The sequence below is a fragment of the Microcebus murinus genome, chromosome 17, assembly GCF_040939455.1.
Source record: "Microcebus murinus isolate Inina chromosome 17, M.murinus_Inina_mat1.0, whole genome shotgun sequence".
In the NCBI taxonomy this organism is placed as follows: Eukaryota; Metazoa; Chordata; class Mammalia; order Primates; family Cheirogaleidae; genus Microcebus; species Microcebus murinus.
The window spans coordinates 60,091,190-60,161,880 of NC_134120.1; the positions used below are offsets into that span (position 1 = coordinate 60,091,190).

The 70,691-nt window shown below is 49.5% G+C and overlaps 1 protein-coding gene across 5 annotated transcripts; it reads right to left on the reverse strand.

Moving 5' to 3' along the window:
* Positions 1–1,605: 1,605 nt before the first annotated feature.
* GFPT2 (glutamine--fructose-6-phosphate transaminase 2) lies at positions 1,606–39,106 on the reverse strand. 5 transcript variants are annotated; one of them, XR_001151587.2, is made up of 20 exons: positions 38,976–39,106; positions 32,536–32,643; positions 30,707–30,805; positions 30,099–30,224; positions 26,420–26,478; positions 25,633–25,767; positions 23,706–23,767; positions 20,375–20,454; positions 19,814–19,931; positions 14,824–14,987; positions 13,357–13,452; positions 13,184–13,281; positions 12,758–12,878; positions 10,658–10,815; positions 10,255–10,369; positions 7,991–8,118; positions 5,991–6,158; positions 3,813–3,974; positions 2,376–2,504; positions 1,606–2,069 (listed from the first exon to the last, which is right to left on the reverse strand). XR_001151587.2 is itself a non-coding variant. In XM_012754599.3 (20 exons), the coding sequence occupies exons 3-20, from the start codon at positions 32,627–32,629 to the stop codon at positions 2,460–2,462; spliced, it is 2,028 nt and encodes a 675-aa protein (XP_012610053.2). In that variant the 5' UTR covers positions 32,630–32,643; positions 36,564–36,659; positions 38,976–39,060; the 3' UTR covers positions 1,606–2,459. The 5 variants fall into 5 exon arrangements, 4 of the variants coding, with proteins under 4 accessions (XP_012610053.2, XP_012610051.2, XP_075849850.1 ...); XM_012754599.3 differs by adding an exon at positions 36,564–36,659 and having other exon boundaries at positions 1,606–2,504; positions 38,976–39,060; XM_012754597.2 differs by having other exon boundaries at positions 1,606–2,504.
* Between the last annotated feature and the right edge of the window lie 31,585 nt (positions 39,107–70,691).

Consider the following 70,691-nt stretch of genomic DNA (forward strand, 5'->3'; position numbering starts at 1 on the left):
TCCCTGCTGCAGCAATGCCACCCAGGAGGTAGACTGTCATCACCAGGACCCCACTTCCATCAAGCCACCTTTTTAACTGAGGACAGAATACCCAGGAGGGCTTGGCTCATCCTGACCACGTGCTGATGAGGGTCTCTCCCTTCCTGCTCTGCTGAGGACACGCACATCACCCACAGAAGTCTCTAGCTTTTCCCCAAGAGCTGGAGGGAGGCCATGTGAGCTTAGGAGCAGAAGATACAGGGCACCCCCGCCCTGACCGTATTGCTGCTGCATGTCCAGTACCTACCTGGCCCATACCTCAGCCCTGCCAGGCGCATGACTGTTTCCTGAGACTCCCTCGTGACCTTGCTCATAACCTTCCCAGAAGGGGCCTTGTCAACACCAAGAGAAGCAGAAGTCAGACCAGGACCTGGAGACTGACCCACTCACCTCTTCCCGGAGCCTTTGTCCAGCAGGCTCAGTGCCGCCCTCTCCTTATGGCTAGTGCGTGCTTGCCCTCTGCTTTCAAAACTAGGCAGCTGTTGCTTGGGGACAGACATGGGTAGAGCCACAAGGAATGGCAAAGGAATGAGCAGTACGAAGGTCAAGAATGTCACCTCTCTGGCATAAGGATAAGAAACACTTCCTGGGTCTTGTCCAGATAAAAAGGCTCTGGCTTGTTTGTAAACAGTCTCCTAATCTCAGATGTTGCACTGGTCATGGTTTGGTCAATAAGACAGACTAGTGTAGGTGTTCCCAGCAAGACTTGCCCCTCATTGATTTATGAGGAGGCCTGGAGGGTGGCAGTCAGGGACAGCTCTGGGGACTCCAGGTTCCTGCCAGTTCTCTAGGGTTGGCATTTTGGAGGAGCCACAGGAAACCTCTGTGGCCACCACTGCCAGGAGTGCTGAGGTGGGTGAGTTTTAGGGAGTACCATCACAGAATCCCTGTCTGCTGAAGCCATGTTTCCATCTGCCTCTGTCAGAGAGAAATAAACAATATGATTTCTGCCCCTCAACTATCTTCCAAATCTCCTGTGAGTGCCGCTCACTGGTGGAATTTAACCTGGAAATGTAGTTCCCAGGTTTCCAACTTCTGGGATACAGGGGAGAGCATAGAAGAGAACGGAAAAGTTGCAGAGTAGCCCACAGGTAATCTGGGACTGAGGCCCGATTAGTCGTCAAGAAGATGTCATTCAAGTTATGTGACAGCACTTACGTAGGGAGCCTAAATTCCAACCTCACAAACCTTCAGAACTCTGCCTTTCTATCTTTCTGCCTGATTGTATTAAAAATCAGTAACTATAACAGACTCATTGGGGAAAAAAAATACAAATTTGGAAGTTTCACCCCTCTACGTGGCCTCCAGGCTGTGGGCAACAATCTTAAGCAGCATCAAGTGGCCCAGTTGCCTCCAGGTTCTGTGGACCCTCAGCCAAGTCTCAGATCTGCATTTTGTTGTATCCTGTAGAATAGCCCTCATTTTTGTACTAGAAGCATGTGGGTCACAGGTGATGCCAGTGGTTACTAACAAAGAGCACTGCTCCCCCAGACACTACTGAGCTCCTGTTGAGTCCTCAAAATGCAAAGTACACGTAAAGAATGAGGTTAACAAAATCCAAACACATGAGAAAAAAATTGTACGTTCTTTATTGTCTTAAAATTGCATAGTACTTTGATTATGCATGCTTTTAAATAGAGAGCAAGGTAGCCCACTTGACTCTCTTGCATGGGACATTTCAAGCTGTCTTACTACGGGCAGGAATCAGGAATCAAAATGCTTTCTGGGCTTAGCAAGAACCATGATCATATTAAACAGAAGTTGGAGAGTTGGGGATCTGGGCTATAGATGAGAAAATGTTGAAGGAAGCTGAGATTTGAACTGGACTTACAGGCGGCATGGGCAGATGGGTGGAGGGGCTTCCTGATGTCAGGGAATGGGATTCAGGAGCAGCCTAAGAGGAGGAAAGGAGCAGGAGTCCAGAGGGTCAATGCCTTGTGCTCAAATCTGAGATGAATGCCGCCTGCCAGGAACGAGCGTGGAGATGGCACACTGGGTAGCTGGAATGTGTAGTCTGGGCATTACCACAGCTACAGAAAGCCACATAGAAAAATAACTTAAAGCTATACAACCATCATTATAAATACTTTGTCTTTTAAAACTAACTAGTGTTGGTTTAAAAAGGTTCACAGTTACTCTAAAGAGAGCTGCATCTCTATTGCACAGTAGTGGAAAAGTTCGCTCTGATCCCCATGTGTAAACAATGATTCCCTTCTCCTCTGGCAACTTCAGGACACAGAGAAGCAATATTTGCTGTAAGCAAAAGCACTTGGGTATAAGGCACGTCGAAGCTGTCAAGCTCTATGGAGAACACACAAAACACGTGGGATGCTCACTTTCTCTTCCCACGTGGTATCCCTGCTGTTGGGATAGGTCTGGAATCAGGCTGAAGGTGGTGATGGTCTATCATGGTCTCTTTCTCATTCCACGGTTACAGACTTGGCTAGATTTCTGGGGAAGTCAACCTGAAATGAAAGAGAGTGCATGCTTAGGACCCCACAGAACTCAGCAACCTGCTCTATCTTAAAGACTGTCATCAGAGTGCTTGAAAACAAGGAGACAGATGTCCCTGGTCACCTCCAACCATGGGCTACCCAGAGACCTGCACCTTAGAAGCAGAGTCCTTATTCCAGAAGCTTCATTTAACTGTATAATGTTTGATTCATTCAATAAACATTTATGTGCACCTGATATATATCATGCTGTGTTAACACCATTAAAAGAATATGATCCCTGCTTTTATTTATTTATTTATTTATTTATTTATTTTTTTTCCTTACTCAATGCAGAGTGATGATCCCTGCTTTTAAACAAGTAGCTCAATTTGTACTGTTAAAAATTTACTTTTCTTAGAAAGATACACACAAATCCCATGTGACTTGTTAGTTTAGGGTAGGGGGTGGGAAGGAAATGTGATTGGGAATGGTTTAGAAAGTGGGCTTCAACTTTATCTGTAATGTCTTAATATGTTAAAAAGAGATGAAACAAATACAACAAAATGTTAGCAAATGTTCATTCTGGATGGTATGTACACATTCAGGTGTTTATTATATTATTCTTTATATTGTCATGTATTTTTAAAAGCTTCTCAAAATAAAATTGTAATAAAACTTCTATTTCTTTGCACAACAAATTGTGTGTTCTTAGACACTTGCTGGTGAGATCATAAATTGGTTCTTCTCTAAAATATAATTTGGCAATATATGTTAGGAATCCAAAATGTTAAATCATTTGCTAGACTCAGGACAAATTTTAAATGTGGGACAAAGTTATATGTACAAAGATGTTCACTGCTGTGTTATTTGTGAAGACAAAAAAATAAGGAGCAGTTTAAATAACAGACTAATTGTTAAGGAAGTCATGTCATAAGACTGATGAATATCATGCAATGATTAGATATTTCCTATAACAACAGCATAAAGATGTAAGACAATACCTGCAATATATTAAAAGGTAGATGCAAAATTTAATCCTTGATATAATATTGAAAATGTTAAAAAATACATGCACAGGAAAAAAACTGGAATAAAATATTAAATTTGCTAATTGCTTCTGGGTAATGAGGTTATGGTTTAATGACACAGTTTTTCTTTATATATTTTGCAGTTTCAAGCTTGTTTTCGGGGGGTGTATAAGCTGCTTTAAAAAGAAAGTTTCTTTAAATGAAATTATTTCTCTTATGACCATTTACTCCAAATAAGTATGCCGGAGAACACGAAGGAACAGTGGGGCTGTGTCCCCTTTGCCGTGCTAGGTGCCATTCTTACACGTACATCACATCCCCGGAGAGCGGCCAGGTGGAAGGAGAGAAGCTGCAGGGGGATCACGCTCAGGACACCCTGGAGGCAGTCCACAGTGCGGGGCAACGGGATTGCTCTGTATGCAGACTTGGGACTCTCCGTGTCGTCCTGGGAGCACAGTATGATTGGGCGACCCTGGAGCAGACAGACATGACTATAGAGTAGGCCGTCTCAGACAACAGCAATCCCCCAGACGTGGCAGAGCGTCTGGAACCAACATCACTTCTATGGCAACAGTCATCTTTTGCTTTTGCTGGAATTACCGGTGAGGTGATTAGTAGGGGACACAGCATTTGGTGCTTTTGGGTTGTGTTTCTTCCCCTGCTAAGGGGATTGCCATCCTGCTGTGTCATCCACCACCCATTTGCTGGGTGGCTTCCGTGGGCCTTCGGAAAGGCAGCAGGGACATGCATGCTCCTGACTCTAATGGGGCTCATCATCTAGCGATGGGAACAAAAACCTAAACAGGCCGGGCGCTGTGGCTCACGCCTGTAATCCTAGCTCTTGGGAGGCCGAGGCGGGCGGATTGCTTAAGGTCAGGAGTTCGAAGCCAGCCTGAGCAAGAGCGAGACCCCGTCTCTACTATAAATAGAAAGGAATTAATTGGCCAACTGATATATATATAAAAAAATTAGCCGGGCATGGTGGCGCATGCCTGTAGTCCCAGCTACCCGGGAGGCTGAGGCAGAAGGATCACTCGAGCCCAGGAGTTTGAGGTTGCTGTGAGCTAGGCTGACGCCATGGCACTCACTCTAGCCTGGGCAACAAAGTGAGACTCTGTCTCAAAAAAAAAAAAAAAAAAAAACAACCTAAACAAGCAAACCAATAAATACAGATGAATTTCAGAGAAATGCCACAAAGGCAACAAGGTAATGTGACTGGGAGACATGGGAGAGGTCTGGGACGGCCTCTCAAAAAAGGAGACATTTGGATTGAGACCTGAGTGGTGAGGGCAACCTCTGCAGATCTGTGGGAAGAGCACTCCAGGCAGAGGAGCAGCCAGTGCTTAGAGGCAGGAATGAGTTGGGCGTGTGGGAAACAAGGAAGAAAGTTGGAGATCCCGGAACTCAGAGAGACGGGAGGAAGGGGTCAGGTATTACAGGGTTGGTGGTCGCTGTGTTTGATGGGAAGCCACGGGAGGGTTTCAAGCAGGAAAATGATGCGATTGTGCTTTATGCCATCTCTCTGCCCACTGTGCTGAGCCAGGTGTGGCAGCAGCTAGATGGAGCCCTTGTTGATTTCACCTCCCTGTAACTGCATGAGACGCCGGATGGATCTGGGGGTCCTGCCCTCTCCTTCAGGGCAGCTGGCATTGTACAAAAATTTGGCTGGGCTTTGTCCCTGGTTCCTGGGAGGGAGCCTCTAAACCTTGGCTTTTCCAGATGATAGAAGCGTCCTTTGTTATTCATGGTGGGGGGGGCCCTGGACTTCACCTTAATCAGGTGACTCATCATGGCTTTGGGATTGGGGCTAACTGTGCCAGAGAGACCAACCACATGGTTAGAGGGTTGGGGCTCTGAGCCACCTGCTGTCAGCCTGACCTCCCAACCTCCCAGGGTGGAGGAGGGGCTAGAGACTGACTTCAGTCACATGGCCAGTGATCTAATCAGTCATCCCTACTTAACAAGACCCTAATAACAACTCTGGACACTGAAGCCAGCAGCTCAGGCGAGCCTTCTGGTAATGCACACTGATGTGCTGGGAAGTGGCACTTCCTGAGGACACAGGCGCCTCACATCTGGGGCCCTCACACTGTCAGTCTTTCCTTTGAGGCTGGTCATGATTTGCATCTTTTATAATAAAACTGTAGTAGTAAGTATAGCATTTTCTGAGTTCTGAGTCATTCTAGAGAATGACTGAGCCTGAGGGGAGAGCTGGAACTCTGGAATTTGTAGCTGGCTGGTAAGAAGTGAGGGCAGTCTTGTGGAGGGCTGAACCTGACCCTGTGGGAACCAAGCTGACTCCATGCAGTGGGGATGCGCTGCCCATGCCCTCAGGCAGGAGACCCTCCTCTGCCTCCAGGCCAGCAGGCTGAGTCACTGTGGCCATGGGCTGCAGGCCGACCAGTTCCTTCCCAAAGGTGTGCACTACTCACAAGGGAGGCCAGGAGAATGGGAGGGAGGTGGCCCTAGCCCAGCAAAGGGCCCTCACCTGGCGGGCCGTGACCTGCTGCAAGGCGTTCTGGCATTTGGCAAAGCAAGGGTCCTTCATGATGACCATGATGACAGGCATCTGCTTGTCGATCAGTGCCAGAGGCCCATGCTTCAGCTCCCCAGCGAGGATGCCTTCTGAGTGCATGTAGGTGATCTCTTTAATTTTCTGGAGAAACAGGAAGTGGGATGAGAAGTACACTAGGCAGACAGGGGGCTGGAGCTGATCAGCCAGAGAGAATGAAGGGCAGCAGGGGAGGTGTGACCCTGGAAGGCAGAGAGCTGAGGGTGGCAAGGCAGACCATGCATGCCACAGCGTGGTTGACAGCACTGAGATGCCTGGCAAGGGCTAGGGCAGCGGTCTGGCTGCTGCCCTGGGCATGCACAAACCCCAGCACACAGCCTGTGTCCCCAGATCGGCCACCCCTCTGGATGGCCAAGTCGGAGTGAGCCTATATGGCCCTCTTCACCTCTGCAGCCAGCACAGCACAGGGCCTCTACCACTAGCATGTGTCATGATGGCATTGTATTCTGCTTAGACATGCCTTCACTCAGTTATGTGACTAAGCGTTCCCCTAATTTCAGATCACTAATAACTTCTAAAGGGTTGCTCAAACTGACCTATGGAGCAAAGTTGCACACACTGGGGTATTAACTGAATTTTTCCCTATGTTTAGGCAGATCTATTTCTATTCAGTCTACACCATTGAAATGGTGTGAGTGTCGAAGAAAACATCTCTCAACTCCCCTAAGACTATTTATTTGGTCAGGGAAATGCTGTAAGGAGTGTGGCTCCATGTTGAAGGCTGCAGACCACTGGGGCGCTGGTCTCCAGGTGACCACAGAGGAGCCACCAACTCATGCCAGCAGTAGCCTAAATGCTTCTTTCTTCTCCTACAGACTCAGTTGGAGGCACTGTTGAATATGCGTCTTTTGCCAGCACACTCAGCCACTGCAGCTGGCCTCCCCATCCAAGTGGCTGACCTGTCTAGGGGCTGACAGTGCACTGCCCAGGCCTTGCTTCTCCTCATCCCTGCGGAGGAGGGTGCCAGCCCTGCCTTCCTCAGAGTCTCCATGGACTGGGTGTGGGTGCTGGAGCTCACTGAGGCCAGGCTTGCACTCTTGACTGAGATAGCTTGAAATAAGCTCTGGGTGTTTCTTGTGAACCACTAGCAACTGGTATCATCTTTCAAATGGGGTTGGTGGGGAGGGAACAGATACTTCCATGGGGAGAGGATGGAGCAAAGCTGGGCAATGGGTAATACCCTGGTCTGCTGCTCGATGCTACCTTGCCTGGAACACTGTCTTCCTGCTCCCTGGGCAGAGTGTTTGACACATAAACTGTGAGCTGACAGTGACCCTGCATTGCTATGTGCCCATCCTCTTAGCAGCCTTGTGGCCCTGGCACCTTGCCCCTGCTCCATCAGCTTTCTCTTAGCAGGCCTGGATCTTTCTTGCAGCAGGGGCAAACAGCCCATCACCAATTTTTAAGAACTGCTGGGCCTTCAAAGCTCATTCCTGCAGGATCTCAAACTCCTCAAGGAAATTCTGAAGAGACTTCCACCCTGCATTTCTGGTCTGCCAAGATTCTCCCACACTTGTGGTAGTGGACAGAACAAAGGCCACATGGATCTGGGTTCCATTCTGTTCCTCTCTGTAACTTGAGCGACATACTTCACCTGGAGGCTTAGTTTCCTGCTGGGTGAAATATATGCAGTAATTGGCAGCCTCTCAGAGATGTTCTTGAAGCATGTGTGAGCTGCTCCAAGCAGCCTGGCACTGGCCAGACACCTTGAGGAGCTCACCCAAGGATGCTCTCCCCTTTCTCTCCAGTAGACTGGGAGCCACCTGCCTCACCCATTTCTCTGTCCCCAGGGCTAGAAACTTGGTTAGGCTTACGGGGTGGCCAAGGAGCCCTCGTTCCCACTGTGCCTGCCTTCATGTTGCCCAAGGGTTTGCATGGTGGGCCCGGGGAGGTGGGGGCTGGGTAGGGGGGCTCACCAGGGCTCCTTCCAGGCACGTGGCGTAGTTGTAGCCCCGGCCCATCACCAGAAGCGACCTCTGTGTGTAGAGCTCCAGGGCCAGGTCATGGATCTGCTCGTCCAGAGACAACACCTCCTTGATCAGCTCTAAGCCGTGCACAGAGCAGAGGGAGAGAGCCAATCATTCCGATGTTAAAACAATATTCATGAAGAAAAATTATGGTGATTCACAGATGTGTGAATACTTTCTCAAGCACCACGAAGGCACGTAAGGAAGTATTATCTCTAGCTCCATTTTGCAGGCAAGGCAACTGAGGCTCAGAGGAGCAAAGCCACCAGCTGGCAAGACTCAGAGCTGACACCCCACATCAGCGCTCCCTTTCTCGGCCAAGTGCTGCATTTGTAGACAGAGCCAGCGTGGGAGGACTGGCAGTTCTCAAACTTGTTGGTCTCAGACTCCTCTATATTCTTAAAAATTATTGTGAAGCCCTAAGAGCCTTTGTTTTTGTGATTATATATATATATATCAATATTTGCCAGATTATAAATAACACTGAGAAATTTTATTATCAATTCATTTAGAAATAATAATATAACTATTACATTACTATTTAAAAAAATAGTGAGAAGAGTAGTATTGTTTTACATTTTTGCAAATCTTTTTAATGTCTGACTTTTTAATAAAAAATAGTTGATTCTCATATCTGTTTCTGCATTCAATCTGTTGTGACATGTTCTTTTAGTTGAAGTATAGGATTAAAATCCAGCCTCATAGAATTGTGAATATTGTTCTTTGATATTACAGTACACCTAACTTGAGAAACAATAGTTTCTTAAGAGGGTAGTTGCCAATGTGTAATCTGAAATCATATCAGTCATTTTCTACTTTGTTACATTAAAATTTACTAGTCTATTTTGTACTTTTAAATGGATCATTTACACATGCATAATTTTGTAACATCATGCATTGGCCACAAAGTTATGCAAATCTTCTTAAAATAGATACATTCCATCATAAAATATTTGTTTAAAATCACATTTTCTAAGTCACCAAGATCTCATCAGAGAAGTCTTTGAATGTTGGGACGTAATCAAGCTCATGGTGGCAGATACAAGTTTTACAAATTTCTAAGTTTCATTTGAAAGCTTGTAGTTTATCACTGGCAACAAATACTATCAGTTGTTTTTACTGATATGTCAAGATAACTTAATTTTTAGAAAATGTCTGCCAAATACCCAAATAAGCTTGCTATTCAAACAATCACAGGGGTGCTTTTCTTTGAAACAACCATCCTTCTTCAGGGTGAGCAGGAGTGCCCTGTGCATGCTTCCCATTTCATCGCAGAGCGTTAGAAGGACTGCAGTGTGCAGACCGACACCCGCGCCACCTCATCGAGGACGCCCTTCGGTGAAGCTGTGTGTGGTGAGGAGCACAGGACTACTAGGCCTCAAGTGTGCTAAGGCACCAGATGCAGCCTCCACAAGCAGAAAAAAGTCGCAATCATTATAAATGTGTTACTACGTAAATGGTTTTGACTGAAAGGGCCTGGTAGACCCCCAGGCCCTGTGGACCACATCTTGAGAACGGCTGGCTTAGACATCAGAATAGAGTCCTGTTTTGCATGGTTATGACCTAGCTTGAAGTAATAGTGCTTTTCTTGTCAATCAACTTTCAACACGTTGTCTTGGCCAGATTTCAGACCGTAGGCCTTGGTATTGACCAAGGTGGAGACCAGCCGGTAAACAGGTGACTTCAGATCACGAAGTATGTTATAAAGAAAACAAATGGGCTAATGTTTAAGCAAGTGCTGGGGCACAGGGTTGGGGACTCTTAGTCCCCCCTCCCCAGGTGGGGGACTCTTAGTTGGGGACTCTTAGATGATACTGGAGCTGAAGCTTGGGAGATGAGAAGCTGTCAGCTATACAAAAAGCTGGAGGAAAAGGGTATCAGCAGAGGAGAGAGCCAGAGCAAAGGCCCTGTGCCGGGACAAGCACTTGGCACCACTGAGGATCCGAAGGTCGAGGTAGCAGCCAGCCCAGGGAGTGGGAGGAAGCAGAGGAGGCAGAGGCAGTGGACTCAGCATACAGGGATCCAGGGCCTGGTGAGGAGTGTGGATTTTAACCTTGGCCCAGTGGGCGCTGCTGGAAGGGTTCAGTGGTGACCAGGAAGTTTTAGGAGGAGGGATTAATTAACAGCATCGAGTATAGGAGAGTCAAGGAAGAGAGTGGCCTGAAACAGTCCACTGGATTTGAAGCTATGGGAAATGGAGCTATGGAACATACCAGGTAAAGATCTCAGGCCGCGGATGATCTCTTGCCTCCTGTTTTGTAGTGAAATTCTATCTTCAGACATCATCAAACCAAACATTACCAGAGAGATGAACTGACTGGTATAAGCCTGTAGGCAAAAGCGGAGGTGGCCAGAGCTTTGAAACAAGCATCTCAAAGAGGCTCAAAGAGCTAAAGGCCAACATGGAAAGGATGGGAAGACAATGTAGGAACAAAATGAGACTATGAAGGAAGAGACGGAAATCCCTAAAACAAGGAAAGAAAGGCAGCATCACAGGTGTACCCGGCCACGACTGCCGACCACATCCACACCAGAGGGGGCGGATACCCAGGCACCCTGGGCCTCTGGCCCATCCGCCCAGGCTCTTCCCGAAGGAGAGCATGCTGTTCTTTCTACCTTGGTGCTGGCCACGCCGATCTCCGGCCCCGCGTTGATATGAACACCGCAGTCGGTCTCCCGGGAGATGGAGCTGCCCACAGTGTTAGTGACGCCCACAGTCAGGGCGCGGCGGTCCTTGCAGTATCGCAGAGCCAAGAGTGTGTCTGCAGTCTCCCCTGCCACACAGAGCCCTTTCAGCGCGCCCTCCAGCCTGAACCTGCCCCACCCCACCCCACTCCTTCACCCAGGCTCTTACATCAGTGCCCAAGGCATAGGCAGGGTGGGGTGTTCAGAAAGTAAAATGCACACTCAACAATTTTTTCTTTGATTGTTAGATTGAAGATGTTATTATTTATGTGACAAGCACTTTCTCATCCTCTCTTTCATTTAAATATCACAACAATCCTGTGGGGGTCACTGTCCCCACTCCCCACTTTCCTTTGGAGGATGAGGGGCTCAGAGACAGGAGGAAATCAGTGCCTCTATCAAAGCCACATGGGCAGCAGGTGGGCCTGGCTCCTGAGGATCCTCCGCCATTCTAAGCTGCCTTATTCAGCATGTGCAGAGATATGACAGATTTGACATTTAAAAAGCATGAATGCCCCCAAATGTTTAAAGAACTCAGACTAAATGTAATATGAGCCAGACCATAAAATCAAAACCGTTTGAATTCACATGAGTTGCTGGAGGCTGTTCTGTCTGCAAGGTCTCTGCTCCTGGCCATGCCTGTCCTGGCTTTTCTGCAGGGGAGGCTGGCACTGCCCTGTGCTGCCACATAGCCCAACTCTCTTCTTTCTCCTCTTCAGCCTGCTTAGTTCATGGCACTGGAGTGTCCCGTGGCATTTCCTCAGCACCAGCCGTTGGGGACAGGCGGAGGATGGGGGCAAGGGGGCTCTGTATTCAGCAGCCTCCCCCCACAAGTTTTGATAGTTTTTGTTCCCAATCTCATCACAGGGCTGAACCCTTCTGTGCCTATAGAGACTCGGGAGCTGCCACTGCATTATTTTTACATTAGATCCACCTCTGTTCTTTTGTTAATGGCTTCCACCAATTTATAAAATGTTTTTAAGCTCTGATGGGATAAAAAACCTAAAGGCAAATGTGGCAGTGCCCGGGTAACCAGACAGCCAGCCCGACACTGGGTATATCTGTGTTTGTTTTTCTTAGCTGGTCATCAAAATGGAAATGGTATTAAAAAATCCAACATGGAAGCAGTATTAAAAGCCCCAATAGATATTAGAGCATTACTTTCAATTTTTCACTTGTGGTAATGACATTGTGGTTATGTTTTTTCTTTTTATCATTTTAATCATACATCCTGACATATTTGTGGATGAAATAACCTGATGTCTGGGTCTGGGATTGGCTTCAAAATAACCCAGCACACAGAAAGGGTCAGTGTGAGTGTGGACGGCAATTATTGGCTATGTTGATAACTGCTGAGGCTGGGCAATTCGTTACACGAATATCTCTACTTTTATAAAAGTTTAGAATTCTCCATTATTAAAACATTTCAAAAATCCTTCTAGAGCTCCAGGGCACTGCAAGTGTATGGCCATGGATCACTTCCCTGGAGCGAGTATCCAAGCGTAGCATTAGGACGGCACAGAGGGGTGCCCATCTCAGCGACAGTTCGGCCCCAAACCAGAGCAGTATCTCCCTCACTCCTCCTGCTGGGGGGTGTGGGCACTGCACACCGAGGCCACACTGAGTCCCCTGTGTGACTCTCCACCTAGCAGAATTTTGAAGACTTTTTTCTCCATGAAGTTAAATCCAGTAAACATTTATAAGCATTTTGGTGAGTAGTCATTGAAGTCTTGAACTTGGACTTGCAGGAGGAGGGAGAAGCCGTGGGGCAGGGGAAAACCAATGGATCTGGATTCCCAGCCCAATTCCAGCATGGCCTTGGACATACCTTGCCCTTCCTGAACAACAGTGACAGTAACTTATGGCTTCAAGAGTTAAGTGACCAAATGCACAAAAGAGCGCGGGGCACAAGGTAGGCGCACAGAGGCCGTAACTGGAGGAAGGAGGGCTGGAGGTATCCTGTATGTCACAGAGAGGGGAGAGCCCAGAGCTGACCTAATGCTCACCTGGCCAGGCTGCCCTCTCCCTTACCTGATTGACTTATGAAAAAGCAAACGTCATCCCTGAACACAGGTGTGTTCCTGTCCAGAAAATCACTAGCAAGTTCAACCATCACAGGGAGCTCAGTCAGTTCCTCCAACACTTGCCGAGTCTGAAGCCAACAAGAACGGGGACTAAAGTCAGTCACAGGCTCCATAGGGACACAGGGCAGCTGGGCCTCCAGGGACAGTCTGTGACATGGACCTCACTAGTGCTGTCATGGTGATGAGGGGATTTCAGCCACTCACACTTTGCAGAAGAAAGGGCCATGCGCCGCTACTCATGCTGGCGCATGGAATTGGGTGCAAGGGCTTTGCAAATTCAGAAGGCCAAACGCATGATAGAATGTAAGGCCAGCAAGTCATCCTAGATAGCCAATTTCCCTTCACCATCAGGGGTCCAGTTTGTTGCACTTACAGCCACAGCAGCATGGTAGCTGGTCCCACAGCCAATCACGATGAGCCGCCGGCATCTTCGAATCTCCTTCAAGTGGTCCTTCAAGCCACCCAGGAGCACTGCGGGCACACGGCAAGGTGTTAGTGCTGGCTGCACAGTGCAGGCAGAGGCTCCCAGCTGAGTACAGGAATTACCTGTGTTGCTCTCAAAATTCACCCGACCTCTCATGGTATTGAAAACCGATTCTGGCTGTTCAAAAATCTCCTTCTGCATAAAAGCGCTGAAGTTACCTGTCAAATAAACATCAACAAGACTGGTCAGTTTCAATTTAGTTACATTTCCACTGCTTAACTTTTAATCAGGAGGAAAAGTGGTTATGGGACAGTGATAGTGACACCTATAAAGTCAACCCACTGCAGCGACAGTCCTGGTTGGAATGAGGACTATCTCTACTTTACATATTAGATCCTGAAGCTTGAGGAAGGGAGGGACTTGTTCGGGCCTCGTAAGTAAACAAACGGTGTGGCTGGTCCTGCTAGGTCAGGCTCCCCTCAGCAAGAGCAGAAGCAAAATGCTTTACTTCTAGAAAGCCACCCACTTAGGGAAGTACAAATTAAGCAAGACCAAAGAAAAAGACAATTTTCTTTTTAATAAATAATCTCCTACGTTCTGTAATACAAACCAAAACCAAAATCTTCCTAGCAACACATGCACTTCCAGGCTCTGATTTGAATGGGATTGGACGGTATCAAATGGATGACCCGGCTATAGGATGTTCAAGCCCCTGACACAGGTGTTGCATTGATGCTTTGGTGGCGTCCGCAGACTTGGTGAGCAAGGGTCTCTAGGATACATGCACTCACGTTGCCAAACATTACCCAGTGTTCCCTGCCTGCTGCCTACGACATAGCACTTGTACAAATAGCAAATAAAGCAAGTGAGGAGCAGGGGCAGAGAGGGGTCATGGCAGACACAGGATTAGAGGACTCCGAGGGCGTCATGTTCCAGGGCAGCTTGAGACGACCGACAGGAGCCAGGCCTGTGAGAAGAACAGTGAGTGCAGGGACCCCAGGGGGGCGAGGGACTGAGGCAGCTAGGCCAGGGCTGGTGGGGCAGAGCACAAAGGGTCAAGTGTGGTGGGGCCAGGGTTTAGCTCAGGTGAGACGGAGGGTATCGTGGGCAGTGGCAGAGGGTTTGGATTTTATTCTAAGAATGGTGGGAAGCCATCAGAAGGCTTTAAGCAGCGGGAGCATCACAGGGTCTAAGTCATGTTCTGAACAGTTTGCTCAGGCTGCCCTGTGGGGTAGTGGTTGTACGGGGATAGAAGTGGGTGCAGAGATGGGCTCTCCTTATGGAAAGAAAGTGCTCCATAGCCCAAAGAAGCAGTGATGCCTGGGGGTGGGAAAGTGTCCCAGGGAGTCAGTGCAGGAAGGCAGCTGATGCGCTGCAGTCAGCTCAAGCAGACAGGAGCCCCTTGGAGGCACTGGGCCAGCCTCCCCACACCCTCTCAGCTGTGTGAGCCATAGGCCACCTGCAGCCCGCCCTGGTGGCCATGAAGGGCAGGAGGGCTGTGGCCCCACCCAGGGCAGGGCAGTGTCAGGAGCTCCACTATAGGCCCTGGCCCCAAGGCTGGTGCACACGGCCTCTCGGAGGGCACCTGCCTTTCATGATCTGCTGCAATTCCATCTGCAAGGTCTGGATGGCTCGCGATGGGTCGTCACTAGCCGAGCGCTTGATCCGGTGAATTGAGAGTTTCCCCTCAGCCACTGCAGCAATGTCATCGTCCTCCAGGAAGATGACCCTGTTGGTGTGCTCTATGACAGCGCTGGAACAGGAAACACAGGCATCGTCCTCAGCACCCTGCCCTTAGCAGTGACAAGGCAGTAGTTGCTAGCTGTTTCCCAAGCATGGGGTCCACATCGGTGGTGTTTTGGGGGGACAGAGACATACCACACTAAAAACATCAATTCCCAGGTGAATCATCCCCTTTCTTCAGCCTCCCCCAAGAATTATTCTGAAGCTAGTCCTGATGTTATATTGTTTCTTCCGTAAGCACTTTAGCTTATATCTCTAAAAGATAAGGACTATTGTTTAACCTACTAAATGCCATTGTCATATCTAAAGTTAACAGTGCTTCCTTCACGTCATCAAATATTCAGTATGTTCATATTTCCCCAACAATCTCATGGATGTCTTCTGTCAGTTGGTGACTTCAAGTCAGGATCCGGCAGCATCACCTTTGGAGGATGCTTGGGAAGCGACACATCGCTCTGGATCACACAGGGGAGGGGAGCATGCGTCTCGCCTTTCCAACAACCTGTCTTTCGGAACCACAACTTACAAAGCCAAGTTTCTCTTTATGGAAGTAATACAGCTAGCAATGAAGAAACAACAGAATTAGAGTAATCGATTTATGAACTCCTAATTATTAATAACTCTAATCAAGGACCATCAATGGCTGTTGAAACCAAGAGGTAAAAAGCGGAGAGCAGCTTTTACTGGACGGATAAGGCTGGCAACACTAGAACCCCTCATGGATTTTAGCACAAAAAGAGAGAAAAATGAGACAATATGTGCCTCTTGGTGGAAGGACACTGTCACCTGTGCAGCTTTGCCAAAGCAATCACATCTGAATGAGATCAAATCTCTAGACACTTGTAAACTCCAGTTTACAGGAAATATAGTAGACAGAGGAACATGGCAAACCACGCCTCGGGGATGCACTCAGCCAAATCCAAAGAGTGGGAAACTCAGGACAAGAGACTTAGTTTCTCACACACACATGTGTGCGCGCGCACACATGGGCCCTGAAAGCAACAACCTGCAGAGTATGACCACCAATGAAACATAGGGCCGTTGTGTCTATTTTCATAACTTTCTATGTATGGAAAGGGATGATGATTTTTTTCCCCTTGAGATCACAGTATGAAGTGTCTTTTAAAAATAAGTTTAAGTTAGAAAAGTTGGTAAGTGAAAAAGGAAGCTCTGTAATTAATAGCATAGGTGGTGTATAGATATGGTAGAAACCATGCAGGCAGGGCTTGAAGGACCACTGGGAAAAACTTCATTCTAGAAAGTGCCATACCCACAAGTGTCTCTGCAGGCAAATGAACAAACTCCTGGTACAAAGTTAAGGAGAGAAATTATTAAGCTCAATGGCTCTACAAGAGGTATATTCAGTAGGATTCCAGGGAAGAAAGAGAAAGGATGGAAAGCCAATGCTCGGGGAAAAAATATTTTAAGCAATACTCACCTACTGTATAAAAAGGAGAAATAGAGTCATAGGAGAAGGAAGTATAATAAAAATGGCCCTACCCTGTCTCCAAGATATAAACACTGCTTACATTATAGCATTGCCCTCCCCAAAATGCTAGATGCATGTGTGTTTATATTGATGTGTGCATGTGTACATGTATGTTTAAATATAATTATTACCTTAATTGACAAAACGGATAGTAATGGCTAGTAATCTAGTCATCAAGGTCACTGGTGCGAGAGTGAGACCTGAGGTGGGTGCTGCGACTGTCTCTTACTGGTCCTGTGCCCCAGGCAACATGGGTGACCCCTGTGACCCCTGGCTCTGGCTCCCCCTTTGCGAACAGGAGAGGGAGCTGTCCCTCCTCCAGAGATTTGCTGTGACTATTAACCAGGAAGGCCCAGGAGTGGCCCTGGGCACAGTGGGCTACAGCTGTCTGAGAGCTCTGCAGTGTGTGTTCATATCTACGGGACCGCCTTGTCACTGTTCTTCAGGATGTGTTGGCTTTCTTCTCTACACACGGTACCTGACAGAATCACTTTTTTAAGTCCCCAAAACCTAAACAAACAGAAGAATCTTGAGGATTTTAATTACAGCATTGAATTCACTGATTAATTTAGGGGAGAATCAACATTTTTTTTTGAGACAGAGTCTCACTTTGTTGCCCAGGCTAGAGTGAGTCCTGTGGTGTCAGCCTAGCTCACAACAACCTCAATCTCCTGGGCTCAAGCAATCCTCCTGCCTCAGCCTCCTGAGTAGCTGGGACTACAGGCATGCGCCACCATGCCTGGCTAAGTTTTTCTATATATATTAGTTGGCCAATTAATTTCTTTCTATTTATAGTAGAGATAGGGTCTCACTCTTGCTCAGTCTGGTTTCGAACTCTTGACCTCCAGCAATCTGCCCGCCTCGGCCTCCCAGAGTGCTAGGATTACAGGCATGAGCCACCGAGCCTGGCCAACATTTTTAAAAAAAAATAATTTTTAGGCCGGATGTGGTGGCTCACATCTGTGATCCTAGCTCTCTGGGAGGCCGAAGCGGGAGGATTGCTTGAGGTCAAGAGTTCGAAACCAGCCTGAGCAAGAGCGAGACCCCCTCCCCCATCCTGTCTCTACTAAAAATAGAAAGAAATCAATCGGCCAACTAAAAATATATAGAAAAACTTAGCCGGGCATGGTGGCACATGCCTGTATTCCCAGCTACTCAGGAGGCTGAGGCAGGAGGATTGCTTGAGCCCAGTTTGAGGTTGCTGTGAGCTGGGCTGATGCCACGGCACTCTAGCCCGGGCAACAAGTGAGACTCTGTCTCAAAAAAAAATAATAATAATTCTTAATTATTAAATTAATTTAAAATTTTAAGTCCATTAATTTTTTTAAATATCCACTTTGAGAAGCTGAGGATCGCTAGAGCCCAGGAGCTCGAGGCCAGCCTCGGCAACACTGTGAGACCCTGTCTCTATAAAAGAAAAGATAAAAAGGAAAATAATAATATTCAGCTTTTTACTGAGGAATGTGGAATCTCCTCCTTCATTCAAATCTCATTGTTTTTCATGGTAAACTTCTGTCGTTTTTTTCTAAACAGATTCCAGGCCATTTTTATTGAAATTTTTTCTAAGAAATGTAATTAAACATTTTTTTTTCCAGCCTTGGTGAGTGGTATTGCCTTTTTTGTTTACCAAATGTTTTCTGAGAGCCTCTGGGGCCTGGTCTGGTGGGGAGAGACAGGAGAGAACCAGGCAGGTGTGGTCTGGGCTCTGTTCAGCTACCGTGTTTCCCCCAAAATAAGATAGGGTCATCTATTTATTTTTCCTCAAGAAGACACCCTAGGGCTTATTTTCAGGGGATGTGTTATTTTCCCCTCAAAGCCTCAGCTTGCAGCACGTACAGGGTGGCTGGGACCTGACAGGGGGAGCCGACCTTGTTGGTGGGGCTGCCCACACCTTTCCGGTCACCTCTGGGATAGGAGCTGTCACGACGGGGCAGATGAGAAGGGCTGCTCGTCTTCTTTCCCGCTCCGCAACCAAATGCATGGGCTGTGCAGATGCGCTGCGTAGCCACGCCCATCACTAGGGCTTATTTTCGGGGTAGGGTTTATATTACGCACATGCTTAGAAATCTTGCTAGGGCTTATTTTATGGGTAGGTATTATTTTCGGGGAAACACGGTAGCAGCGTAGGGGCTAGGGTAGAGTATGGGGTTTCCACACCTTTATTCCCATCTGCTATTAGTAGGTCTAATGGCCTTTCAGCTGGAATTAAAAGGCGTATATAAATAGTATTGACTCCAAATAATTATTTCATCTCCTTTCAGGCATTCATTCTTTTTTTAAAAATTATTTATCATATTTCACTGAAAACAGGTACTATCAGTTGTAAGATCACAATTATTTGATAACACTTGGAAGAAATAAAAACTTCAGCAACTTATAATGGCAAGATGCCAAAATCGACAAAATGTGTCTCAGAATCAGTGAAATAATCTTGACTTCTCACTGAAATGGCTCTGTGAGGGACACGGCTGGGGAATGCTGCCCTTCTCTGTCAGTGCCAAGCACAACGCCAGCTGTGGTCTTAAACAGGCCCTGTGTGCCTATTATCCCGTCCCGTTTCCCGGGAGACCTGGCCCGGGTCCTCCTGCCGTACTGCGAGGCTCTCCTGGGGGCTGGATGGGAAAGGGAAAACTCTGCAGAGTGGAAAGAAAGGAAGGTCTGGATGAAAGAGGCAGCAGGGATGTTTATGTGGTTTTCTTCTTCAAGGCAGGAGGGCTGTGCTTCCTCTCTTTCTCTCTCTGTATGTGAGTGTAAAATTTTTGTAATAAGATGGGTATGAAGCAGAATTTCTCAAATTTCAAAATGATTATTTTGTGGATTGATGAGAACATTGACTTTAGAATAAACTGAACAAACCCACTAAATCTTGGCTCTGTCTCTTACAAAGAGGGAGGACGGAGCCCCGCAAAAGTGGGAGTGTGGGAAGAACTGAGGTCCAGAGACACCGGCCACATTTGAAGGTAGCAGACTCAAAGCAGACCGAGTCACCTGGGGCCTGCCTGAGAGAGCACAGTAGTTTTTCCAGAGAAGCTAGAAATACAGATTTTTATTCTTCCGATTTTAAAATGTTGGCAAATAATTCAATTATTCTGTGCAGTTGCAAAACATTGTGCCTATCAGTGTATCTGGCCTTTGGCCTCCAGGGCTGCGGACCACAGCCCTGCGGGTGCTCACTGGACAGGGACTCCGGGACAGGGACCATGGGGGCTGGGATCTGCTTTGGCCCTGCACCTTGCTGAGCTACGAGGAAGCAGCTCACGTGGGGGGTAAGGAATGAAGGGTGCTGTTTAGATGGGCACCCTTTGATGATGTGGTCCCAGGCAGGAGAGGCAAGAATGTTTAGTTACCTTGCATCAGAAGCAAAGAAGAATTCCACTGCCTTGTCACCCACTGCGTGCAGGCAGGTAGAGCTGTCCAGCCTCTTCACCCTTGCCTGACAGATGTTCTTGACATTCTCAATAGTGCCTAGCAAATGAAGGAGTGGTTTGCAAATCTCATTAGACTATTTTGTTTGCATCACATGCAGCAAGGAACCAATTTCCCCTCTGAATGTGTGTGGGAGAAATGCGCAATTTTTAGCTTTGGCTGCGTCAGCTGAATCATGTAAAAGATCCCCAAATAGCACAATACCACTGCAAGAGCATTTACACGACTACAGCGTGAGAGCAATGCAAACAAAACCAACCAAAGAAGCACTCAAATCAAGGCATGGCTGCCATCACACAGGGAGCTGCAAGCTGCTCTCTCTGCTTTTGTGTCTGTTTGAAAATATCCACAATAAAAAGCTTTTTAAGAACATGGAGCCAAGTGTCAGCTGGGCCCAGTCAGGGCGGCGCGCCCTCGCCTCAGAGGAGAGCTGCCGCCCCTGAGCAGCAGCTGCTCAGTCCACGTCCTTCTCAGAGACTTACACGTCCTGTATAAGACGGGGATCTGTTCCGTGGAGAGCTTGTACTTGCTCCGCACTCCGATGAGCAGGGGGCTGCCTCTCCTGGAGAGAGAAGAAGGCATCAAGTTACGTATTGCCTTCCACATCCCATCTGAGGTGGGGCCCTGCATCTAGCCCTTTCCCTGGGGCCGATAACCGTGTCCAGGTTCCACAGGGTGGACGCCTTGGCCACAGAAGATGCTCTCAGGGCCCACAGCAGGGACCCGGAGGCCAGCACGCCAATCGCAGCTCACTGACATGGCACCCCCGCCTGCCAAAAGAGCCTGGTAGTCCGTCCCATCCCCCAGGATCGGGGACTCCTCCGGTTCGGTGAACCCCAAGCAGGACTAACCCAGTCAGAGAGCCACGGCTGAGCGCCGCACGTGGGTCTCTCCGGCCCTCCTTAGCTGCACGCCCTAAAGCAGGAGGGCTGGCGCCCGGATCTACCCAAAGACTCCCTTTTTCTCCCTCCTCTCGCCCAGTCCCGTGGCTCTCCTGCCTTAATGGGCAAAAAACGAACGGGCCTTTGTGTACACTCTACTTTGTGGCAATTTCCAGGGTAGTTTTGTCTCTGCCTGAGCAACACCTCGTGGATGAAGTTTAGAATCTTCCACCCCCACAAGGTGAGCTTCATCATGAAGGGGATGGCGACTTTCGCAAGGCAGACTCTTGGGGCATCCCCGCCGCTGGCCAGGCAGGCAGACTCAGCCAGGGAGCAGGCGCTCCCAGCACCTCGCCAGGGATCCCCAGGAAGCGCCTCGCTTCAGGGTGTTTCTTCGAAGGTCACAGCTTCTAGCGGTGAATGTGTTTAGGTATTATTCCACGGTTTTAATGACATCTTGCCTCCAAAATCTAATTCTTTGCTCATTCTTATAAATCACAGCATGCAAATCGAATTTACAACGGGTACACATAGAATGAGCTGCTTATTCTCGTAACTCACACTCTGAACCTCCAATTCTACTAAGAATCAGGCAGGCAAAATTCCAGTAGGTACTAAAGGGTGCCTCCCCGCCACATGTTAACTTACTCCTAAGAAGAAAACACAGCATGAGGCAATGAGGCAATTTGAGAGCCCTTTCAAACACATTAATTAGAACACAATGAAGTAACCTTTTAACCTCAACTGGTTTGAACTAACAACCTGCTGGTCAGTCAGCCTGAATCCTGCCCACATGTAACCAATGGTGGTTAACCTTTTGCACTCCCTTGCTTTTTTCTCATCATCCACTTGACATTATCCATACTCGACATCCAAGTGCAAAGGGTTAACTCAACTCAACACAGACCTTGTTTTCTAGTAGTGCTGGCCTGTGTGGACCCCACTTGTGACTTCTCCAAGTGAGGGACAAAGTCTGTGGCTCTCAAGAAGGTGCCATGAGCACTTGGATATTTTGGCCAATCCTTTATTATGTCTTAAGCAAATCTGAGACATGGTTCTGGGCCCATCAGGGAACTAGCTTAAATAGTCTTTATAATAATGACAGTGAGAAAGCACGTGCTTATCTAATTTTCTTGGGAAATGGCTCCCTCAAATTGTATTGTTGTAGGTTGAGCTCCGTGGTTTCTCTAGAACGAGACATAGAGAGCCATCGGTTATAGGCAATTTAGAAAAATAAAGCTTTATTGCTTCTTCACGCTGCCCTCTTTTGAGTTCATTTTAAATAATAACATCATGATGATATCAGATTTTAATATGGGCTTCTAAATTTGATGGGAACCAACTGGTATTTTATAATTCTATGATTTGAGGGAATTAAATTCCAAATGGTAGGAGCCAGGCGCGGTGGCTTACGCCTGTAATCCTAGCACTCTGGGAGGCCGAGGCGGGCAGATTGCTCAAGGTCAGGAGTTCGAAACCAGCCTGAGCAAGAGCGAGACCCTGCCTCTACTATAAATAGAAAGAAATTAATTGGCCAACTAAAAATATATAGAAAAAATTATCTATACTAAAAAATTTCTATACTAAAAATATATAGAAAAAATGCATGGTGGTGCATGCCTATAGTCCCAGCTACTCGGGAGGCTGAGGCAGGAGGATGACGTGAACATAGGAGTTTGAGGTTGCTGTGAGCTAGGCTGACGCCATGGCACTCTAGCCTGGGCAACAGAGTGAGACTCTGTCTCAAAAAAAAAAAAAATTCCAAATGGTAAATCAGTTCCAGTTCTAGAAAAAAAATAAAATCACGATAAATGCCCATCATTTCCTGCCCAGATGGCGTGTGAGGGGCAGCCTCAACCACTCTGGGCCAGTCTCCCAGGGCCACGGGCACACCCTCCATGGCTCCCGGGGAGCTTCAGGACAGAGCCTGCCGCCTGCAGGGCATTGAGCCCCTTTAGAGCCTGGCATTGCCCACCTCTCTACTCTCACCAACCTTCAAGGCTCCTGGGGCAGTGTCCCCACCACCTTGCTCACCCGTCCCCTGCACCTGACACACAACAGGTAGCAGTCAAGCATACACTAAGCCTGGAAGAGCCTCGAGTCCCATGGTGCCCCTCTACCCAGCCGTCACCCAGGCCAGCAGGGATCCTGGAGGCAGCACACCTGCCCTGGGCCCCTTGCCTTTGCTCTTGCTGGTCCCTAGAGCCCGATGCCTGCCTCCTCCAGGCTGATACCTGTCCCTTGGGCCCCCCTTGCAGAGCATCACCCTCCTCTGCCCTCCTGCATGACTGTCCAGCCCTTAACGGCAGCGACCAGGTCCAATGTCACTAAGTCCCCAGGGCTTGGCACACAGTAAGTGCTCAACAAATATTAGTTGCATGGATACTCAATCCATCTGAACATAAAGCAAAAGATGGCACTTGGTCGACTTCCATAAATCCACACAGCTCTGAAGGTCACATGTGGGCTGAGCCAGACTCTCTGGGCTGGTTCTGGGGACCGCCCCCTGCTCTGAAGGTTATGGCGCTTGAGCTCTGGGGCCCCACAGCCTCTCTGGTACAGGATCCCAATCAACCTTCACTGTTTCCTAGTTATGTGTTCATTTTGTATGCTTTTTCTTAAGGGGAGGGTCCCCCAAATCGTACTGGCTTCAAGCCCCACAAAACCTGGATTTGCCCCGATATAGTTTTGTTTTTATTTTAATTTGTTGTCAACTTCTAAAAATCTGGACATTCCAAATAAAAATCAACTTTCTGGTTTCTCTTTTTAAAAGAGAAGCTTAGTGCCACCGGCCAGAGACGGCGGGCGCAGTCCTGGGCCACGCCCCAGCAGGCACCTCTAGCGTGCTGGGCGCCCTGCTCCCATGCCGCGGCCAAGCAATTTACCTTACTGATTTCTTTCTTATTGGAAATGTCAATGCATTTTGCCTTACCTTGTGGCAACAGCTTCTCCTGGGTAGTGGATGCTCTTGAAAACCAGCGCGAATGCACCTTCCTAAAACCATGGATGAACAGTGAGGGACAACTCGCTCTGCCGGCCACACCTCCCTGCCAGGCTCTGCCTGGCCGCTGCCCCAGCGGGTCTCCCTGGGCCCCTCTTCACTGCGGGCAGTCCTGGGGCCCCGAGGGAGCTGAATGCAGGAACAGCTCGAGCAGGGTGACGGCAGGAAGGAAAGGGAAACAAAAACACCGAAGTACCAGAGACCAGAACATGTGATTTCCTGGTGGGCAACATAAACCACACCCATCCAGTCCCACAGGGACACCGTCTCCAGGATGGCCAGGCTGGACAGGCACACTCAGAAGCACAGGAAGGCTGGGTGAGCCAGGACCCTGCTCCTGGCCTCACGTCTGCGGGCTGCACTCAGCTCCACACACGGCACAGCCTGGGTTCAACCCGGCTCCGTCCCTTCACTGGGCGATGCTTTTAGCCACCTTTGTGCCTCGTTGTCCTCATCTGTGAATGGATATGAGGACAGTCCTGCCTTGGACAGCTTCTGTGGTGATGATGAGCTACAACACTGAATGAGGGCCCTGGCACGCGGAGGACCCAAGAGAAGCCCAAGCTGGTATTATTGTTATTGTTATTTCTGTGGAGACTATCACGTGCCCACTGTGCCTCAGCCTGCTGGTCGTGCAAAGCCAGAACTAGAGTCTAGCTCTCCTAACACAAGACCCAAAAAGCTTTTTCTACTTAAATTCTTGGTGCAAAATTCTTCCCTACATCCTGACCGTCCTGTACTTATTTATCAGGATCCTAGTAGAACTCAGTGACGTACAACCAGCTATAAATCCAAGTTTCCATGTGAAATCTCCTAAGTGCTGGAGCCCTGGCAGCCCCAGCTCGCCCACGCAGCGGCACGGCCAGAGGGACTGGTCAGTGTCCCGGGTCCCAACGGCCCTTCAAACTGCCCAAAACCAAGGAGCTTCAGGCAGGTCCTGAGATTTTTGCTAATTTAGGAAAAGTCCTAAGTTTAAAAGTGCCATTATGGGGGAGAGGTATTTCTAAAGTTTCAAAATAAAAATGGAAACGCAGGAAATACTGCACTGCAATAGCAAATGGGCTTCCTGTGCATTGCTCCCTGCACCAGCATATTAAGCAGGGGACAGGATCTTACTGCTCTTTATACACATGTCCTCTAAATTATGGACTTCCAAAAATGTGAGTCACAAAGCAAAGTGTTTTGACAGTAGACTTACTTTTTAAATAAGACTCTGAAAACACTTGCCCAAGGATGATACATCGTAAACTACGGCACGGTGCCTGCAGCAGCCGGTGACCCAAAATGTCCCAATTCTCAGCCCTAACACTATCTCCATGCTGCCACGGCCATGGAGGAGCTGTTGGTCAGCACCAAGAGGTCTGGGGCCCGTTCCTCCTCCTGCCCCATCCCACGTGGACCTGTGTGGGCTCCATCTCCTCCGCCAAGGATGGGGGTTCCCTGGGACAATCCCCCCAGGGTGAGCTCCCCTTCTCGTCCCCTTGGCTCCTTGGGCCCTGCCCTCTGGGATGTCACGAATCTCTCTCTCTCCTGGGTCATTCCCTTCCGCAACACAATCCTCCCTCAGAACCACAACCCTCTCCTGCACGCCCTCACCAAGCTCACATGTGCATCGTGAGAAGTTATAGACCATAAGGCCAGTCACAATATCAGGGCGTTAAAACAAAGCAAGGCACTTTCTATTTGATGTTTACTACCCAAATCACAGAACATCTCCCAATTCTACAAAGACATAACATCTTTAGGCCAGATGATGTGGATGAACCATCTTTTATCCTCAGGACTTTGTGCAAATTTGCCTAATAAGTGCTTATAAAAAATGAAGGAATGATTTAGACAGATGGGATTCATAACTTACCAACTGTTGAATGACCCTCTCGACCAGTGTTGAAAATGTAATGTCCTCAGTTTCTCTATTGTCGAACACGTATTTAATCAGCTTGGCGATGGTCTCTGTATCTGTTTCTGACTCAAACTCATAGCCTTTGCTTTCCTGGAATGTGAGGTTGAACACAGAGTGTCAGATAGTGGTCGTTGTGCAATGCCTGCCCAGCCAGCTCCCTCTCCTCCCCATGACCTGCCCTTGGAGCAACTTGAGCCAAGAACAAGGAAAACTGGGAAGGGATAGAGAACATTTGCCAGCATCACACAGACAAACATCTCTGACTCACTCCTGGATTCCCTGAGATCATCCCTCCTCAGAAGCTTGTCCTTGTCATTAATCCGGACATTGCAAAACAACAGCAGTCAAAAATGATAAAACATGTGAGTCAAATCTACCCACATCCTGACCAACACCACACGAGCTTTCCAAAGTTGAGATACTCACCAACCTGACTCCCACCCTTGCCCACTGGTTGCGTGAGTCGATGTGCTCTATAGTGCAGATGCTTTAATAAACCAAGTGTGTGTGTGCGTTATTTTGATTCTGAGAACCGGCAGTGGCCTTGAGGTAAATGCTAATGCCCTGGGATCTCCTCAGACAAGACCGGAAGGCTGGGGCCAAGGTCACGTTCAACACATGGCGGCCAAGACGGGTCTCGCACAGTTCTTGTGTTTGCTTCTGGAGGGAAACGAGCTGGCTGGAAGGTTTCCAAGGAGACCAATGCCACTCAGCCCAGATGTCATCTGGGAAAGTATCTTACCAGAAACTTCCTCAGATCTTTGTAATTTGTGATGATCCCATTATGGATGACAACAAATTCTGAAAGAAAAGTCAAGAGAGAAGCACTGTGAGGGCAAGTGCAAGGCAGAGAAGGAAAATGGCGCGGTGGCTTGCAGACTCTGTAGCCTCCACTCCGACAAAGACCTGCCGCAGATTTTGTTCACAGTGACTAGCACTGATGTCGAGGATAACTGCGATTTAAACCCAAGGAATACAGATTTCTCTCTCAGTGACAGGCAGTCATCAACCTGCCCATGTCGAGAGAGCTCCGAGCTTGGGGCCGCAACGCTATCCAATAGGCTTTGGCATTCACATCGCACCACAGACAATTAACTCTGTATTAAGCAGCATTAACCCAGGCACTCCCAACAGACTTCAGGCTCAGAGAGCTCACAAGCTAACAGTCTGCTGAAGTGCTTCCTTTGATCTACACTTTGCATGTTTGAGGAAAGTCTCCAGCATTCTGGCATCCCCAGGCTCCGCCGCACTTCTGTGTGTTGGGGTCCGCCTCCTCGCACTGTCCCACGCCCTGCATGGGGGATCCCTGCAGATCCTGGGGGGCGAGGGCTGCGTCTGCCTCAGTGCTGCTGCATTTTCTCACTAAATCGCAGATGAGTGAGCACCCTGAGGGAAGGGTCTAAGGGAAAGGTTTTCTGGGCAAAAGCCCCCTTTCCCACTCATCCTAGATAAAGGAAAGACTCCTTACTGCCCTTAACCATCAGCAATTCCACCAAGATGGGCCTGCATGTTGGATGCTCTTCACAAATACTGACTCTTTTGGAGTGATCCTTTGGATCTCCAATTCACATTTTTCTTCAGTTCAGGGAAGATTTCTCCCACTACATCTTTTAAAACCTTTTTCTTGGCCGGGCGTGGTGGCTCACACCTGTAACCCTAGCACTCTGGGAGGCCGCGGCGGGCGGATTGCTCAAGGTCAGGAGTTCAAAACCAGCCTGAGCAAGAGCCAGACCCCGTCTCTACTATAAATAGAAAGAAATTAGCTGGCCAACTAATATATATAGAAAAAATTAGCCGGGCATGGTGGCGCATGCCTGTAGTCCCAGCTACTCAGGAGGCTGAGGCAGGAGGATTGCTTAAGCCCAGGAGTTTGAGGTTGCTGTGAGCTAGACTGACGCCACGGCACTCACTCTAGCCTGGGCAACAAAGTGAGACTCTGTCTCAAAATAAATAAATAAATAAATAAATAAAATAAAATAAAAATAAAACCTTTTTCTTTATTTCCACCATAAGTTCCTCTCTACCTTAAAAAAACCTACTGTTTAATTGTGTAACGTCACACAAAAATGGGAGGGCTTGAATAAGAAAAGCCCAGTTCCAGCAGGTGCATTGGCCACAGCGGAGCTCGGCGCTGGCCTGTCAGGTCCAGTCCCAATGCCACTGGGGAGACTGTGGCACGTGCTGGCTGTCTCCTGCCGGGCTCCACGGCATCCTCCCTGCCAATATTTTCATAACTATTGTGACATCATTTCTTTACATTATTTTCTTAACTCTTACATTTTCTTTCATCTTAGTCTACTATTTTAAGTTGGCATTAATTTATTTCCTAGAATCCATGTTTTCTGTGCAAGAGCTTCTCTGTGTAATTTTCTTGTGCGCTGTGGCTACTGAAGTGAGACTTCCTTAAAAGTGTGCTCTTCAGCTAACACTGCTAGTTGTTAAGAAAGTTCATGAATCTTTGCTTATTGCCCGTGTTATTTTCTTTTCAATTACTCATCCTGAGTCAGGGCAGAAGTGTCCAAGTTTGGGCTTGGGTGGGTTTCCTTGGAGCCTCCCTGCTTTGGGAACACAGAATCATTGCTGCCTTGGAGCGTGGCATTTCCTAGTGAAGTGCACCTTATCGCTTGGGCAGCTGGGAGGCTGTGGCCTAAGTGGCAACATCTCAGGGCACACAGTCTTGGGGCAGTGTTTTCTCAGCTGCACTGTTGCTCTGGGGAACAGCTTTTGTATCTGCCTTGGGGTTTGGCCAGATGTACATTCCAGGTCCTTAGCACTGTGGAGTCTGCTGTCCTCCTCCAGGATGTAGAGTGCTTGTCCCAGTTGTGGCATGCCCTATGGTTCAGGGCATGGACCAGACCCAAGGAACAGTCACCAACTGAAGCCTCACTGCCCAAAGACTCTGACCACATGGACACATGAGTAGCCCTGGACTCTGTGCTACCTCCAGCTGCTCTTCTGAGTGGGATAGATGGGGCTCTCCTTCCCATCTCTGGACGATCCCTGCCCTTCCAACTTGGGCGGGGTGAGCTGGTGAAACCCTGCAGAGTGCTTTGGAGAGAAGCTGTATTTTCTGTTAGGGGTGAGGGTGCTTGTCCTTCCAGCCTGGCACTACCTGGGGGCACCACGGATCCACAGTGGGTAAAGGCCCCCAGGGAGGTGATGCTCTCTCCTTGGCCCAACTTCCACGAGAATGCACTGCAATGAGCCTTGTCATGTGTGTGGCTAAGTGGCTGCTAACAGGCCCCAACAACTGCTCTGCTGTATTTGATCCTTACTATAATACAGGGGACGTCTGGGGTCGGGGTCTGGCTGACTCCAGAAGCCATTCTCTTTGCTGGATGCCCACCCTGCCATGCCCAGGTGCAAATCATCAGGGGCTTCTGCCCTGACCAGGCCTCACACAGAGCGGGGACCTACTGGAAGGCCCAGATCATATCTTAGACTCTGGCATGCCCTTGGAGGCCTGGGAGGAGTGAGAGATTCAGTCCTCTCCCCATCTCCACGCCCACCATGTCCTAATGCAGGAGGCCCTGACACCCTGGGGGCGGACCAACAAGCCCCTGAGAGCTCCAGCCTACCAGTCTTTCTGCCACGGGAGTGGGAAGGGGTACTATTTAAGAGAACCATGATATGGAGAACTGTCCTGGTGGCCCAGCTAAGTGATGTGGACCCATGAGCTGGGACTGGCCTTGGGGGTGGCTGGGAGAACCCACCAAAGATGGCTGTGAACAGCCACAGTGACCTTGGCCCTCTGCCCATCAGTGGCGCTCTGAGGCCCATTAAGCTCAGTGTTTTCCGATCTCCCAGCTTTTCAGGGGATGCCAGATAGTCCGGACTTTTATGCACAATAATTTTGATTTCGAAAAACACAAAGTGATGCCTTGGGCATTGGCTGTGGCTCTTGCTTCTCCCAACCCTAAGTTCTTGGCTGCTGAGGTCTTCTGCAGGGGCCCAGAGGGTGAAGCAGGTGCCTCCAACACCAGCCAAGATCACATGACCCCTGCCTCACTCTGGACCACTGCAGGACAGCAGGTGTGGCTGGGTGAGGATGGACCCGCCTTCCCCTTAAGGGCGCAGCCTTCTGGGACACCTCAGTCTCTCAGGGAGCAACAGTGTCCGCCCCTCGCCCCTCATGCCGCCACAGCCCACCCACGGGCTGGGATGCAGGAGCCAGCAGCGCTCCCGGTAAGTGCCGTCATGTTTCTATGGGTGCCCAGCAGGTCAGCGCTGCCCAGGGGTCAGGCTGAGTTTGCCTCTTCACAGAGGCCTAGGGCCGACAGCGGGGCTTTGGGGCAAGGTCATCTGTGTGAGAAGTCAGCTGGACATGGGCATGGCACCTGCTCTGGCGGGGACTGGCCCTGCACCATGGTCAGGGCGGGCCAGAACCTTCGGGGACAGAGTAGCGGGGCCATACCACGCACCGTTGCCTTTGTCCGAGCGCTGGGGGTGGCTGTTGACAGCGTTGGGGATCCCATGGGTGGCCCAGCGGGTGTGGGCGATGCCAAAGTGCGTCTCAAACTCCACCTTTAAGTCCATGCTGTCTTGTTCTAGGTGAAAGAAAAATCAGTTCGCCACACTTCGAAAACAAGATACAGGGCTGTGAATGGAAGGTGGCATCTAATGCCACGCCACGCCATGCCAACACAGCCGGCCGGGCCAGCGCCGCGTGCTGAGGCTCTTAGGACTTTCCAGTAATGCAGCTCACTTCTTCACTGAAATAAACTTACTTTAAAAAGAGAGTTATACTAAAATAGAAAAACAGTATCTAAATAATTAAAATCAATTTGCCAGAATAATTAAAATGAATACTGTACATAACTATTAAAGTTTTTTAAACTTCTCCATGTGCCACTGCCTAAAATAAACCATCCTACACTCTGTGAAACGCAGTTTTACAACATGAGCTTAACCCTCCTCCTATTTATCCAAGCTTGGATACGTCAATATTTTTAGTTGGAACAAAGTCTTTCTTTTAAAGTGGCCCATGCTGTATTATTTATTACTTGAACTCAGAGTGTTTTCCACTTACTGTAAAGTTCTTCATCCAGAGCCTTGACTTTTCCCCTTTTCTTGACAAGCTGGATTTGTCTTTCTTTGGCTTCATGATTATTTCCATCAATCGCCACACCTGTGGTTTAAACATTATTTTTTTCTGTTGGAATTTAAGTTTTGTCTCCCACACTTGGTCACAAGGTGCTATGCAGGGCAGGGCTGCATGCTCAGGGCCGCTGGTTACTACAGGTCTGTACCCCAGGCTTGCTGACCGGAGGACAGCTGTGCAGTCTGCATGAAATGTGCTTGGATGCAAGATGTGAGGCTCCGGCAGTGTCACCTGCAAGTGGGGGGAACTCCCTGCCTCCTCCCCTGCTGTAGCTGCCTCTGCCGCTTCTGCCCAGGGCTGCTAACCAGGGTGAGCAGCACAGGTGGGGGTTGGGGGGGCCGCTACCCGGCCCTCCACTAATGGCAATGGGCACAGGGAAGGGCTTGTGTGCCATGTGCTCTTCACATTATAATAGTTTTGCTGGTATCTCCACTGCATTAGTGTCCCTGCAATCTTTTATCTGATTTGCTTTCTGTTAAGAACTTGATGGGAATATAAAATCATATGGTCCCCCACTTCTCCTCAGGCTGCTTAATTAAAAATGGGAAACAGGCTAAATATCCACCTATTTGGTGATAGAGTAAACTCCAAGACGGTCGCCAATGGAGGATTAGGTAGCCACTTAGAAAGATATTTTGGAAGAGGTTAAGATAATGGAAATGCTAAGCTAAGTGCAAAGAGAACATAAAATTACAAAATCGCATAATTACAATTAGGTAAAAGCAAAAAATATCCAAGTACAATACCTCCACCCCTCCTCCACCCCATATCATACCAACAGACTACAAGGACAGGGTGAGGGACATGGAGATTGATCAAAGATTGATGGAGGGTCTTTGTGTTCTTCTGAAGCCACATTACTGAGGTAGGGCTAACATACACAACGCTGTGCATATTTAATATCTACAACTTGATTGGTTTGGAGACAAGTCTGCACCCATGAAACATCTACCCCAATCTATGCCACAGACCTATCCATCACCTCCAAAAGTCTCCTCCCGTCCTCTTTATAATTTGTGTGTGTGATAAGAGCACTTAACACAAGATCTGCTTAGCAAATCCAAGACCCTTTTAGCAAATCCTTCAGTACATAACCCAGCACTCTCACCTGCATGCGGTGTGCTGCAGGTGCCTCTCGCACACCTCCTTGCTCCACAGCTGAAGGTGCGGGGCCTCCTGGTTTCCCGATGGGAGAAACTTTTGATGGAGGTTTATTTTTGTATTTATTTATTTTTTTACCCTTGTTTCTTCTTTCTGCTTTTCTATAGTTTTCAAATTTCTTTAGTAGACAAGCATTATTTTCATATTGAGAAATGTTAATAAGTACCAGAGAGGCTGGGTGCGGTGGCTCACGCCTGTAATCCTAGCACTCTGGAAGGCCGAGGCGGGCAGATCGCTCGAGGTCAGGAGTTCAAAACCAGCCTGAGCAAGAGCAAGACCCCGTCTCTACTATAAATAGAAAGAAATTAACTGGCCAACTAATGTATATAGAAAAAATTATCTGAGCATGGTGGTGCATGCCTGTAGTCCCAGCTACTCAGGAGGCTGAGGCAAGAGGATCGCTTGAGCCCAGGAGTTTAAGGTTGCTGTGAGTGAGGCTCATCACAGCACTTACTCTAGCCTGGGCAACAGAGCGAGACTCTGTCTCAAAAAAAAAAAAAAAAAGAACCAGAGAAGTGCCCAAGCTGTAAAGGCCCACAACGGAGAAATGGGCAGCGGAGCCTAGTCCTGCTGCAAGGCAGGCAGGTGGGACTCACCTGCAGAATCATAGCCTCTGTACTCCAGCCGCTGCAGGCCCTTGATGAGGGTCTCAAAGATCTCTTTCCTCGTCCGGGGGACTCTGTAGTTCATGTAGGCGAAGATTCCTGAACAAGAGAACAAAGTGACACATTTATAAAACACTCAGTTCATGTTTAGAAAAAGACACTTCAGGGGCGCAAAGGTGGCAACTTGGGGGGGCCTTGGACTGCTTGCAGAGGGAGGTGTGGCCTTCCCAGATGAGAAGAAGAGTGGCACTTCCGTCCTCCCCCCATGACAAAGACACTTGTGCACCCTGTGTCATGCCTCTTGGCCTTGTAATTCCACTGCAGGAAACTTATGCTGTACTTTCTGGAGACAGCTTTCCTGTGGCAATGTCCATCTTAGCAAAGGCCAGCAACACAGCCCAACCACCTTGGGACCCTGGAGTCCCCACCTCCCTGGGTTTGTACAGTACACGCCTTGGAAGAGTCATAAGAAGGCCAAAGCAGCTCCTGGTGGGGTGGCAGATGGGACTAGTGCTGGGCCTCTGCTTCCACTTTCCACCTGTACGTGTGGCTTGGAGCTGGACCACAACTAAGTACTGCGATGACAACAGCAAGAATAAGACCATCTCATTCTCCCTTGGGCCCCGGAGAATCCTCACCCTCAGGCAGGCCGACAAACCAAGAAGATTTTGTTTGGCTTTATTTTCTGCATTCATATTTCAAAATAATACTTTTCCAAATAGGAAGCACCCTTAGCCCTCCGGGGAGGTGAGAAAGGGCCTCCTGCTGGGGGCGGGATAGACAGCTGAGGCTGGCTCTAGGTGCCAGTGGCTTTGACCCGTTCTATAGTTTCGCCTCGCAGGTTACCCATGAGATCTAAGCAGGCCTTTCCCCACCGCTTTCCAAAGCCATGTGGCCCTGTTTCCTTTCTATGCAGCACTTGCTTCCTCTTCTTTTTTCTGACTCCCATGGGACTATAATCTATATAAGGGTGGAGACCACATCCATCTTATCCATCTTTGTGTCCCCAGCACCTAGCCCAGGACCTGGCACATTTTCGGTGCTCAATAAATATTTGTTGAATGAATGAATGCAAGAATGAATGACTAGAGGGGGAACACCAAAGAAGGTGGCTTTTGAGCTGGGCGTGAGAAGCCATGCTTAGCCATAAACATGCAGATCAGTTTGCTGGAACCCACACCGAAAGCATGAGGGACACAAAAGCAGGAGGTGAGGGATGCTGAGCCGGGGATCCCTGGGTGTCAGCCCATCACATGGGGAGCATGGCACTGCTCGAGCTCAGGGTGAGCCGCAAAGCACTCAAAGACTGACGCTCCCCAGCACGACCTCCCTGCTCCCATGCACTGATGGAGGAGCACAGCCTTCTAGCTGAGTGAGCCAGGGGAGCCCCAGCACCCTGCTGGGTGAGCTGCAGAGCAAGCCACTACAGAGGCTCCCCAGTGCCACCACTTTCTGAACCTGGTCTCCTCTGATGTACACAACACCCTGAGCAGAGGAACTGCGGCTCCCATGGGCAGAGAGGGCATCTGGGGCTCCAAGGCCAAAAACTTGAGTAATGCCCAGCCTGCCTGATTGCAAGCCAGGGCTTATCACTGCTGCCCCCCAGTCAGCATAGAATCCTATCCCAAGGGGAGAGGAACAGCTCTCACAGACACCTGGCTTGGGGGAGATGCCCACCTGGCACTAGATGGACAGGCCTCAGAGACCCCCCTGGTCAAGTTCAGGCCAGGTGCTGCCCTTAGAGCCCAGCCCCACCCGGACACTCCCAATTGCGACCCCACCCTTCTCTTTCAGTCCTGCCCCACCCCCAGGGCCTGTGAAACCATGGCCAGGGAGGCTCCAACCCTGCCTCAACCTCTCAAGTCCAGCTGCACCCACCCCTGCTCCCCACAGCCCCTGCAGGGGCCGGCCTCAGGTCTCATGCCTGAGGGGCCCCCAGCCTGGTGCTGTCCCCGCCCAGGTCCCCCATATCCATTCCCAACACATGCCTCCTCAATCCCTCTACCCCAGATGAAAACCATCTTTCCTATCTCCAATCTTTTTTTCCCAATTTCCCATCCCTTTTCCAAGACTTCTGCCACTTTCTATCTTGATCTACTGCCATTTACCAGCCTTCACTCCTAGGGTTGCTCGCCCCGTAGGACAGGTGTCCACGCCGACATCCCGCTTCCCGCCACCTCAGCACTGACGGGGCTCGCTTTTTAGTCCACGGACCTAATACAGATTAGAGACTATCCCAAACCCTGAACTAGAAGACCCCCTGCCCTGATAGACGAGCACAGGCAAGCTGGATTTCTGCCTCAAGGAATGCTCATAAAGTGTGTCGGGGCAGGGGCAGGTCCAGGCTCCTGGGTGAGGCCCGCAGGCGTGTGGAGGCCTCCGGGCACGGCAAGGGCCACTGAGGAGCTGTGGCCTCTGTCCAGCCCTTGCTCACCTAGCCTGGGGGAGGCCACTCCATGATGGCGTGGAGATGACAACTCCCACCTCTCCTCACAGAGACGAGGGGAAAGCTGAGGAAGCGTGTGCTCCTGTCACGGCCCTGCTTAAGGAAAGGCAGAGGAGCCCACAGGCCCGGCCAGGAGCCCTGCGTGGACCCAGCTGCTCCTCCGCCTCGAGCCTCCAGGGGCTCCGTGGCTTACTTAATGCTGCCTCCCGGCTGGGACCCAGAAGATGACAGACTCTGCTTCCTGCAGCAAACCAGACGAGGCGTTTCTATTTTTAGTAGAAAAGTTCCTGGTGTCCTTGTCTTTCTAGGATTTTACCAAGAACAAAGTGGGAAGTGACATATACTCTAAGTATTACTGAAAGAAAAAAACTTTTAAGAAAAAATTTGTCAAATTTTGGCTATAAATGCCAAAATTGTTTTCAGTGAGAAATATTTCCCTTGAAAATTAAAAGGAGGAAAATGATCAGATTGAATTGCTTAATTGTTTTTGTGCAGAATTCATCTTTAGAATTTTCTTTCGAAGTTGTTTGTAACCTCAAGTTAATCTCTCTTTATAAGCTTATTTTGCTAAATACGAAAGTAATCCCTTGATTTAAGAGCATAGTTTACTAATGCTAAACCACTAAATGTCCAGGTTTTTCTGAACTTGGGAAACCCCTGATGGTTGAGACTGACTTACAGAGGAAGCACACAATGACAGGGAGGAAGAGGAGGAGGTGGGTGAGGGCCACAGCCCATACAGAGATCAGAGCCATGTGGCCACAAGCCAAGGAATGCCAGCAGGCACCAGAGACTGGAAGAGGCTGGGAAGGAGTCTCCCCTGAACTTCCAGAGGAAGCACAACACTGAAGACACCTTGCTTTTGGCCCAGTGACACTGATTTTGGACTTCTGGTCTCCAGAACTGTGAGAGAATAAATCTGTGCTGTTTTACATGAGCAATAGTTTGTGGTCATTTGTTACAGCAGCCGGAAGAAACGAATAGACCAATCAAGACAAAAAGATGGTGAATTCAAGGTAAGGGCTTTACCTTCCAGCAAGAACTAAGAATTCTCCAATTCTCCACACCACAGCCAAATCTTTTTTCTTTTTTTCCCCCCCATAGATTACAAAGTGAGAAAGTGAAGCACAAGGAAGGTTTAAGAATTCATGCATGGGGAGTACAAATCCCTTCTGCCCTCCCTTTCTTCCTAGGAAGGTCAGCTCCCTGTCCCCTCTGTTCTGGGACCCCAGGTTCAGACTGCTGGGGGCAACAGGCTAGGTGAGGCAGGGAGAACTGGGACACATGTACTCATCATTTGGAACTATGAACTCCGTGTTGCTTATCTTTAGATTTTTTTTTCAAGAGAAGCCCAAAATCCACCTACTTATGTGAAATCTCCCAATTTTGTAATTTGGTAACTAATTTTAAAAAATGTTTAATCCTGTGTGCCAAACAAAAAGATGTCTATGTGCCTTGTTTGGCTCAGGACTGCGGCTGCAGCCTGTGCACAAGATCTTCCTTCTGCATCGGGATTTCTTGGGTCAGTCAGCCCTGGTCAGTGAGCAGCCTCTGGACTGGCCTTCCAACTCACCTGCCCCTCGCTGGTGGGGGGACCACACCCAGGAGATCTTCAAACCCCAGGGCCTGGGAAACAGAGGACCTCTCCATGATAGTCATTCCCCAGTGGCTGAATGAAGAGGAAGAGAGAAGGAAAGAAGGAAAGGAGGGAAAAAGGAAATATTGTAACTTTTCTATTGGCAGAAAGTCAGCAAAATGCCAGCAACTCTTGAATGTCAACCAAATCCCACATGTGAGTACCTAAGCGCCATTTCAGCTTAGCTCTCACTGAAAGTCGTGGAGGGTCATCTGCCCAGTTTATGGAGGATCGACTACTACCAGTTCGGCCTTCGGAGGGAGAAGCAGCAAAGACAAGGGGAGCAGACAAGATCTGAGCATGGCCATTAGCACATGGATGAGGGAGGGCCTTTGGTCTTGATCCCTGCAGGAATTGCCCAGGAGACCCGAAAGCTGAGGCTGCTTCCATGTGGCAGCAACAGGCATGGCCCAGAGAAAAGACCTGCACAACTCCTGCTCAGACACAGGTGTGCACAGCCCTCTGCAGGCCGTGATTTCTGCCAATGTAAAGTGAAGAGGTTATGTGGTTCTTTCCAGGAGCATCCTCACAATTTTTGCTGTAACCTTGTACCAATGGCACAGTTATTTCTTTAATATTTTCTGTAAAAATTGACTAAATTTTCAAAAATATAAATGAATTCATTACAAAAGGAAACAACCATAAAAGGAAAGCTAGTATCACTTGCCATACACATACAGACCATAATCCCCCCCAAAAAACCAGACCAATGTGTTCAATTCTAGCCAGCTGCTGTTGCCTGCTCTGAGGCTGGGAAGTGTCAGAGAGATGTTAAGGACACATTAGCACCAAGCTGAGAATTTCTCCTGGTGTAACTTTCCCATGCAGGGATTCCATAGAACTCCAGGCTGGGCTACACCCACCTTGCCAGCAGCAAAGATCAGCCCTAGGGAAATGAATTCCCAAAAGGCATCCTTAGTCCTGCAAATACTCTTTGATTCTGGCTCTGGGCCATGGCCACTATAGCTTTGGTGACCCAAGCCTCTTCTCACACTCAACCACAAGCAGTACCAGAAGATCTGAGGATACAGGGTGTTCTGCCCACAGCTCAACATTTCCTATGCAGACAGTACATGCTCAGCCCTTTAATAAAGCAGAACAAAACGTGATTTTGAGAGTTGGAGGAGTTAGAGCCCCCAAACCTCAGAAAGACATCAGAGAAAGCCAGGTGCAAGTAGGACAAGTGGGAGGGCAGGAGAGGCTCTGGTGCTGGGGGCAGACCCTCCAAGTTTAAGGTCCTCATGCACAAGTCCAAGGCCACCAGTTGGCCAAACCGGTCTGGAGTGCCACACTGAGAGGTCTGGAATCTGAAGGGCTTTGAGACCTGCTAAAACTGCCACCTTTGGCTCATCTCTGTCCCCAGACGCACCCAGAGGCAGCCCTACACATTGCAAATGAAGCCCAGGAGTACTGCGATTTTTGCTGAGGGTTCAGGAATTTAAACTGATGCCTGTTCAGCCTGGTCAGGCTGCATCCCAAAGCCAGCTGCTCACTTCGTGGTCGGCTGGCCCCTGAAACAAGGCCTGCACAGACCTTGGCCCAGGGCTCACCGCGGCGCACCCCAGCCCTCCGCCCTCAGCAAAGTCAGAGAGGCCCTTTCATGGCTTCAGAAGTTCCCCCAGGTCCTTCCGCCACAGGAGGCTGGAAGGGGAAACTGAATCCTATTCAAATGAAGAAAAAAAAAAAAAAAAACCACAGTGACCTTTTGTCCCAGCAGAAGTTCCAGGCTCTCTCCAGGCCAGCGGAGGCCAGCGAGGCGGCTCAGCCAGAAGAGTAAGGAATTGCAGATGTGCGCTTGGGGCCGCGGCCACCTCCTCGCTGCCCAGCAGCCACGCGGGAGAGCGGGGTTCGCCACGGGAATGCGGCCGCCGGCTGGCCCTCCCCGCCTGGACTCCCTCTCCTCGCTTCGTCCGAGGCTCCGCCGCGATTACTGCCTCTTCCCCACGCCTCCCCGAGAATTTTCCTCAGCAAAGAAGCGGCAACAGGGAACCACCACTTCTAGGGACAAGCAGTTCGTCTGGGGTCGCGAGGCGGGCGCGCAGGCCCTGCCCAGCGCACCGGGCTGCTCTCCGTGCCTGGCCTTCGTGGGCGCTGGGGACGCGCAGGAAAGCGCCCACTCTGCACTTGGGGTGGGACACGTCTGTGTTGCGGGGGTCCAGGCCAGGGGCCGGACCGACTGCCCCTTTCTAGGGGAGCCGGGCCTGGGCGCCCCTCGCCACGACGGAGAGCTGGCTGGGCGCCCCCAGCACCCCCGAGACACGCCGGCGGGGGCCAGGCCCCAGAGGCAGGCCTGGCCATCCAGGGCGCTGCCCCCGCCAGGTCCCCGCGCCGGCCCGGGGAGGCACTCACCGCACATCGTGGCCGCTGCTCGCGCCCTCAGCGGCTCCAGGACCTGCGCTCGGGACGCCCGGGAGCCCTTGCGCCGTGCGCTCCGCGGCCGGCTCCCGCCGTTTTAGCCCGAGCCAGCGAGGGGGCGGGGCGGGGCCAGGCCCTCCTCCGCCTGCCTGCTCCCCATTGGCCCCCGGTTGTCGTGACAACGGCGGGGACGGGGCCCCGGAGTTGGGCGGGGAACCTCCGAGGGGCTCTCCCGGGCGCGGGTCGCCCCTGTGCCGCGAGGGCGTCGGGCGCGGGAGCCTGGAAGTGGGCCTGGCGCAGCCGACGCCCGGAGTCCCTACCCGACTCAACCCCGGACAGCGTGGAACCTTGGGCGGAGGGCCGAGCGCTCTGTGCCTCCGTTTCCCCATCTGTAAAATGGAAGTAACCATGGACCCCACCTCCCAGGTGCGGGGCAGGAGCTGGACAGTGGGAGCAGCCCTCCGGGACCGGAGCCGGAGCCGCTCCGCTGTGCCTGCGAGGAGGGGACTCCCGGGCGGGTCGGCAGGGGAACACTGGGGCTTGTTGCTGGAAAGGAACTTGCCAGGACAGGATAGCCGTGGCGATGGCAGAGTGTGAACCAGGGTTCAGTGAACCTGGGTTCACGGTGGAGCCTAAACTCGGAGGCCAGGATTCCCCACGTCGTGAACAGAGCTGGCGGCGCCCAGGCAGCCGCCCTCCCCGAGCCGGGGCTGTGAGTCAGGCGGCCAGCGACCCCGCCCTGGCTGCTGGCTGCTGGCTGCTGGCTGCTGGCTGCCCTTCCTCCCCGCTGAGCTCTGGGCCTCTGGTCTCCGGAGGAAGGGCAGGAGAACTGGCCCAATATTTGCGTACTTTGCAGACATCTGGTTTTTTTTTTTAACTTAAATAATCCTGAGGTTCTAAACAGATTCTCCCCAGACCGTGCGCAAGAACCAAATGAAGTTTTCACGTCTTGTCTAGAGCATTTTCTCTGAAACGATCTCTCCCTAGCTTCACCGTGCCTCTGTGGGCCCTGGGGGAGGTGTTTGCTGTCCCCATCAGATGGTTGAGGAAACTGAGACCCAGTGACAGCAAAGGAGGGGGCTTGGTTGAGTCCCGATGCTGGGAAACAGCAGAGCTGATTCAGGAGCTGCTGCACTTGCCTCTGAGGACTGAACTCTGATTTTTCTCTTGCTTAAAACTCTTTCCTTAGGAGGCCAGCTGAGTCAGGCTCACTAGTGGTAAAGCAGCCTTTCTTAACCAAATAAAGCGGTTTACTTCCCTACCTGATTCCGGTATAGCATTAACATCGCATAAAAGATAGAAAGCCCCCTCTCTTCTTGAGGACTTCCTTTGTAACCCATTAACAGACCTGAGGGCATGCAAGACACACCTGCAGGTCCTCAATTTACACAACAAATCTATGTCCCTGGCTCATCTCTGATAACAGCTCCTTATGTGGAAACATTCCAAGCCTTTAGACAAAGCTTCATGTCTTTAACCAATTACAAGCCAAAGATTCTTAAAACCCACCTGTAACCTGTAAACCCCCCTCTAGATGTCCCACCTATTTGGGCCAATGCGTGCCTCCCCATATTGATTTATGACTTTACCTGTAACCCCTGTCTCCCTGAAATGTATAAACCAAACTGTGACCCAGCCACAGCTTGCTCAGGGCCTCTTGGCGGTGGTTCCAGGTCATTGTCTTCAAATTTGGCTCAGAATAAATCTCTTTAAAATTATTTTAGCGTTTGACTTTTTTTCCGTTGACACCTCTCACCCTCCCACCAGGCAGGGTTACCTTCATTCATTCATTCCCAAATCCTAAGCACCACTTCATGCCTGTCCTGGCACTTGGGACTTCATGATGATGAGTGAGAACAGATGTACAAGTTGGTAGGGAAGCAGGCACTAAGCTGGTGGTCGCACAGGCAGCTGGACCATTCCAAGTGGTATACAGGGAGGAGATGAGCAGGGCCAGTGAAGAGGTTGCCAGGCTCTTCCTGGGACTGGGCTAGAGATGGCGCTGGTGCAGGCCAGTCAACAGCCAAGGCAGTTCTTCCAAGGAAGTTAACAGACGCTTAAAGGGAGGGGGCAGCGGAGGTCCCCTGGGTGAGTGCTAGGACTTGAGCCTGGAGATCAGGCTGTCCTGCCCCAGACTGGCCTCTGCTGTCTGTAACTGAGATGGGGACAGGATGAGGTCATCAGGCCCTCTGCTAGAAACAAGGCACCAGGAGCCCTGGGGTCCTAGTAGGGTACAGGTCTATGCTCCATCTTCCTTGGGGATCCACAGATCCACGGTGGGAGTGGCATGAATAAATGCTGTGACCCCTGGGGAGGCATCTGCCTCAGTGGCTGGCTGAGCATCTCCTCTGCCTGGGACCAGCCCCCTGAGAATCCTTTTGGAGGGTGGGGCCTGGGCCTGGCCACATAGCCACTAGATCCCCAAGTGGGATCAGCCTGTGGCCCAAGCTGGACCCTTGGGTGATGCAACTGGATGGAGGATAGCCTGGTGATACTGGAGACCTTCTTGTCACCTCTGGGGTGGAGTGGGGAGAGGCCGTCCGACAGCAGAGTGATCCAGAGCACACAGATGGATCTAGGATGTAGACGATACAAATGAGAGCCCCTGCATCCAGCCAGGTCTGAAGCCAGGATCTATCCCTGGACTTCTCTATATTTGGACTCCAGAAATTCCTGCCCTTGCCTGAGGCACTTTGAGGTGACTTCTGTCATTTGCAACCAAGTAGAGTCCTGACTCCTTCAACCTGCTGGAACCAGGCTCTGAGGTCCAGGTAGGCAGCTGGTGGCCCCAGCATGTAAGGTCCTGCTGGCTGGAGGTAGCTCCCCTTCCTGCTCTCGGCTCTGTCAGGGATCTGTCCTTACACAGCTGGAGAGATCCCTGGGGTTTGGAGAGATTAAACAATCTGCCCACAGCTGGGAAAGAGGGGCTGGTCTGGATAGAGGGCCCAGGCTTGCTCTTTTTGGAAAGAAGGAGAATGCATTGATGCTTCTCTCAGGTTGGCCCCTACCTGCACTTACAGGAGGGTGAGCCTAAGTGGCTGGGGCAGGGTCTGGGTGCCCACTGCCCAGGCTGGTCTCTATGGCCAGCTCTGGCCTCGCTCTGCAGGAGTGCCTTGGCCCTGCTGGCCAGCGGGCCCACATGGTGGAATCGCAAACAGCAGCCACAGACACGGCTCTTCACCTGCACAGTGTTTTCAAAGCTCTTCGTAGTTGGGAGATTTGCTCATTGATCTGGTATCTCCCAAACAACCCAGAGATTTGCTCCCCACTCCTCCATCACTCCCAACAAAAACAGCCCCACTGAGTCTTGTGGCTGTCCTGGTAGATGTGGAATGTGCCCATCAACCCTTGGCCATAGGCCCTGTTCATCTGCTTTTCCCTGTGACATTTCCAGTAGGGTATGGGGCCACAATATAGTGAGGGCCCCCTCTGGCTTCTGCAGACATCCTGGCTGGACTTTTACCAGCTCTCATGTTGTCATCAGGGTCCTCACTGCGAGTATCCACCAGCCGCAGCTCTGCTTGAATCTGGGCTGGTCACCTGTTCTTCCTGCTCTCCTTTTACCCCACTGGATGCAGAAATGCTAGGCAGGTCTCCATGTTGCCCAGAGACCCAGCCCAGCCCAGAGCTGTGGAGCTTCTTGGACTTTAGCAGAGGGCCCAGCAAGCTGGGGGTGCAGGGTGCTGAGGCCTGCAGCTGGGAGCCCTGGGTTGGGTCACTCCATGGGGATGGAGGGAGATTCAAGGGTGAGCTGCTAATGGTGCCCTCAGTGGGCAGTAGGTAGGATTTGAGGAGCCCAGGTCAGACATCCCAGGTGTTGTGACTTGGATGGAGTGTCCCACCTTGGGGCATCTGGTCTCAGCTCAGACTCAAGGTGAGGACACAAGGAGCAGCAGAACTTGGGGATAGACTGGAGCATGGGGTAGGAAGACACTCCCCCCTGTGGGGCTGGGGTAGGGTGGATGGGGGGGTTAGTGGGGTCCAAAGAGCCCATTGTTAGGGAAATTCTGAGGGACTGTTCTGGGACCAGGGCTCGAGGATAACCAGAAGTGGAGAGCTGGACAGGAAACTGAGGCAGGAATCCTTGCAAAGAGTAAGCAGGTTGGCTGGGGCCAAGGGTGGGTCATGTAGCTCAGGTTTTTTCCACCAGATGGCTCCACTGGCCCAGAGCCTACCCCAGCACTGAGGCATGAGAGACCCCCCACCCCCCCACCCCCACCCCCTCCTCATTCCTCTGCACAGGCTAGGGGCAGTGGTGGCTGTCACATCAAGTTCCTTGTTTCGCCTTTCTCGTGCAGGGACTTAGGAGGAGGTCAGCCAGAAAGCTGAGCTTGTGCACTCTTTCATGACTATAGGTTAATTTTTTAAATAAATAGGGATATTTATACATTTTTGTAACTTTTTTCTTACAGAAGAAATACATGTTCATTTTAGGGAATTCAGAGTAAATTTTTTTTCAATGGGTTAACCACCGTCAACTTCTTACACCCTCCAAATGTTATTCCCGCATACATGGTCAGTATCTAAACAATGTGGTCACCCCCCAAACGTTGTTTTGCGGCTGAGGTTTGAAGAATCCTGCTGCGGAGCCTGGATCTGGCCCAGGAATGCTCTTGCTGTCGCAGCGCCCCTCTGGCACTGCTGTCCCCTGGAAAAGCTGGGCCTTCGCTCTGCTGGGCTGGGAGAGGGTGGGAGTCTGAGATTGCAGGAAGCACTGGCCGTGAGATGACACTGATGGGGAGTGGCAGGCACACCCTGCCGAGCCATCTCTGTAGCTCTGGGCCCAGACAGGCTGGCTTCTGCTATGGGTAGAGTCTTTGTGTCTCCTCCCCCAATTCATATGTTGAAATCTGGCTCCCAAGGTGATGCTACTAGGAGGTGGAGCTTTTTGGGAGGTGATCAGGTCAGGAGGGTAAAGCCCTTCTGAATGGGATCATTGTCTTTATCAAAGAGGCCCCGGAGAGCTGCCCCACCCCTTCCACCACGTGAGGACACAGTGAGAAGGCGCCATCTATGAACCAGCGAGGGGGCCCTCACCGGACACTGAAACTACTGGTGCCTTGAACTTCCAGCCTCCAGAACTGCAAGAAATGTCTGTTGTTTATAGGCTGGTTAGTCCGTGGTGTTTTGTTGTAGTAGCCCAAATGGACTAAGACAGCTGCTGACGCCAACACCTGCCTAACCACGCCTGCATGGCACTGCCTAAGCTCACCCCATGGCAAGCTGCTCAATTATTTCAGGCAAAGTATCTCCTCAGGGACAAAAAGGTACATATTGGGGTCCCTGCCAGAGCAGGGAGAGGCCTCACATTCATGGACCATTTGGTGTAGTACAGCATAGCTGCTCATTTATCTCACAACTGTCCACATGCCCAGGTGCCTACCCTGTGCTGGCGGGGGGCGGGGAGGGGAGATTACAGAGAGGAAACCAACCCAGTTTCCATCCTGGAGGAGCCCATAGTCTAGTGGGCAAGTACTGGTACACACACACACACAGAGACACACACAGAAAATCAGAAAATAGGGGGTAGGGTAGAATCTACCTGAGTGTTGTAAGCTGAGAAGGCATTCAACTGCAAATGAGGCAGGCAGACAGGAGAGCATGTGCAAAGGCCCAGGGGCAAGAAAAGCAGGTCAAGTGCAGAAAGTCAGCAGGGCAGGATTGTTGATCTTCCACACCTTGCCTAGGACCAAAGCAGGTAACTTGAATAAGAAAGGTGAGTGGGAGAGAGGAGGTGACAGAGAGTAGTGGGGACTGAGGGACCAGGCTCTTCCTGGTACCAAAAAAAGGTCATTTTCTGATGCCTGAGCAGAGACCAATTGGTGGGGGATCTCAAAAGCCTGTAGGAGCTTCTTTTTAATAATTCCAGGGAGGTGATACAAGCTTTGTTTATTTGCCCATTCAATAAGCAGGCCTTCCTGAAAGGCACAGCCGGGTGCCCACTGTGCCAAGCGGCACTGCCTGGGCGCAGGACAGCCGCGCTCAGTCTCTGAGAGCTGGGGTGTGGTGGCAGCGGCCCTCGGCCATCGCAGTCTCCCCTGGTGTTTGGGGCGTTCCCTGTGCCATCTGGGGGGGGGTGATGGGGGCTGCCCAGACAGCCAGCGCTGTGGCTGAGGAGCTTGGTGGGGCTCGAAGGCTCTGTGGTGACCCGGCTGAGTGGGATGGCAGAGAATTCATTAGGTACTTTAGGCTTTGTGGGCCACATGTGATCTCGTCTCTGTTGTGTATTCTTTGTGCATTTTTTGTGCGTTTTTTCCCCTACAATTCTTTAAAAATGTGAAACCCATTCTTAGCTGGCTGGACATACACTAACAGGCCAGGGGCAGGATTTGGCCTTGTGGGCTGCGGTTTGGGGACCCTTGCTTCAGTGGACGTGCTCAGCCCGGCACTGGCCATGGAGGTAACCCGCAGCAGAGAGTGGCTGCACTGGTCCCCTTCATGGCTGCATAGGGCCATCCGGGACTCCAGCTGCGGTTGGGGCGTGGTGAGTGAGGAGCCCACACACTCTGGGAAGCCCAGAGAACTGGGCTAAGGAAACCAGCAGGGGCCTCAGAAGGTCTGGCTCCTGGAGCCCTCCAGTACACACCCAAAGCTGCCTGGGGGACTCCCGGCTGCACAAGGCAACCTCAGCCAACAAAGGAGCAGGTCTGAATGCTTTCCCAGAGCCATGCAGGCGTGCTCCGAGGCTGGGGCTGCCTTGCCTAGGGGTCCAAGGGGAAGGAGCCTGAGTGTGCTTCCCTGGGCACATGCTGTGAGGGGCACTGGGATACAGGCCAGGGGACCTACCTCCCAGAACTGCTTGGGCCTCTCACTTGAGCCACTGTGGTGATCACTGTAGGGTGAGTGGCTGGGGTAGACCCTGCCTTGGCAAGTTTGCGTTCTTCTGAGAGGCCTACTTTTGGACCTCTTGATCAGAACTTCACTTCTGTGCCAGGGTTCACCCTGCACCCCTGCAGGGTCCTCCCACCCGCTCCCCTTGCTCTGTGCCCAGAGTGGCTGGCTTCATCAGGGGTCCCAGGCCCTCTGGCTTTGGTTGGCTTTGGCCAGGAGGCGGCACCCAGCAGGAGGTCCAGGGAGGGAGGGGAGTGAGGTCGAGATATTTGCCTCCCAGGCAGCCAGTCTCCCCAAGGCCTCAGGTCTCTCTGTGTTCCTCCCCTGCAGCTAAACTCTCAGGGTCTGGCCCCTTCAGATCTAGGAGTGGCCATGCCCTAGCTGGGAACCCCTTTAACTCTTCATTCCCTTTAAGTGATGCTCCCCGATGACCCTGTCCTGGGGTTCCAGGACTATCCTGCTTTTAGCACTGAAATTCCCAAGTCCCAGGGGACCCCTCAGCCCTAAATTGGGATGGTTGGTCACCCTAGCTGCCACTGATTCCTGCAGAGACCCTGACTCTGAATTCTTGTTTCCTTGCGTTCCTGTCTACTAGCTGAGAGTAAGAAGGCCAAGGCTGTTCCCTAGCCTTCCAGTTGCTGTGCCCAGGAGAAGAGCTGCCGACCCTCCCGAGGGGCAGCAGTGGCCCGGCACCCAGTGTGGCTGTGTCTTTGGAGGGGCTTGCTCCCACGTTCTCCATCCAGACTCCCAGACTGGGTGCTGGCTGTGCTGCCTGCCCGCTTTCCTACCTGGCCCACGGGCAGCTGGCCAGCTCCGCCGCACACTGCTGATGCCCCACACTCTGATGCCCCGCACTACTGCTGCCCCGCACTGCTGATGCCCCGCACTCTGCTGCCCCTCACTGCTGATGCCCCGCACTGCTGCTGCCCCGCACTCTGATGCCCCGCACTGCTGCTGCCCCGCACTCTGATGCCCCGCACTCTGATGCCCCGCACTCTGATGCCCCGCCCTGCTGCTGCCCCGCACTCTGATGCCCCGCACTATTGATGCCCCGCACTCTGATGCCCCGCACTATTGATGCCCCGCACTGCTGATGCCCCGCACTGCTGATGCCCCGCACTCTGATGCCCCGCACTCTGATGCCCCGCACTCTGATGCCCCGCACTGCTGATGCCCCGCACTCTGATGCCCCGCACTGCTGATGCCCCGCACTGCTGCTGCCCCGCACTGCTGATGCCCCGCACTGCTGATGCCCCACACTCTGATGCCCCGCACTGCTGATGCCCCGCACTGCTGATGCCCTGCACTGCTGATGCCCCACAGCCTCTGCCGGGGGGGGGGGGCGGGGGAGGCCTGAGTGTGCTCGGGAATGTCTCCTTCGGGTTGTCCAGTCTAGCGAGGGCCTTTGGTGTAATTCCCAGAGCCCAGGGCAAGGACAGAGGGTGAAGGATTTAGGGCCCAGTTCTATTCTGGTGCCCCATCCGCCAGACAGCGAGACAAGTGGGTCCAGAGTCCACGCAGGTAGGGCAATGGAGGCCATGCCAAGCAGGGGCCAGCCCTGCACCGGGGGCCAGGGGCTGGGCCTCCAAGCACACCCGGAGCCACTCTGTCCTCGTGTATGTCCTTGTTTCCATATTTCTTGAGGCAACTGGGACATGAGACCCTCCTCGACCCCAGTGGTGCAGGACGTAGGCTTCAGGGAGAGCCTGCCTGGGTGTTCACTAAGTGTGCCAGTTATGATGCCTTCTGGAGTGGCCAGTGGGCAGAGGGGCCATCCGTGCCTGTCTCCCTCCCCACTGAAGACAGCAGCCTGGATCTCCTCTGTGCTGTCACCGTCTCTGCTGTCAGCCTGTTGGATCACATGGTCTGCCCTGGCTGCTGGCTGCTGGGGGTGGGGGCCATGTGACCACACCTGGGCATGAAGAAACACTCCAAACACACAGTGGTTCTGGACTGGGCCAGGGACTAAATCAGCCTACAGAGAACCAGTGAGTGTCATCTCAGAGTTTTGTTAGACCATCAGGAAAGATGGGCTCTCTTTCCCATGAAGTTACTGTCAATGGAAAAAAGCCAAACTCTGTAAAATAATTTTAAAGAGATTTATTTTCAGCCAAATTTGAGGACCATGACCCAGAGCCACTGCCAAGAAGCCTTGGGCAAGTGGACTCGCTGTGGCTGGGTCACAGTTTGGTTTATACATTTCAGGGAGACAGGGGTTACAGGTAAAGTCATAAATCAATATGTGGGAGGCATACATTGGCTTGTCCCCAAAAGATGGGACATCTCAAAGTGGGGGCTTACAGGTGGGTTTAAAGATTCTTTGGATTGTAATTGGTTAAAGACATGAAGCTTTGTCTAAAGGCTTGGAATGTTTCCACATAAAGACCTGTTATCAGAGACAAGCCACCTGACATAGATTTGTTGTGTAAATTAAGGACCTGCAGGATCGTCTTGCTTACCCTTAGGCCTGTTAATGGGTTACAAAGGAAGTCTCTAAGAAAGGAGGGAGGCATGAGGCATGTCTGACCTCCCTCCTCCTGGCAGACAATTTAATTTTAGGATATTCCTTTGGCCACAAGGAGGTCCATTCAGTCAGCTGGTGAGGGGGGGATGGTGAGCCTTAAACTTTTATTTTAGTTCACATGATGAGGGTATTAGAATGTAAGATTGGGGTTTCAACTTGACCCCTAGTGGAGAGAATCTGTGAGTAGGCATAACACAGAGGAAAGCAGATCTGTGTACCTGGATCAAGCCCTGCCTGCAGTCACTCCGCCTGGACTTCTCAGGCTTTTCGTTCCTTGCCCTGCCTTGGCTTACCTGGTAAGGTTGGCCATTACCCTCAGGGGCTACTGCACTGTTTGCCCTTTCCTCTAACCTTTGCTGCTCCAGGTTGGCAGTGTTTAGGGGTCTTCTAGGAGGCCTGCCCTGTCCCTTAGGCATTTGCTGCCTTACACACCCTGCATGCTGGGGCAGGTCTGTTCCGTGACATGGCCTTCCAAGCACTGATCTTTGTGAAATTCCTTGAGGTTTTTCATGGGATGCTGCAACACCACCACCTGTCTCTGCAGCCTGTGAGAGGACTGGTATCGTGACCCCACAGTTCCGCGGAGCGCTGAGAGTGGGGTTGTGCGGCCTGTGGTGCTCCAGGAAACCAGCTGCAGAGAGCTCACGAGTCTTTCTGGGGCGTCAGCTCCACCCCTGATCCTTCACATCAGTGAACAGCACTATTGCCAGGTTTGGGGACTTTTCTCTTCCCAGCCTGTGAAGGGGAATCTTGATGCCTCTGGGAGGGAAAACACCTCCCAGGTATCTTCACAGACAAGACAAGCCAATAAACCTGGGCAGCCACATTCTGCTGACGCGGCAATGTTTTCTTTATGTTCTGAAACAATTTGTCTACAAAAACCATCTTCCTTTTCCTGTAAATATTATCATTATTATTATTATTATTATGAGACAGAGTCTCACTCCATTGCCCTGTGTATAGTGCCGTGGCATCAGCCTAGCTCACAGAAACCTCAAACTTCTGGCCTCAAGCGATCCTGCTGCCTCAGCCTCCCGGGTAGCTGGGACTACCGGCATGTGCCACCCGGCTAATTTTTTCTATATACATTAGTTGGCCAATTAATTTCTTTGTATTTATAGTAGAGACGGGGTCTCGCTCTTGCTCAGGCTGGTTTTGAACTCCTGACCTTGAGTGATCCGCCTGCCTTGGCCTTCCAGAGTGCTAGGATTACAGGCGTGAGCCACAGCACCCGGCCAAAATAATGTAATTTTTAAGTATACCTATTTGAACTTTCTTGAATGTGGCTTTATTTGATTACAGCTAAATTAATGCAGCTTCCAACATGAAAAGGTTCCCCATCCCTGGGCTAGAGTCAGCCTCTTAGGACAGGGTTGAGGTAGAACTGCAAAACAAACTAAAGTTACCCTGCCCTCATTTCTTGTACTTCTAAGTTCCTGGCTTAAAATTTGGATCTCCTACAATTTCACGCTGTTTTGTTGTAAGGAAATTTGTTTCTGAACCAGGTAAGTACTAAAATTGTGCCCTTGTGTGTCTCTTTGTCATGCTCCTTGGAGCCCGGTCACAGGATTCCTCTGAGGCAGAGGGCTTTCACTGCTCCATGGGTTGAAAAATTCAAGTCAGTGCTAATGCACGTGGCTTAAAAACCACAGAGCAAAATCAATCTGCAAGTAAATATTTGTGCACTTCACTCTATCCCTTAACATTTAAAAATGGCAGTAAACGGGCTCATCACAGAACCATGTCCACTGTCCAGAGGAGAGGCCATTGATTCACAAGGGTCCCCTCTGTGGGCAGGCCCGGGTCCTAGCCTAGCTCCTGTGTGCTCCCCGTCACCCCAAGTTTCCCAATGCAAGGTGGCCTTCTTCTTCCAACCTCCCTAGGGCAGGAAGTCCCTGCGTGTCCCCCCCATCCCATCATAAAAATCTTGTTCCCCAAGCCCAGGATGAACTGGATTCCGAGAACCAGCACCATCCGACACTGTGTCACGGGGAGCCACTCTGGCTAGGGCAGCAGGACTTGAGGATGTGGGCATGGGTGGCTGTGCTGGCCAGGTGCCCTGCAAAACAGGAGCAACGCTGCCTTGGGGGTACAGGGACACAGAGTCACATGGTGGGAGAAGCTCTCTTTGATGCCTCTCTGACACAGCTATTTTATGTCATTAGACTCAAAGAGGTGGCCACAGAATCAGAGACCTGGGCATGTCATTAGAATGGAATAACAGTGTTTTCATTGCATTAATTTTCATGGTTACCTTCTATTTATGGGAAATGAATCTAGTTTTATATTTAACTTTGTGATGTAATGTTGCATTTTAAAATAAGTTTATTTAAATGAAAACAGGGAGATATTTTTTTTTAAATTCAGGTGATGAGTAAATGTGGAAAACCCTGACCATGGGCAGGCCTTGTGGGCTTGGGGGTCACCTGGGTAGGTGTGTCTTGGGGTGCTCCCCATGCTGGTTTCCCACTTTCACCACCCCCCTTGCAGTGTGTGTTAGTTTCCTGTGGCTACTGCAACAGATCACTACAAATGGGTGACTCCAAACAACACCCATTTATTCTCCCACAGGTCTGGAGGCCAGAAGTCCAAAATTGCGGTGTGAGCAAGGCTGTGCTGCCCCGAAAGGCTCTGGGCTCCTTCCTGCCTCGTCCGGCTTCTGGGCCCCAGGCAGTTCTCAACCTGTGGATGCACAGCTTCCATCACCACTTCCCTGGTCCCCTGATGTCCTCATATCCCCCTGTGTCTCTCTGTGCATCTCCTAAAAGGACACACCGTTGGATTTAGGGGCCACCTGGATACCCAGGATGATTCCATGTTGAGATCTTTGCACTTATGACACCTACAAGAACTCTTTTTCCAAGTCAGAGTACAGTCACAGGTCTCAGTCATGGGCACACCTTTCTTGGGGTTGAGGAAGTCACCATTCGACCCCCCCAAGTGTGTTTTCCGCGGGCAGCACAGGACACTGGTCTCTTCCAACGGGTCTTGTCTTCTCTATGAGGCTCTGCCCTGACCGTCACGCCTCATGCGGCTGCCCCACCGCCTCCTGCCGCCCTCGCCGCCCGCACGCCGACGGCCCTCCAGCGCGTGCTGACGTCGGCCGCCCTCGCCGCCCGCACGCCGACGGCCCTCCAGCGCGTGCTGACGTCGGCCGCCCTCGCCGCCCGCACGCCGACGGCCCTCCAGCGCGTGCTGACGTCGGCCGCCCACGCCGCCCGCACGCCGACGGCCCTCCAGCGCGTGCTGACGTCGGCCTCCCTCGCCACCCGCACGCCGACGGCCCTCCAGCGCGTGCTGACGTCAGCCGCCCTCGCTGCCCGCACGCCGACGGCCCTCCAGTGCGTGCTGACGTCGGCCGCCCTCAGCCGCCCGCACGCCGACGGCCCTCCAGTGCGTGCTGACGTCGGCCTCCCTCGCCACCCGCACGCCGACGGCCCTCCAGCGCGTGCTGACGTCAGCCGCCCTCAGCCGCCCGCACGCCGACGGCCCTCCAGTGCGTGCTGACGTCAGCCGCCCACGCCGCCCGCACGCCGACGGCCCTCCAGCGCGTGCTGACGTCAGCCGCCCTCAGCCGCCCGCACGCCGACGGCCCTCCAGCGCGTGCTGACGTCGGCCGCCCACGCCGCCCGCACGCCGACGGCCCTCCAGCGCGTGCTGACGTCGGCCTCCCTCGCCACCCGCACGCCGACGGCCCTCCAGTGCGTGCTGACGTCGGCTGCCCTCAGCCGCCCGCACGCCGACGGCCCTCCAGCGCGTGCTGGCGTCGGCCGCCCTCGCCGCCCTCGCGGCGCAGCCACTCCGCAAGGGCGGGAGCCCTGGTCTGTCTGGTCCACCGCTGTGGTGTCCGGATTCGAGAACAGGGTCCTACACGCAGCAGGCGCTCAGGAAGCACACGGCGGCTGAGGACTGCGGGCTTGGGCTGAGGCGGGGTCGGGTGCTGGGGTGTCCTGGGGCATGATCAGGCCAGTGACTCTCAGCGGAGACTGGAGCTCTGACCCGCAGGGGTGGCCACTGAGGCTGACCGCGCCAGGCCATGTTGATCTGGCCCTGTCTCTCATCCACCGTCTTGAGAATCACGTTGTGTATCTTTTAATTTTTTTTTACAATGTAAGAAAGGGGAGATTTAGTTGGTTTATACATTAAGACACTTTTAAATGGTTTCTGTGCTCTCCATTATAGGCAAAACTCCAAATAACCCAGAGACTTATCTTTCTACATAACTTTTTTGTTTTATTAACGTGAAAGCACGAATCGTGGCAACCAAGTAAAACAATACAAAAAACAATAAGGAAGAAATTCACCAGGTACTTAAAAAAGATCTTTTTCAGAGAGATGCCAGGGAGGCCCTCCTCCTTTGCTTCCTACGCTCGGGTACTAGAAGGGCCCTGGGGCCAGCCTGGGGCCCGATGGGAGGCCTCCTGCTCTGGAAGCCCGAGGCTAGTCCTCGCCAGACTTTCAAAGATGAACTTGGAACTCAGAGTCCCTGAAACGGAGGAGATCCCAGTGTCTGAGAATCCTACGCTCTTCCTTCAGCCGAGCAAGCCGGGCCGACCCCTCCCCTGCCTGGGGGAGCCCAGGGTCCAACTTGGAGGAAGAAAAGAAACTGTGCAGCCAACTATGAGCCCCTGGCGCTTTCCACTGAGAGTCTGCATCCCCGTGCTGAGACCTCAAACAGGACGCCAAGCAAGGCGCTGCTGAGAACCTGCGGGAGAAGCCAGCCCTCGGGAGGCAGCTGAGGGGACCTGCTGTGGGGCAAGGACGGTGCCGCCCCAGCTGGCCCCACTCTCCCTGTCTGCAGGGATAGATTTGGGTGCCGGCCCTGCCCATGAATCCCCGGCCTGGGGGAACCTGAGTCAGAGGGCTCGTAACCTGGCACAGATGACCTTGTTCCTAAGCAGCCTCCCATCTGCGAAATGGGCTAACAGTTCCCCAGGTGGTGGTGACAGTTCACTAAGCCATGGGAACAAGGCACCTGCCTGGGCCGGTCCTCCAGGCAAGGCCAGAGTCTCGCTCCTGCCCCATCTCTGCTCGTTCCTGTAAACGCGAGCTTGGTTTGGTGACCAGAACCTCAGATTTCATGGACAACCAGAGAGTGCAATCGTTGCTGTTTCTCAGAGCAGTAAGAGGGTGTGAGGTGTACCCCTGCCTCCACCCGCCCGGGCTGGCCCTCTGGCTCCACCTCTGCAGCCGCCTCTCCACTCTGGCCCCTTGGCGGTCACCTCCCCCAACATCCTGCCGTACTGCAGTGGGACAGGGGAGCGGCCAGGGGGCCCTGCACCACCCACTTCTCGGCCCCTGAGGCATCCTTCACCTCTCCGAGCCCTAGTGTCCTCCTCTGTGAGGACAGAGCTGTGGCCAGGTGACCTGCAGGCACCCTCGTCACTGCTGCCTCCCACGATCACCCGTGCGGGAGCCAGTTCAGGCCCCAAGTCTGTCTGTCTTCTCAGTCCTTGGCCTCCCCACAGGTCACGCTCCCCTCTTCGCCTGCCTGAGCTGACTCCTTCTCCTTTCCTGGGGCTGAGACTCTCGACCCTTTCATGTCCCGCCTCCAGCTCCGTTTGCTTTCCTGACAGGGTGCAGACAGCAGAAGGCCCCACTGTCCACTAATGACTTCCAGATGTGGCCTGGAGCACAGCTGAGCTTTGGACCAGGCAGGGGAGATGGGAGCCGGGTGGCAGGGATGGGGGAGAGGCAGGGTCACTTGGGAGGAAGGAGAAGCTGCAGAAAGGGCCATGTGGTCGGGACACAGCTTCCTACACGGAAGACCCAGATGTATCTGCTGCAGCGTGGGCTGCGCCCCGAGGCCCACCTTGTGTGCCCCTCCCCTGCTGGCAGTCTGCTGCTCCTTGTGGCCCCGTATGGGCCCACCCTGTCCTGCCTGGCCGCACTGTCCTGTGGCTTGTCCCACCTGTGTCTCACCACCGTGCTTTAGCTCAGGCCATGCCCGCTGTGGGAAGTGCTCTCCTTCAGCTCTCCTTTGATGCCTGCTCTGGGAAGTCCCTGGGCCCGCAGCCCTCCGGACTGCAGGCCCTGCCCTCACAGTGCCTTTTGTGGCCTCCTCTCCTGGCCCAGGGCTTCTGCAGGGCAGCCTTGGCCCTGGCCGGGGCCTTTGGGCTGGTGCATGAGTGGGACCCTCCTCCCGTTTTCGAGGTCAGCCCCTTTTGACTCACAGGAGGGAAGCTTGCCGCCCGAAGGAACTGAGATGACTTCCACCATTTCTTTGAGTCACCAGAACTAATGCAATGTGAGAAGACGTTTGCTGAGATTTCTTGGAGTGCAACCCTTTCTGTCTTTGTTGCGGAAACTCCGGAAAGGAACTCTGTGAAGAAAGGGCATGAAGGTAGAGCTGTGGCAGCTGTTTTGCCAACAGAGAGAGGAGAGAGGAGACTGGAGGGACTGGGGCCACCAAGAGGACACTATGATCCTGAGGGAAGAACAGAGAGAGAAGAGTTGGATTTTTGGTGATGTTGTCTGAGTGGCTAGAACAAGCCTCACTTGAAGTCCACCAGTGAACTTTTCAGGTACATAATTGAATACCTTCTCTTTGCTGTTTAAGTCAGTTTGATGTGGTTTTAGGCCACTTGCATTCCCAGAAGTTCCTGAGAGAACCTTGCCCTCCCAGACCAGGAGACAGACTCGGACACGGTGGGAAACAGGGCGCGCAGGACGCCGAATGAAGCAGAGCTGTCCCTGGGGAGCAGGTGCTGGCCGCTCACCTTCCTGGTGAGGCCGGCGCCACGGCCGAGGCAGCGTCTCTGCGAGCGCGCAGGTTGGAGCGAGCGCTCGGCCGAGTGTCCGTGGGGCCTTGTGGCTGGGAGGACAAAGAAGGCCCTGGATCCACGGGCCTAGAGAGAGGTCATGTCTGCCCTGCGGCTCTGAACACCAAACAAGACGTGGGGACAAAGAGCTCACATAGAGCAGCCCCTGTTCTGACTCGGGCCGAGCCTCCAGAGCCCAGCAGCTCCAGGTGCAGACGGCCAAGCCGCTGCTCTGGGGCCAGGGCGGCCTCCAGTCACGGGCAGCCGTTCTCCTGAGGGAGATGCCAGCGTCTTTGAGATAAGCCAGGCTTTGAAGGCAGTAGGCGCCCACTGCAGAGCTGGAGGCACCGGTCTTGCTCAAGGCTGGCAGGCCAGAACCTGGGCACCAGAGGGTTTGGTCTTGATTTGAAGATATCTTTAACCCTTAGGTCCCAAGACGGCCACCTTTCAAATGTCTGGGGAAATCCCCTAAAGATGACCAGGTATCTCGGGCAGCCTGAAGGCTCCTAAAACAGCATGGCTGAGGCCACGTGCATCCTCATGTGGGCCGTGTGGCTGGGTAGCACGGGCCCTGGAGTCACCAGCAGCCTTCTATTTTCCTCAGTGTTGGCCTGCAGCAGGCAGCGGAAGCTGGTTGCAGTGTCTTATAGGGTGCCAGACTCCACAGAGCCATTCTATCTTCACAGTGGGGTGAACTGGCTCCTTCATTAATTTTCTTAGCTAGAAATTATGTTGAGGAAATGATAGTGGCTTAAACAAGACAGGAGTGCATTTCTGTCTCATGTAAATGAAGTCTGATCCTGGGCAGGCCACAGTTAGGGTGCTAGCTGCATGTCATTGGGACCCAGGCTCCTTCCACCTTCCTGCTCCACCTGCTCCAGCATGTAGCATCCATCCTCAAGGGCACAAGGTGGCTGCTGGGCCTCCAGCCATCATGCCCAGTGTCTAGATAGAAAGAAGGGGGAGGAAGGGTAAGCAACAAAAATATGAAAGGGCAGCCTTTCTCAAAAGGCCCACACAGACTTCTACCTACAACTCATTGAAGCAGGGGACCAACCTGATCCCATTACTAAGCACAACACACTCCTTCTTCCTTGAGCAAGAGAACCCAGATACAATATTTTTCCCTGTGAAGGAGAGGTTGTATAAGGAAGCCACTGTGACCACCATGCCTGCCACAGTCACTCCCACACCCCCATCTGTAAGCAAGCCCGGGCTCTAACCACTATACAATATCACCTTTCAAAGGCAATGGTATATAACTAGAATCTAATACTTTCATTTTGTTTTCAGTTTATTTTTATGATTATGTTTGCTTTATGGCAAGTTGTTAGAAAGTTGAAGCCAGCAGTGCACCAAAAAAATTACATATATGTGTATACACACACTCACACGTATCCTGACCACATATGGCTTGTTCCAAGAATGAGAAGTCATTCAAGATCAGAGAATATCAAGACATGCACCAAGGAAATATACAATTTAGCAGTCATTTCTAATAAAAATGCCAAATAAAATAAGAATAGAGGGAAACATTGTTAACTGAGAATAACATGTGTACCCAAATCAACAGCCTGAAATTACTAACAGCCTGAAATGACTTTCATTAAAATTACCAGCAAAAATTGAATGTCTGATATTACTGTTAAATTCAAAACAATTTTAGAGGTGCTAACTTAAGAAATAGTGCAAGAACAGAAAATAATTGGTTAATCAGTTATATTTGGAAAAAAACAGACAAAATTTCCTTTATTTGCAAATGAAATTATTGGACATTCAGAAAAGCCAAGACATTTTTGGATACAAACTACAAGGATTGATAAGAGAATTTAAGGTGGCTGAAAATATGATATATTTTTCATATATCATATATATCAGTTATAATATAATAACTGATATATATTATAACTGATATATATATCAGTTCCATGCAGTTAAAGGACTGAGGTTTCTGTGTCCTTGCTAGTTGTCAGCTGGGAGCTATCCTACACTCCTAGAAACTTCTCTCTAGTCCTCGTACATAGTGTCTTATCTGTCAAAACCAGCACAGGGTCTCAAATCCATCCCATGCTACCATCTCTTTGAGTCAGCTAGGAAATGTTCTCTACTTTTAAAGACTTTAGTGATTAGATTGGGTCCACCTGGATAATTCTAGCTAATCTTCCCATTTTAAGTGTGACCTTAATTGTATCTGTTGGAGTCCTTTTGCAATTTAAGGTAATGTATTTACAGGTTCAGAGGGTTAAAGTGTAGACATCTTTGCAGAGTGGAGAGAGGACATTATTCTGCCTGCCACAAAAAGTATGCTGTTAGTCTGATTGTCATTCCTTGATAGATGATTTGGCTGTTCTCTCTGGCTGCTTTTAAGATCAGCTCTTTAGTAGTCTATGGTTTCACTATGTTTCTTGTTATGGATTTCTTTCTTCTTTTTTTAAATTCTTGTGAACTTTGCATCTCCTCCATTCTCTTTTAAAATTCCTATTAAACATAAGCTAGATCTTTCAAATCTGTCCTCTCGCTCTCAGCTCTGCACCACAGGCCTCATGCATGTGGACACCTCAGCCCCATGTCCAAGCCCCATCCCTGATTGGCCATTCTTTTTTTCTTTTTAAGTGCTCAGTTAACTTTATTTTATTTTATTTCAGCATTTTATGGAGGTACAAATGTTAAGGTTAAATATATTGCCAATGCCCCCCTCCCTCCTCCCACCCGCCCAACACCCGATAAATGTTATTCCTATGTGTCCACTTAAGTGTTGATCCGTTAATACCAATTTGCTGGTGAGTACAATTGGTGCTTGTTTTTCCACTCTTGAGATACTTCACTTAGTAGAATGGGTTCCAGCTCTGTCCAGGAAAATACAAGAGTTGCTATATCACCATTGTTTCTTATAGCTGAATAGTACTCCATGGTAAACATATACCACATTTTATTAATCCACTCATGTATTGATGGGCACCTGGGTGGTTTCCACACCTTTGTGATTGTGAACTGTGCTGCTATAAACATTTGGGTGCAGGTGTCTTATTTGTAGAGTGTCATTTGATATTTTTGGTAGATGCCCAGTAGAGGAATTGCTGGGATCGAATGGTAGATCTACTTGTATTACTTTAAGGTATCTCCATATTGCTTTCCATAGAGGCTGAAGCAGTTTGCAGTCCCACCAGCAGTGTAGGAGTGTTCCTATCTCTCCGCATCCACACCAACATTTGTTGTTTGGGGACTTTTTTTTTTATTTCGGCATATTATGGGGGTACAGATCTTAAGGTTTCAAAAAATGCCCTTTCCCCCCTCCCCCTACAAGCCTGAGTTTCCAGCATGACCATCGCTCAGATGGTGCACATCTCACTTATTATGTATGTATATACACACTCCCCTCCCACCTGCCCAATATCCTATTACTGTAGTACCTATGTGTCCACTTAGGTGCTGCTCAGTTAATACCAGTTTGCTGGTGAGTATATGTGGTGATTGTTTTTCCATTCTTGGGATACTTCACTTACTAGTATGGGTTCCAGCTCTAACCAGGAAAATATAAGATGTGCTATATCATCGTTGTTTCTTAGAGCTGAATAGTACTCCATGGTATACATATACCACATTTTATTACTCCATTCTTGGATTGATGGGCACTTGGGCTGTTTCCACAGCCTTGCAATTATGAATTGTGCTGCTATGAACATTCAAGTGCAGGTGTCTTTTTTGTAGAGTGTCATTGGATCTTTTGGGTAGATGCCCAGTAATGGGATTGCTGGATCAAATGGTAGGTTCACTTGTATCACTTTAAGGTATCTCCATTTTGCTTTCCACAGAGGTGGAACTAGTTTGCAGTCCCACCAGCAGTGTAGGAGTGTTCCTCTCTCTCCGCATCCACGCCAGCATTTATTGTTTGGAGACTTTTTTTTTTTTTTCTTTTTTCTTTTTTAGTACTACGTATCAGTGTAGAGACTTTTTGATAAAGGCCACTCTCACTGGAGTTAAGTGATATCTCATTGTGGTTTTGATTTGCATTTCCCTGATGATTAGAGATGTTGAGCATTTTTTCATATGTTTGTAGGCCTTTATTCTGTCTTCTTTTGAAAACTTTCTGTTCATGTCCTTTGCCCACTTTTCGATAGGGTTGTTTGATTTTTTCTTGCTGATGTTCCTGAGTTAATAAGTAAATTCTACTTATCAGCCCTTTATTGGATGTGTAGCTTGCAAAAATTTTAGCCCATTCTGTGGGTTGTCTCTTTGCTCTCTTGTCAGTTTCTTTGGCTGTGCAGAAGCTTTTTAATTTGATCAGGCCCCATATATTTATTTTTGTTGCTGCTGTGATTGCCTTTGGGGTCTTCTTCATAAATTCTTTGCCTAGGCCAATGTCTAGAAGAGTATTACCAACTTTTTCCTCTAGGATTCCAATAGTTTCACACCTAATGCTCAAGTCTGTTACCCAGTGTGAGTTGATTTTTGTGAGAGGTGAAAGGTGTGGGTCCTGTTTCAGTCTTCTGCATGTGGCTATCCAGTTTTCCCAGCACCATTTATTGAATAAGGATTCTTTTCCCCAGTGTATGTTTTTTTTTTTTTTTTTTTTTTTTTTTTTTTTTTTTTTTTTGAGACAGAGTCTCCCTTTGTTGTCCAGGCTAGAGTGAGTGCCGTGGCATCAGCCTAGCTCACAGCAACCTCAAACTCCTGGGCTCGAGTGATCCTTCTGCCTCAGCCTCCCGGGTAGCTGGGACTGCAGGCATGCGCCACCATGCCCCGCTAATTTTTTATATATATATCAGTTGGCCAATTAATTTCTTTCTATTTATAGTAGAGACGGGGTCTCGCTCTTGCTCAGGCTGGTTTTGAACTCCTGACCTTGAGCAATCCGCCCGCCTCGGCCTCCCAAGAGCTAGGATTACAGGCGTGAGCCACAGAGCCCGGCCCCCAGTGTATGTTTTTATCTTATTTGTCGAAGATTAGTTGGCTGTATGAGGTTTTATATCTGAGGATGAGATCCTCATACTCATTTTATATATGAGGTTTTATATATGAGAATGGTTTTATATCTGGGTTCTCTGTTCTGTTCCACTGGTCAATGTCCCTGTTCTTGTGCCAGTCCGAAGCTGTTTTAATTACTATAGTCTTGTAGTATGGTTTGAAATCTAGTAAATTGATACCTCCTATTTTGTTTTTATTGCCTAGGATTGATTTTGCTATCCGGGGTCTTCTCTGGTTCCATACAAAGCATAAAATTATTTTTTCTATATCTGTGAAAAATGATGATGGTATTTTGCTAGGGATTGCATTGACTCTGTATGTCACTTTGGGTAGTATAGACATTTTAACAATGTTGATTCTGCCGACCCATGAGCATGGTATACTCTTCCATCTGTTTATGTCCTCTGCTATTTACTTCTTCAGTGTTTAATAGTTCTCCCTGTAGAGGTCTTTTACATCCTTAGTTAAATATATTCCAAGGTACTTAATTTTTTGTTGCTATTTTGAAGAGTATTGAGTCTTTGATTTGGTTCTCACTTGTACTGTTGTTGGTATATATGAATGCCTCTGATTTCTGTATATTGATTTTGTATCCTGAGACTTTACCAAATTCATTTATCAGTTCAAAGAGTCTCAGTTCAATCCTTGGGGTGTTCTAGGTATAATATCATGTCATCAGCAGAGTGAGAGTTTGATCTCTTCTGCTCCCATTTGGATGCCCTTAATTCCGCTCTCTTGTCTGATTGCTGTAGCGAGGACTTCCAGCACTATGTTGAATAGAAGTGGAGATATTGGGCAACCTTTTCTAGTTCCAGTTCTAAGTGGGAATGCTTTCAGTTTTTCCCCATTCAGTATGATATTGTCCGTGGGTTTGTCATATATGGCTTGTATCATTTTTAGGTAAGCCTCATCTATACCTATTTTGTTGAGTGTTCTTATCATAAAAGGGTGTTGAATTTTGTCAAATGCTTTTTCTGAGTCTATTGAGAGGATCATATAGTCTTTGTTTTTGCTTCTGTTTATATGGTGAATTACATTTATAGATTTGCGTGTGTTGAACCATCCCTGCATCCCTGGGATGAAGCCCACTTGGTTGTGATGGATTATTTTCTTCAGAAGCACCTGGATTCTATTGGCTAGGATTTTGTTGAGAATTTTTGCATCTATATTCATAAGGGATATTGGTCTGTAGTTTTCTTTTTTTTGTTGCATCCTTTCTTGGTTTTGGTATCAGGGTTATGTTCGCTTCATAAAATGTGTTGGGGATGTCTCCATCCTTCTCGATGTTGTGGAATAACTTCTGCAGGATAGGCACCAGTTCTTCTTTGTAGGTGTGGTAAAATTCGGGTGTGAAACCATTTGGTCTAGGACTTTTCTTTTTAGGAAGGTTTTTTAGTGCTGTACTTGATATTAGTCTATTCAGGAATTCTATTTCTTCCTGGTTGAGCCTAGGGTTTCAAAGTGTGTTTCTAAGAAATTGTCCATTTCCTCCACATTTTCCAGTTTGTGTGCTTAGAGGTTTTTGTACTATTCATAAATTATATCTTGTATCTCCATGGCATCAGTTGTAATTTCTCCTTTATTGTTCCTGATGGAGCTTATTAGAGATTTTTCTTTTATGCTTTTCATTAATCTAGCCAAAGGTGTGTCAATTTTGTTTATTTTTTCAAAGAACCAACTTTTTGTTTTATTAATCTTCCAAATAGTTTCCCTGTTGTTGATTTCATTTAGTTCTGATTTGATCTTAATGATTTCACTTCTTCTGCTGCGTTTGGGGTTGGTCTGTTCTTCTTCTTCCAGCTCTTTGAGACGATTCATTAGGTTGTCTATTTTTAATCTTTTCAACCTTTGGGTATAGGCATTTATGGAAATAAACTTCCCTCTCAGGACTCATTTGGCTGTGTCCCCCAGGTTTTGATAACTTGTGTCTCCTTTGTCATTCAAAGAATATTTTGATTTCTATATTTATGAAGGGATTCATTCAGCAGAAGGTTGTTTAGTTTCCATGACTTTGTGTAGAAATAAGAGTTCCTATTAGGGTTGATTTCTACTTTTATTGCATTGTGATCTGAAAAGATACATGGTATAATTTTATTTTTTTAAAATTGTTTGAGATGTGCTTTGTGTCCTAGGATATGGTCGATCTTAGAGAATGACCCATGAGCTGATGACAAGAATGTATATTCAGTGGTTTTTGCCTAGACTGTCCTGTAAATGTTAGTCAGGCCCATTTGTTTTAGAGTTCTGTTTAAGTCCATTATTTCTTTATTGATTTTCTGTTTGGAGGATCTGTCCTGTGCTATCAGTAGGGTGTTAAATTCTCTGACTATTATGATATTGTTGTTTATCCATTTGTTTAGATTGAGTAGAGTTTGCTTTATGAATCTGGGTGCACCTACGTTGGGTGCATATATATTTAGAATTGTTATGTGTTCTTGTTGAACTGTACCCTTCACCATTATATACTGACCTTTGTCTTTTATTACTTTTGTTGATTTAAAAACTAAGTTATCTATAATCAGGACTGCTACCCCAGCTTTATTTTGGCTTCCATTTGCTTGAAATATTGTTCTCCACCCCTTTACCCTTAGTCTAACTGCATCCTTGCAGGTTAGATGTGTTTCCTGAAGACAACAGATACTTGGCTTGTGTTTTTTTTTTTTTTTTTGAGACAGAGTCTCGCTTTGTTGCCCAGGCTAGAGTGAGTGCCGTGGCGTCAGCCTAGCTCACAGCAACCTCAAACTCCTGGGCTCAAGTGATCCTCCTGCCTCAGCCTCCTGAGTAGCTGGGACTACAGGCATGCGCCACCATGCCCGGCTAATTTTTTGTATATATATATCAGTTGGCCAATTAATTTCTTTCTATTTATAGTAGAGACGGGGTCTCGCTCTTGCTCAGGCTGGTTTTGAACTCCTGACCTTGAGCAATCCGCCCGCCTCGGCCTCCCAAGAGCTAGGATTACAGGCGTGAGCCACCGCGCCCAGCCTTGGCTTGTGTTTTATTGTCCATTCGGCCAGCCTATGTGTCTTGAGTGAGGAGTTCAAACCATTCACATTTATTGAGATATCTGATAGGTGGGGCAGATTTCTGTCCGTTATGTTGGGTTGAACTTTGTTGCTTTGTTTTCTCTCTTGAGCCATTGTGGTATCTGCGCTTTGATCTTTAGCTTTGAGTAGATTTACATTCTTGAGAGTTTATTGTGCTGATCCATGGGTAACATTGTTTTGAGTACTTCTTGAAGGGCTGGTCTTTTCTTGATGAATTCCCTCAGTCTTTGCTTATCTGAGAATGTCTTGATTTCTCCTTCATATACAAAACTTAGTTTTGCAGGGAATAAGATTCTAGGCTGGGCATTGTTCTGTTTCAGAAGAGTGAGAATGGGGCCCCAGTCTCTCCTTATTTGTAAAGTCTCAGTAGAGAAGTCTGGTGTTATTCTGATTGGCTTTCCTTTGTATGTTACTTGATTCTTTCAACTAACAGCTCTTAGAAGGACCTCTTTAGTTGATATTTTGGTCATGATGACTGCATGTTGTGATGTCTTCCTGTTTGCCTTGGATCTCCCAGGGGTTTTTTGAGCTTCTTGAACTTGTATCTGGAGATTTTTAGCAAGGCCTGGGAAATCTTCCTCGATTATATCTTTGAGCTTTCCAACCCTTGAGTGTTTTCTTCTTCCCCTTCTGGTAACCCTATGACCCTCACATTAGGTTTCTTCACATAATCCCACATCTCTTGTAGGCTTTGCTCTTTTCTCTTGTTTCTCTGCTCTATCTCTGTGACTGATTTATTTAATTGGAGGGTGTTATCTTCAATCTCTGAGATTCTTTCTTCTGTTTGATCTACCCTGTTCTTGAGGCTTTCCATTGTGTTTTCCAGTTCCCTGAATTGGTTCTTCATTTCCAGTTCGGTTAAACTTTTCTTCATTATTTCAATTTCTTTAGTGAATATTTGTTCCAGGTCCTGGAGTCTTTTTGTGTTTTCTTTGTGTTGGTTTATAGTTGTTCTTGCAGGTGGTTGAATTTTCTTATGATCCACATTCGAAATTCCTCTTCTGTCATTTTGGTTGCCTGATTTTGGTTGGTGCCCATGTCTAAGGGGCTGGTCCTCCTCTTTGGGAGTGTGCTTTCCATTTCGTTCTTCATATTTCTGGAGTTTCTTTGCTGATTTCTTCCCATCTGGATCAGTTGTTGCTTCTTGCCTGTAGGTTTTCGTTTGGGTATTGACATGCCCTGTTTAGTCTCTGAGCCAGTAGGTGGTGTTTGTAGGTGAGATTTGACCACACCCTGTATGAGGAGTCAGTAGGTGTCATGAAAAGGGTGTGCAGAATGTTCTCCCTGTCAGTAGGTGGCACTTGCTCAGAGGAACATGCTACACTATTGCTTTTGGGTCTTATATCCAGTTCTTCTTCTTCTGGAGAGGCACTCTAGTGCCTCAGGTGGTTGGTGGGGCCCTGGGACTTCCAGGTGTGTTCTTTTCTCCCCCTCAGTGAGGGCTGGTCTGGGAGTGAATCTTGGTAGAGCTGGGTTGGGTAAGCCTGTCCTCAGACACCACCAATGTTGTTAGCAGGGGTCAAAGTTCTGTTCTCTGCTTCTGGGAAAAGCTGCCAGGGAGGGGCTGGAATGGCCCCGCTCAGTCAGAAAGTCTGTGTATGGGGCCATCTGAGACTTGCAGTATGGAGTGGGCCTCATTTCTTTCTACCCTCCCCAATTCCGTGACTATTCCTGGGCCTCTGCCAGCAGGCCAGACCTCACGCCACTGGGCCTCCCCTGGCTGTGATGCTGGCCGGGAGTTTCCCTGGGCAGGGTTGCCACCTGGGCTGGGCTCACGGTCTCCCTTTGGAAGGAGGGTTGCCCTCAAGGACGCTGATCTGCCCCTGAAGGCACACACCTCAATAGGCTGTTTACGTATACCCCTTCTGTGCCCCAGGCAACGCGAGACCTCGGTGCACAGGATCTGGCCTGCAAGTCTGACCTCTGGGCCCCGGAGTTCAATCCCTTACCCCACCAGGGAGAGGGGAGCCAGTCCTAATTCTCCCATGGGGAGCCTAAGCTGGGTTGATGTCTCTCAGCCTCAGGGTTTGTCCATTCTCCTGGGATCACTGGGCCAGCAGCACCTGGGAGGGCTGGCGGGTAGGGAGCTCACCATCTGAGTACCCCTCAGTCAGCTGAAGGGCCCCAAAAGGGAAGGTCCTGTTCCCTGGAGGTGCCTCCAGCTGGTGGCTATATTGTCTGTCTTGGCAGCCATGAATAGGGATGGGGGAGGGAAGAACGAGGCGATATGGTGCCTGCCGCGCGGCTCGGGTCTGTGCATAGGGAGGTGCCCTGAGGGAGTTGGGAACCTGGTGCTGTGTCCACTACAGGCTTACCACTCACTGGCGGTGGCTGTCTCTTGGCTGGTGTCTGCAGGTCTCTCCAACTGCTGGGAGTCCACCAGCATTCTGAGATGCAAGGGAGGGGAAAGTTAACCACTCATCCTATCCTTGCCGCTGGTCTCCAGGCTACTTGGGAGGTCTCTGCTTCCAGTTCTCCTCTGTAACCTTCTCCCATGGAGTCTCCCATGGTCTCAGGTACTCCTCCTTGTGACCTTTGTCCGATGTATGGTTATCTGCTTTCTTCTTTCTTATAATTTCTCCTAGAGTCTGTCTTTTCTGCAGAGACTCTATCTGGTGGTGTTTCTCGTCCACCATCTTGCTCCACCCCTCACATTGGCCATTCTTGGTACAGACTGTGGCACACTCCATCCTTGGGAGGAGAAACCCAATAATGAGACCCAGTCAGGCCCAGGAAGTAAACTCAGGGGTGTTTAAACTGGAAAATGGGGGTTTCCAGATATCTAGTGGGTGGCTTAGGAGTCAGGAGTGCAGGTTCCAGATGGATCCATTCTCTCAGCTCTCTGGACTCCTACACCTTGTTAGGGTGGAGACCTCAGTCCTTTAACTCCATGGAATTGAATTTTTCCATTACCTGAATTAGCAAGGTAACAAACTCAGGAGCCTTCAAAATGGAATAAAGCCTGCCAACTGACACCTTGATTTTAGCCCAGTGAGATGCATATCTGATTTCTGACCTACAGAACTATGAAACAATAAATTTGTGCCCTTTCAATCCATAAAAAAATCAGTGTACTTCTCTAAAACTGCTAGAAATGAAAACAGAAAAAAACATGTTCACAGGAACTACAAAATCTTAGAAATAAATTTTAAAAGAAAAAAACCTATATGATAAAACTGTGAAATTGGATTGAAAGATTCAAAATAAATATTGGACAAATGGAGAAAAATTAAGTTCTTGGGTGTAATATCATAAAAATGTCATTTTCACCAAATTAGAATTTAAATTTAATGTGCTTTATGTCCCTGTATACACTAGGCTAAATAAAAAATAAAAATAAATAAATTTGATGTGCTTTGGCTTTCTGTGGGTGTGGCAGAGAGATTTGGGATTAACAGGAGCTGGCTAAACTGATGGCCAAGCGGGAAGCAAAGAGTAAGTGCACAAGGAAAGTATCAGAGTGAAATGGCTAGTGGGATTTGATCCACTAGGTATTAAATCTTATTTCAAAGTCACTTTAATCAAAACACCATGTAGGGAATGGCCTGAGTCTACAGGCTGGTCAGATGCATCAGCTTCCCATGGGCCACTGGGTCTCTGGATCCGGTATCTGGTCTTGAGTTGTTAAGATCCAAAAGCTCTTGCAGGGTGTCTGAGCACATTTTCTGTTCTTATAACAGAATACTTGAAACTAGGTAATTTATAATGAAAACAAATGTATTCTTTACAGTTGTGGAGGCTAATTCCAAGGTTGGGGGCAGCATCTGGGGAGGGCCTTCTTGCTCATGGTGCAGGGCATCATGTCACGGGCCCTGAGTGTGCTCACGTGCCAGCGGGAGTCTCTTCCTCTTCTTATAAACCCCCCCACTGCAATGATGACCCCTTAATCTATTATTCCATTCATGAGATCAGAGCCCCATAATGTAATGGTCTCTTAAAGGCCTCGACTCTCAATACTGCCACGTTGGGGCTTATGTCTTAACGTGAGTTTTGGAGGGGACAAAGATTCAAACCATAGCACAGGGTGAACATCCAGTTAGGGGCAGGGCAAGGTCTTTCTCAGACTGCCAAGAAGGCATTGCCAGTACCAGGAAATTGCAGTCAGAGGCTCTTCATCAAGGATCATGGAGAGAAGCCCAGAAGCATGTGCCCAGGGAAAGGATTGACAGTAGGCACCTCCCATAACCAGAGCCTCAGCAGCCAGTGTCTCTCTTCTCACCCTGCCAACCCCAGAGGGGCTGGGAGAACAGGGCACAGAACTGTGACAGAACTGACCAGACCCCATTTTCTGCTAGATGTTGGCCCTGTTCAGGGCCCTGTTTAGGGACCCAGCCCATGATTGCTGGGGTAGCAAAGGGACAATGGCCATAGCATGGATGAAAGTCACGATGTGAAGGAAGGCAAGGCGTTGCTTCTTGCCTGTGTCCCCTGGGGTGTGGCTCTCCCACTCGACCACGTGCACTCATTGTGTCACCCAGCATCTGCTGTGTATCCACTATTAGTCTGCGGATGTGTTAGTTTTCTGTGGCTGCTATAGCAAATTATCACAATCAGATGGGGGCCGTGGCCCGTTTGCAGGATGGGGGATGAACACAAAACACAAAAAGACACACACACACACACACACACACACACAAAGACGTTTACAAGACTGCAGTGCCAAACACACTAGTTGTTTTATTTTTATACCATAAAAAATCGATGTTACTTCCTTGTATGGGACCACCCGGGCATTGCAGCAATGGCCATACTTTCCAGAACACATAGCCTAAGGGCACAGATGTCCCCTGACTCAAGGTTTCCAGACAGTTGCTCGAGGCGCCAGGCATAGATCACAGACCGAGATTAGCAAGGTTGGGCAAGGCAGCCACAGGGGGCATTTTTCGTCCCCAGTTTCTCTTAAGCCAATCCCTTGTGGCTGTGCTGTCTTAGGTCGTCCTTCCCTTGAGGAATCTTACCTGTCATTGACTAACCAGCCATCTTATGGGGCTAAGCAGCAATCACAGGAACAATGTGTTTATCGTGTAGCCTCCAGGCCTCCAAGAGCTGGGCAGCTCTTGCCTCAGTGCAGAAACTCAGGCCTATTGTTGTGCCTCTAGGCAGCAACCTTATATGGAGCACATTACTCTTAAACGTTCTGGGCACGGCTCGTACATTACTCACTAAATTTAATTCTTAAACCAGGAAAGTATAATGTCAGTCCCCAACAGATGGCTTAAAACAGAAATTTATTCTTTCATAGTTCAGGGGCCCCCGAAGTCTAAAGTCAAGATGTCAGAGGGTTGGTTCCTTCTGGAGACTCTGAGGGAACCTGTGCCATGCCGCTCTCCTTGCTTCTGGTGGCCATGGCAGTCTGTGGTATTCCTCAGCTTGTACACACATCACTCCAACCTCTGCCTCCAAGTTCACATGGCCTTCTCTTCTCCCTTCTGTAGGTTACAAGTATATCTGTCATTGAATTTGGGGCCTGTCCTAATCCAGAAAGTTTCTTATTTCAACTAAGGTCACATTATGAGATTTCAGGCAGATACATCTTTTATGGGGACACCATCCAACCCACTGCATTACTGTAGTGGGCGTTGTGGTCACAGCGGTTGACACATAGCCTCTCCATCCCATGGAAAAATATTCACCCTGGAGGCTCCTGCTCAGGCAAGGAGGAGTGTGTTGTGCATGGTAATGAGAATAGGTCAGTCCTTGATTCAAGTCCAGCCATCTGCTTAGGGTGATTATGGTGCGTAATAGGCCAAATAGACTGGCTCCTTTCAAAATTTGGATTGAAAGGCTAGGCGTGGTGGCTCACGCCTGTACTCCTAGAACTTTGGGAGGCTGAGGTGGGAAGATTGCTTGAGGTCAGGAGTTTGAGACCAGCCTGAGCAAGAGGGAGACCCCGTCTCTACTAAAATAGAAAGATTAGCTGGGTGTGGTGGTGCATGTCTATAGTCCCAGCTACACAGGAGCCTGAGGCAGGAGGATCACTAGAGCCCAGGAGCTTAAAAATTTTGAGGTTGCTGTGAACTATGATGATGCCACGACACTCTAGCCAGGGTGACAGAGCAAGACACTGTCTCAAAAAAAAAAAAAAAATTGGATTGAGAATACGTACACAATGGTTGAGAGAGAGAAAAGCAGATGACAATTGCTTTTAGAAAGAGACAAAAGTGGTGTAAAAATACTATGTATAGGCCAGGCATGGTGGCTCATGCCTGTAATCCTAGCACTCTGGGAGGCTAAGGCAGGCAGATCGTTTGAGCTCAGGAGTTCAAGACCAGTCTGAGCAAGAGTGAGACCCTGTCTCTAATAAAAATAGAAAGAAATTATTTGGCCAACTAAAAATATATAGAAAAAATTAGCCGGATATGGTGGCGCATGCCTGTAGTCCCAGCTACTCAGGAGGCTGAGGCTTGAGCTCAGGAGTTTGAGGTTGCTGTGAGCTAGGCTGACGCCACGGCACTCACTCTAGCCTGGGCAACAGAATAAGACTCTGTCTCAAAAAAAAATACTATGTATAACAGCATCAAAAATTTTAGTGAGAGATGTACAAGATCTCTAAACTAGAAACTACTAAGCATTACTAAAGGGAGCCGATAAAGATCCAAACAACGGAACAGTATAACAAGTTCGTGGACTGTTAGACTCATGGTTAAGATGTCCGTTCTCCCTAAGTTGCTCTATAGGTTCAATGCTATTCACATGAAAATTTTAAGCAGTCTTTTCTTTTTGGAGAAATCAAGTTAATTCTAAAATTTATATGAAAATATAAAAAGTCAAGGCAAACTTGAAGAAGGACAAAATTGGAGAATTTATGCTATGTGATATAAAAATTACTATAAAGCTACAGTAGCCAAGATACTGTGGTGTTTGGTGTCAGGACAGATATACAGACCAGTGGAAATAATATGGGATCCAGAAATAAACTCACACATGTGGTGACTAGAATTTTAATAAAGGCTCCAGTGTAATTCAACAGGAAAGAAAGATCTTTTCAAAATGGAGTGGAAGCAACTGGAAATCCATGTAAAACAATGAACCTTGATCCCTTGCCTTATGCCATACAGAGAAATTATTTAGAAATGAATCATAGACTTTAATGAGAAAGATAAAACAATAAAACTTGTAGAAGAAAACAGTAAAATATCTTCATTCTGTGAGTAAAGAAAGATTTTTAAAACTGGATATAAAAATTACTAATCATAAAAGGGAAAAAATGATAACTTTGACTTCAATAAAATTGAAAACATTTGCTTATCAACAAACACCCTGAAGAAAGTAAGGAAGCCACAGACTGGGAGAAAATATTCATTGAACATATATATAGTACCTAGATTATATAAAGGACTCCTATATATTAAAAAGAAAGTTACAAAACAAAAGAAAAAAATTTATTAGTCATCAGGAAAATACAAATTAAAGTTACAATGGGATACCACTATATACCCACCAACATAACTACATTTAGAAACTGACAATACGAAGTGTTGGTGAAGCCATGGATCAACTGGAACTTGCATGCATTGCTGGTGGGAGTGTAAAATGGTGCAACTGTTCTGGAAACTCTTTTGTAGTTTCTTCTAAACTTACA

What these genes read in the sequence shown, in the direction of transcription:
- GFPT2 (XM_012754597.2), bottom strand. An exon ending in CAGAGGCTATGATTCTGCAG is followed by an intron (nt 30,806 to 32,535) that starts GTGAGTCCCACC and finishes TTTAAACCACAG; the next exon opens with GTGTGGCGATTGATGGAAAT. An exon ending in GAATTTTGAGAGCAACACAG is followed by an intron (nt 13,282 to 13,356) that starts GTAATTCCTGTA and finishes GTGTGCCCGCAG; the next exon opens with TGCTCCTGGGTGGCTTGAAG.